Here is a 72,089-nt window from a genome sequence, read left to right on the forward strand (position 1 = left end):
TACATTTTTGTTAAATTTATGATTGTCATGTTCTCATTATCATTTTTATGAATACATCGCAAGTTATCCATTTTTGGCTCGCCTTTTTTTTTTCGTTTGTCCCTTGTTTATTTTGATTGTAGTTTAATTGTTTCTTCTTGTTTTTGATGTGTTTGTAATTATGACTTCAGTTATAATACTTATGCTAACCCTTCCTTGAGATTCAATAGTTAGGCGTTCAACTCTAGTAATGGGATATTTTCCTTAGGAAGCATTTCTTGCATTTACTATGCGCTCAAGCTTTATCTCAAACCGTTTTTAATAAATTTTTCTATGACAATCTCATTCCTCGATTTCAGCAATGAGGACCTTGTTGCCTTAAAAAATTTGGAGCGGGTAGGTTTGAGCTAAATGCGTTAAATTTTTTTAAAAATATCCTTGTTCATTTTTTTTTTTACTTTATCTAAAAAAGGGCATTAAAATTAGAAACTGCTCGTAGTTGGATGTCCGCATGACACTTGTGGGGGCAAACCAAAACGAAGGTGCGAATCATGATTAACGCAGGAAGAAAATAATTACAACTCCATTGCCTATACTGAAAGAAAATTTCAAGGTAAGAGTTGAGTTTGAAAAGGGTTCTTGCTCATAGTTGGATGTCCGCATGACACCCATGGGGGCAAGCCAAAACAAGGGTGAGATGCCCGGATCAACGCATAACTACTTAGTCATACAAGGAGAAATAATATCGTCCAGAAATGAGAAAAGGTATTTTGAGACTTAATCTTGCCACATATATATTAAAGAAATACTCTTAGGACATGGAATAAAACTTCAAGGCGATCAGTCTGCCTAGTGAGTATTAAACTTGGAAGCATGTTAAGAGGTCTATTTAATGTATCAATCTAAATCTAGAATATTACTAAAGCTATTTTTTTAAATTTAGAGGTGTGATAACTTGGGGCAACACAAGTTATTGTAGCCTTTTATTTAGAATAATTAAAGAAAACAAGAAGAAAATGCATTAATTTAAGATAAATTCACGAGAATAATATAAGCTATGTAATCATATGTTTACAAAAGCCAATATCCTGAAATTTATAAATTTTAACATCTTTGAACGTAGGATTTGGTTGAAAGAAACAAATATTCTTGAGGATTGAAAGTTGCAGCCTTGATCGCAGAAAAGAAGGAAAAATGATACAAAATTGCACGCGTAGATGCTCTATGCAATGAAGTTGAAGCACGCGATGGGAACCTTAAAATGACAACGTTAAATCATAGAGCAAGTTGGTAGCCAACTTCGACTCAAGCATGCTTGATCTATTGAACATGTGACATGTTTGGCTAGCGTAGTGATAACTTGTAGAAATACAAATTATTTAACCTCTTTTATTTGAAACAATTAGGAAAAGATTTGAAAATGCAATAGCTTGATGAGGAATTCACGTAAATAATTATATCATGCGATCACACACACACAAAGTCTCTCTATTTACAAAAAAAAATCATGCTTTTTTTGGGTGTAGGAAATCTTCTTATGCAATCGCAAGAAATTTTCGACACTAATATAGGAATCGCATAGTTGGTAGCCTCATGCGATAAGGAATGACATGACGCATGATTTATGTATTTACTTAGGAATGTTAGTGAATATTTTTCTCAACCCTACTTTTATTCATTCAAATTTTGTCTGCTCGCATAGACTGTTTCGTTCAAGGGTGTAATTTCCATTGCATACATCATTTTCTTTTAGTAGTAGATTAGGAAAAGAAAACCATCGCATATTTAGTAACAACTCGCGTTAAGATCGAACAATATTTGCCAATGCATATATAGAATGCAATTCCTGAGTTCGACCCTAGACTCCTGAGGACTCTAGTTAGGGTTATATTTGGGTTTAACTAGGTAAAACAATGCATTAACAAGATTTCGCATAGCATTCACTTCATCGCATAATTAAAACACATTAAGTGTTTGGCATCATTGTTGGAAATTGCGGTAACTAAGATATTGTTTCTGATTTTCGCAGGTCTTGTTTTTTGGTGTATTATACCTTTATCTACCAAAAAGGTGCAAATGTTTTATGAGCGAAGGATTTACACCTGAGTTTGTATACGACCCAGAGATCGAGAGGACCTTTCGCAGAAGAAGAAGAGAAAATAACAAAATGAGAAAGGAATAGAGCTCAGAGGATGGCAGATCAACTAGATAATCCAAAAGAGCCACATGTAGTAATCAATAATAATGTGGATGCTCTCACCAATCTCATTCTTCTAGCTAATGCTCGCACTAAACCCATCAGGGACTATGTTTCGCCAATCCTATATAATTTTTCACTTGGGATCATGCAACCAACGTTAGATGGTTCCAGGTTTGAAATGAAACCTGTGATCCTGCAAATGATTCAAACAAGTAGTCAATTTGGAGGAAGAGGAGGCGAAGATCCTCATGCTCATTTGAGGAGCATCGAAATCTATAACACATTTGTATTTCCCAACATCAATCTAGAAGAAGTTAGGCTCACCTTGTTTCCATTTCCATTATGTGACAATGCCAGAAAGTGGGCATATTCACTTGAACCTAGTGAAATCACATCATGGGAACAAGTCATGGAGAAGTTTATAAAGAAATACTTCCCACCTACTGAAAACACAAGAAGGAGAAGGGTGATCACAAATTTTCAGCAAGAAGAAAATGAAACACAAAGCGATGCTTAGGCAAGGTTCAAAAGGCTAGTAAGAGATTACCCGCATAATGGACTCCTTGATTGTTTACAAATGGAGATTTTCTATTATGGAATGAATTTAGCATCTCGAATGGTTGTAAATACTGCGCATCTTGAATGGTTGTAAACACTGCCACAATAGTCGATTTGTTGGATAAAACTTATGTTGAAGCTAAAAACATCCTTGATCACATTTCAAAGAATCATGAGGATTGGAAGGAAAGTGAATATGATTCAAGATCAAATGACAGAAGACAGAGCAACGATGTCATCGCATCACTTCAAATGCAGGTGAATGCGATGACGAGTCTATTGCAAGTAATGACCATGACAAAAATCGACGTCAGAAATGGACAAGTGAATACGGTCACTCAGATGGCCAGCGAGAATTGTGTTCTCTATGAAGAACCTCACGCATTCAAGGTATGCCCATGTAACCCACAATCAGTTTGATTTGTTAAAAATAATCCATTTTCAAATACTACAACCCTGGTTGGCGAAACTACCCAAATTTTTCTTGGGGAGGAAATCAACAGGGGTAAGCCAACCATCACAATGCTCCTAGAAATGGACCACCTAGAGCATCGCTCATCGCAACAAGTGACAACTTCACCTTTAAAAAATTTGTTAAAAGATTACATACAGAAAAATGAAGCGATCCTGCAAATCAAACGACACATCGTCAAAATATGAAATTCAAATAGGGCAGATCGCTAAAGAGTTGAAAAACAAACCACCAGGCTCACTACCAAGCAACACCAAAGTTCCATGCAATGCGGAAAGTTCAGACAAGGAACAATGTCATGCACTGACATTGAGAATTGGTCGCATCTTGAAAGAAGATCCGAAGGAAAAATCAAGCAAGCTTACTGATGAAGCACATAAATATTCTTTTGATGAGCACAACGATACATAACCAATGCAAGAACCACAAAGCCCTCGCATGAAAACCAAGAAAAACACAGAGACTCATCTGTGATAGCTTCTACTTCAAAGGCATCACATAAAGTGCGACTGCCTCCATGTCCACATAGATTGAGAAAGAAGAATGATGAAAGCCAATTCAAACGCTTCCTCGGGGTGTTAAAACAGTTGCATATTAACATCCCACTCATTGAGGTGTTGGAGCAGATGTCATCTTATGCCAAATTCTTAAAAAAATATAATATCAAAGAAAAGAAAAATGGGGAATTACGAGACTGTTGAAATGTGAGATCCAAGGAGTTTCACCATTTCCTCTTCCATTGGAGGAGTTTATATAGGACAAGCCCTTTGCAACCTTGGAGCCAACATCAATCTTATGCCTTTTTTAATCTTCAAGTAACTGAGAATGGGAGAACTTGTACCCACCATGGTTACATTTCAATTGGCGGACCGTTCCTTGGTATACTTAAAGGGAAAACTAGAAGATGTGCTCGTAAAAGTAGACAAATTCAGTCTGCCAGCTAACTTCATTACATTAGACTACGATGCGGACAAAGATGTACCCATCATTTTGGGAATACCCTTCCTATCCATAGGAAGAACCCAAATTGATGTACATAAAGGAGAAATCACCATGCAAGTTAATGGCCAGAAGATGAAGTTCAACATTCTTAAGGCAATGTTGGTGAGATCAACGCATGTGAAACAATTGACTTGGAAGAAGTTTGGCCCTATAAGCTGGAATTTAAAATTAATGAAGAAAGGGAATTAAATGATGAGGTGAACATAACATTTGAATCCTGCTACGTGGTAAAAGAGATACAAAATAATTTTGAACCCTTAAGTTTGGAAGATCGAGAAGGCAAAATCAAGCCTTTGCTTGAACAATCATCGGTTTTAAAATTGAAAGCACTCCCTGCCTACTTAAAATATGCGTTCCTTGGTAAGAATGATATCTTACTTGTCATTATCTCAGCAATACTCTTAGAAGAAAAATAATAAGCTCTCTTGAAGGTTTTGAAGAAATACATTAAGGCGATAGGGTAGACCCTAGCTGATATCAAGGGAATCAGTTCATCCTATTGCATGCATAAAATCAGACTAGAAGATAGAAAAGGAGGTTCCATTGAACATCAGCGCAGGCTCAACCCTAGGATGAAAGAAGTTGTTAATAAGGAAATTATTAAGTGGTTGGATGCGGGGATTATTCTTCCCATTTCAGATAGCACATGGTGAGTCCCATGCAATGCGTTCTGAAAAAAGGTGGAATAACTATAGTTCTCAACCAAAACAACGAGCTAATCCTGATGTGTACGATTACAGGTTTGAGGATTTATATGGACTATAGGAAGCTCAACATGGCTACTGAGAAGGATCGCTTTCTCCTGCCATTCATTGATCAGATGTTGGACAGATTGGCAGGGAACAAGTTGTTTTGCTTCCTAGATGACTATGCGGGGTATAACTAAATCATGATCACACCCGAAGACCAATAAAAGGCGACTTTTACTTGCCCCTATGGGACATTCGCCTTCCGGCGCATGCCCTTTGGGCTATGTAACACCCCAATCACCTTTCAGAGGTGCATGATGGCCATCTTTTCTGATTATTTTGAAGAGTCGGTGGAAATTTTGATGAATGATATCTCAGTGTACAGCAAGACATATAAAATATGTCTAGAGAATCTCGAGAAGATTTTGAAGAGGTGCAAAGACACCAACCTGGTTTTGAATAGGGAGAAATTTCATTTCATGGTAACCGAGGGAATCGTGATTGGGCACAAGGTGTCTAAATCTAGGCTAGAAGTTGACAAGGCCAAAATTGAAGCCATAGAAAAATTACCACCACCCACCAATGTGAAAACACTTCAAAGCTTCCTTGGACATACTGGATTCTACCATAGATTTGTTAAGAAATTCTCCAAAATCGCAAGACCATTGAATTTGTTGTTCGAAGCCGATAGACCCTTAAAATTTGATTCTAACTGCTTAAAAGCATTTGAAACATTAAAAGAAACGTTGATTACAACACCCATTTTGATCCACCTGGTTGGTTAAAGCCATTCAAATTAATGTGCAATGCAAGCGATTATGAGATAGGAGCAGCCTTGACCCAATGCAGAGACAAAGTTCTTCATCCAATCACTTATGCGAGCAAAACCTTCGATAGTGCACAGGAGAGTTATATTGTAACTGAGAAGGAATTGCTCATTGTGGAAAAATTCAGACCATATTTGTTAGGATCAAAGGTAATCATTCATATGGATCATTCAGTCATCAAATATCTTATGACCAAGAAGGACGTCAAGCCGCGATTAATCAGATGTATATTACTCTTACAAGAATTTGACACTAAAATCACTAATCGCAAGGGTTAGAAAACAAAGTTGCAAATCATCTGTCGTGGCTTGAGAATGTTGAAAGTGATCGCCGCCAGCCAAAAGTGAACATTTCTCTTCCTGACGAAACAATATTAAAAGTTGATGAATTATTGCCCTGATATGCAGACACTGTTAATTTTCCAGTCTGCAAGCAGTTCCTAGAGGACTATACTGCACAACAAAAGAAGAAACTTATGCATGAATGTAAGTTTTACTACTGGGATGAGCCAAACCTTTATAAAAGAGGCCCGGATCATATCCTAAGGCAATGCGTTTTGGAAGCTACCTTTCATCGCATTTTATATTAATGTCATCAATCACCATTTAGTGGCCATTTTGGAATTTAGCGCATAGCAGCTAAAGTACTCTAGAGTGGGTACTATTGGTTCACACTGTTTAAGGATGCCAGAGACCACATTATGAAATGCAACAGTTGCCAACGCACAGGAAACATTTTCGATAGAAATGAGATGTCGTTGAACGTTATCCGTGAAGTTGAACTGTTTGATGTATGGGGAGTTAACTTCATGGGCCTATTCTTGCCCTCCAATGGTCATAACTACATTCTAGTAGTCGTTGATTATGTATCAAGATGGGTTAAAGCAAGTTCATGCGCTGCGAATGAAGCGGCAACAGTTTCAAAGTTCCTACAGAAGAATATTTTCACTCACTTTGGCACCTCACGTGCCATTATGAGCGATGAAGGAACTCATTTCATCAATCACATTGTCAGTAAACTTCTGGTTAAATATAATGTTCATCACAAAATCGCAACAATTTACCATCCTCAAACGAATGGTCAAGCTAAGGTGTCAAATCGGGAAATCAAATCAATACTTGAAAAGGTTGTCAACTCAACGTGAAGAGATTGGGCACAAAAGCTGGGTGAGGCATTATGGGACTATCACACAACATATAAAACGCCCATTAGAATGTCCCCATATGTGATTGTCTTTGGTAAGGCATGCCATTGGCCTTTGGAGCTAGAACATAAGGCATTTTGGGCCACCAAGAAGCTCAACTTTAACATGGAAGCCTTAGGAAAAACAAGAAAGTTGTAGTTGCTAAAGCTAGATGAATGGAGATTACAAGCATATGAAAATGCCAAAATTTACAAAGAACACATGAAGTGTTGGCATGACCAACACATTAGTAAGAAAACTTTTCAAGATGGCCAAAAAGTCCTGTTATTTAACTCACGCCTACGTTTATTTCCAGGTAAATTGAAATCACGTTGGTTGTTACCCTTTATTATTAAGAAGATCTACCCTCATGGAACGGTAGAGATGGCGCATGAAAATAGGTCCAACACATTTAAAGTCAATGGTGAAAGAACCAAGCCATATTTTGGAGATGATTTTGATCGTGAAAAAGCCTTCATCGATCTGGGAAAGCCCAAATAATGATGATTGGAAAGTCCTTGCGCTGAGAAGCTGATATCTTTTTAGGGACGCATCATATCCTTTTTTCTATCCTTTTATGCTTGTCTTTTATTTTGCTTATTCTTAATTGATTGCTTTCTTAAATACTTTGTGAACAATGATTGCTTCATAAGATTGGATTGGTGTGGGTTAAGAATATGGTTTAGGAACGTTGAGTGTTGCGATGAGTTTTGGAATGCGTTGAATCCTGACTCAACGAATCTCTGTCAAACTCATTGCAGGTGAGGGAATCTTGAAATACAAAAGCTTATCATTAGGATAGCAAAAAGACGTTATCAGAAGCATCGCCTGACATCTCATTTATTGCATCATAATGACCTCAATCCTTGAGTCGAGTGACCGATCGTTTCCTTTCCCACTTGCGCGCCTATTTAAACCCCATTTTTTCCAATGTTTACCTATGTTTTCACAAAGAACCCTAGCTTTTTGCGATTTCTAGCGAACCTAGTGACCGACGATCATCAGCCAGCCTCCAACCCATAGCTTTTTCAATTGCCACTACACTAATATATGTTTTGTCACCAACTGTGGCGACTTCTCCCCCATTCAACCCAAACCTCATTATAACCACTGCCCCGATCTGACCTGAACCAGCATTATCACGCTCATCATCCCCATACGAACATATTCAACCACGTACATCTAATGCCAGTGAAGCAAGGAAAAGAGACGAGCAAGAGGTGTACGGAGAGATTCTAAAAAACTTAAAGCCATTTGATTCCCTCGATGATGAAGGCGTTGTCAACTAACCCAGCAAGGTGGGGGTTGGATCTGAAGTTTCACAGCATGGTTTTGGGCATGAGATAAATGGCCCAGAGGCGTTAGCATCCAATGCTTCAAGCCCTATTAGCGTCAAAGAAGGGCCTCTCGAAAAGATGTTCATCGCATTCGAACAAAAGAAGGTGAAAAAACAAGGCTACATAAAAAAGGCGGAGACTCAATGCACTAACTTGTTGGATGAAAAGGAAGAGCCTCTTCGACGAAAGAACACGAAGAAAGGTAGAAGAAGTGAGGAAGAAGTGGTAATCATGCCCGCTTCTGTTACAGAGCGATTGGTGGAAAAATTGGCTGCTAAAATTAAGAAGGTTAAGGAAGGCTTCTAAGAGCTGAGAAAGAAAGCCAACATCTTCATCGTCGCAATAGAATTTCATCGTGAGTTATGCGATGAGGATCTTGAGAGAGTTGGTGCCTCTTCACAAGCAAGGTCGGACAAGTCGATGGTAATGCGAAGCATGCTACACTATAATTTGAAAACGAATAGAGGGAGAAAAGCATTGAGGAAAAGAAAGACCGCAGGGAGAAGGCTCAATGCATCAAGCACTTTGAAGAAGATTCAAGAAAAAAAAAGGTCTTGAGAGAGGAGGAACAAAAGAAAAAGGCGGCCGAAAAGAAAAAGCAACCTAAGAAAGAAAAGGCAAAAGCCTTGAAGAAAGAAGTGGTAGCAAGAAAAGTGGCATCAATGAGGGAAGGAAAAGGCAAGACACCCATGGTGAAGGATGAAAGAGCGTCAAAGAAAATGCCACAAATCTTAATCGAGATGGGTTTTTTCCCTAAGAATGCACCATTGCCCACCTTCATCACAGACATTGTAGATGCAATGGGGTGGAGAGATTTTTACAAGGGAGTCAGAACGGTTAAGTCGACAGTGGTTCGTGTATTCTATGATGGGACGATGCATTTAGAAATATATAGAGCAGATGTTGGTGATGCGATAATCAGATTCGGCGTCAAGAAAATTAACGACATATATAATTTGGAAGACATCCCTAACACAAAGGGAAATCGAATCATTGAAAAGCCAATTGCTGAAGAATAGAAGAATGCGTTGAAAGTGGTCGCCCAACTAGGGACTGGTTCACATCTGCCAAGGGAGTAAAGACACTATCGCCACAGCCTAACGCCTAAGGCAAATGTGTGGCTCTACTTTGTAAGGATAAAGTTGCTCCCGACGACACATGACCACTCAATTTCAAGAGATCAAATGAATGTGATTTACTACATAATGTAGCAAATTTCGATCAACGTTGGTCGCATTATTACATAACAAATATGGACTTCGTTCTCGAAGCTGAGGGGGCACAGTTCTTCTCATAGTTGATTACAAAGTTGTTCATTGCACAAAGATGGCTTGAAAAAGAAGAGGATGTGGAAGTGAGAAGTACACTCACGAGTAATTCTCTTCGCCACCTCATGAGATTACCAGTGCAGTAAGTTAAGAATTAGCCTAAGCAGCTAGCGAAGCGGCGACCTAGATAGTCCCTTTAGAGCCTGCTCAGCATAAAAAGCGAAAGGTGGTTATTTCATCAAGTGTTGAAGAGAGGGTGACAACATTACCCCAAATTGAGAAGCTTCCCTCCTGTCAAAGCCAAACCTTCTCGCCTAAACCTAGGACAGATTCTCTTTCGCATCTAGACAACTTTGATGATCTACCAGAAGAGTCCTCTAGGTTAGGCGTTGACCTAAATAAGCGCCCTCCTTCCTTTGAAGAACTCCCACTCCCCATTTTGCCCGTCGCAACAAAACTACCAACACCTTCACCCTCCCCCAAATCCAAACAAAGCCCATGAAGCATCCTCCCAACCATTCCCGCTACTGATGACTCAAGTCTACCAACACCTACACTTGAAGTAGGCAGCGGATTAGGTATTGGTGAGGCCAGTGGACACCAAGCTAACGAAAGAAGCCAATGCCATAACCCCAACGTGTCTGAAAAAGAGGACCCAGAAGTTGACGAATGGTACAGATTCCTTTATGATGACCTCCGTGGGCCTATCTTAGGAGGACTTGATGAATTGTCGTGGCAGCAAAACATGATCGCATCTAAGATGAATGACCTGATGCAGCAACAAAAAAAACATATTGTGCAACACAACGAGTTAAGGGAATTTGTCCAACGCCAAGTTCAAGAAGTCCAACGCCAATAGACCGTCACCAGAAGCTTCATTCTCCAGCAAATACAAAGGCAGCACGAGTAGTTTCACTTCATGATTCAATTTTTTCAAGATTTCCTAGCTCACCTCGTGGTTGGACCACCCATTCCCCCACATCTCCAAGCTCCTTTACAGTTCCCAGAAGAAAACGTACCACTAGAGCAAGATAACAATGATGCAGGCGAAAATTAAATTTGGGGGTGTTTGCTTTTCAATTTTTGTTATCTTCTATCTGTCATCATGATATAATTATCTTATCATCACAAAAAATTATAATTAATCTATGAATTCCATCTTAAGCACCAACTTCTCTTTACTTTTTCTTTTAGTTTGTCTCTTGCAAATCTTTCTTAATCGTTATTCTGTGTTTTGTTGCATTCCACAAATGACCTTACTGATGATACTGTGTTACTAACGCAATGATTAGTATGACTAGTGTTAGTACTAAGCTTTAGGACTTTTCCTTAGGAAACATTTCTTGAAATTAGTATCCATGCAAATTTTATCTCAAACCTCTTTTGCGAAATCTTTCTAAGGCTATTGCATAATTCAATTTTCAGCAATGAGGACCTTGTTGCCCTCTAAATTTGAGGGTGGGAGGTTTAAGCTAAATATGTGCAAAACCAAGTTATTTTTTAAATCTCTTGAAATCCATTTGTTATTCAATCTGGAAAAAAAAATGGCGGTGAGATTGAAACCTGCTCCTAGTTGGATGTTCTTTGACACCCGTGGGGGCGGGCCAAAACGAAGGTGAGAATCCTGATCTACGCAGAAAATAATTGATCGCAAGTTTAAAAAGTACCTTGCTCGTAGTTGGATATCTGTATGACACCTGTGGGGGCAAACCAAAATGAAAGTGAGATTCTCATATCAGTACATGATCAAACTTAAATAAGTGCACAAGGAGAATTTATTTTTACTAAATTTTAAAGACCAAAACCCATCCTGAAAACGAAACGTAAGATAGCTTTGGGAATGAACAAGAGATTTTTCAAAGAAAGTTTGCCGCATCTAAAGGCTAGAAATGTTTCCATAAGTAGAAGAATAAAACTAAATAAAGCATTGGTCTAGCAAATCTAGAGTTGGAGGCACTTTGAGAGGTCTATGCAATTCATCAAAACATTAAGATTCATTAGGACTTTAAATGTATGCTTGAGGACAAGCATTGTTTTAAATTTGGTGGTGTGATAATTTGTAGAAATACAAGTTATTTTACCTCTTTTATCTGAAACAATTAGGAAGAAGCTTTGAAAATGCGATAGCTTGATGATGAATTCATGTAAATAATTATATCATGTGATCACACACGCATAAAGTCTCTTTATTTACAAAAATGTCATGCTTTTTTGGGTGCAAGAAATCTTCTTATACAATCGCAAGAAATTCTCGATGCCAATATAGGAATCACATAGTTGGTAGCCTCATGCAATGGGGAATGACATGACGCATGAGTGGTGGAAGTTAAATCAAAGACCAAGTTGGTGGCTGACAAGAAAGGTCCACGACAGAGCCAGTGAACTTCTGACGCGGAGCAGGCGACGCAACAGGGTATAGAATTTAATGAACCTTATCATCATAATCATTAGTAAGAAAAGATAAGCTACCCCTTGACGCCTATAAATACCTCACGAGAATTCTATGCAAAGAAGAACGAAGACATTGGGAAAAACTCTACCTAGATTCTCACTTCAAAAAGCATTTCCTCTTCGAGCCCTCGTGAAATGTTAAGTGAAAACTTAGGATTTCTCTCTGGAAGTAGAAAGGGAACTTCACCTTCAAACCCCTTTTGAAGTAGTCATCTACAGAGCCGGAGGGAGCCAGGATTTGCATACCACGACTTGATTCTATCTCTATCTCTTTTCTTCCATAGTTGCATCTATATTATGTAAACGTTGAAATACTTCTTTTTCTCAATATGAATGCATCTTCAATCTATCTTTTATCCATCTCTTCAACTTTTATTATGAGTAACTAATTTCTTTATGGGTTGAGAAACATTGTAGCTAACATTAACTAAATAAAGCTTAATTATGTGTTCAACTTGTTTTATGCATGCTTTATAAACCACTTGAATGAGTCGAGAGATTGTTATAAGTAGATTGAAATCTAGGTTTGAAAAAGTTAAAGATTTAAACCTCATAAAACAAGAAAAGAGCATCTTTAGAAATAAAGAAATATCTTTTGTATCAAACACTCATCGCATGCATCCTAGAGATAGGATATTGTGGCTAAATACACTGAGAAGTGTAGGTTGTAATTTGAATAAGTTGTTTGAACGCATGATTTATGTATTTACTTAAGAATATTAGTGAATATTTTTCTCAACCCTACTTTTGTTCATTCGAATTTCGCACTACTCGCATAGACTGTTTCGTCAAGGGTGTAATTTCCATTGCATGCATCACCTTCTTTCAGTATTAAATTAGGAAAATAAAACCATCGCATATTTAGAAACAACTCGCATCGAGATTGAAACAATATTTGTTAATGCATATATAGAATGCAATCCCCGAGTTCGACCATGGACTTACTAGAACTCTAGTTAGGCTTATAGTTGGGTTTAACTAGGTAAAACAATGCGTTAACAAGATTTCACATGGCACTCACTTCATTGCATAATTAAAACGCAACACACAACAAGGTATGGAATTAAATGCAAAGGTGCCAGATCATCATTGGAGAGATGCTCAGAACATTCTTTTTGACACCTATAAATAGCCCGTCGTAGCTCAAAAAAAAAAGACTTTACAAGAGATTGGCAAAAGTTCTGTAAAAAATTCCTCCATCTTCCACCTCTCGACTTTACTCTGAAGATTTTAAGTGAGAGCTTAGTCTCTTCCCTGGAAAGTGAGAAAGCTCATCCTCCATCTCGATATCAATCACCTCGAGCAGATAGCATCAGAGCCAAAGGAAGTAAGAGATTGCAACCAACGACTTGACATTTCTTCCTTCCACTTTTACTTTTGTCTTTCATTTCATATCTGTATTAAGAATAACATGTTTGAGAATTCTATTATTTTTAATATGAATATGAATACCACTCATTTCCTCTCATCCATGTTCGTTATCTCTTTTATCACGTGTAACTACATTTTCAATGGGTTGAGAAGATAAACCAACATTTTCAAAAGCATGCATACGAAGAAGTACATCTTGTTTAATTTTTGTTTAATTCAACGACTAATTCAGTGAGAACTTGTTTAGGTAAAACATAGTCAATTGCTCGAGAGAGTAAGTAACTTAGACTTTAATAAACAAGGAAAGAAATAGCTTTAGAGATAAAGCCAAATCTTTTGTGTGAAATCAACTTAGCATGCATTTTAGAATTAGAGTAAATGTGGCATTTAATGTCGAGAGATGGACTCATTGTAAGAAGTTGAAACATGAATGCCTACTTATGCATTGCTCAAGGAAATATCAGTGAATCTTCTTAACCCTATATCATCAATTAATTTTTCTTCACTTTCATCATTTGTTGCTCTTAGTGATTGTCTAAACCACTAGATCCATACACTTCACCGCGTACCACATCACATTCATCGCCTCATCATCACTATCTTTGTAGTTATTAGATTGTACTTAGTTAAATCTCATACACAAATATTGTATATAATTCACACTTCACAACAAAAGACCATTAAAGCATTCAAGAGACTCATGTTACTAAGTTCCTATGTTTGACCTTGGACTTACCAAGAAACCTTGTTAGGATTTATACTTGGATTTAAACAAGGAAAACTTGTGCTGCATTGTTATATTTACTACATACATCATCTAGGCACGACTTAAGGCTATAGAGCACACATTCTCTCATTCTTTGAACTACAAGATAGCCTATCACCTCGAATATAAAAGAGAATACACAAATACAATCAAAATCAATCTACATTGAAAGAAGCGAACAAACAAGCTAATAACTATACTGCCATTTTTAATCATAGAACATTTAAATGTATATTGTAAGTGTGTGTAATTATTGATGCAAGAACAAAAATTTTAAAAATAAATAGAAAAATAATTACAAAATAAAATAAAGTTTAAGAAAATTTTAGGTGAAATGAAGGAAAATTTTAATGGATTTTTTTGTTGGTAAAAAATTGAAGAAAGTGAGGATATAAAGGAACTTTCACCCATGTTGATATCATCTTGAAGCCCAAAAACAAGTTTTCAAACATGAGCCTGTTTTCATAAATGAAAATTAAAAAGATTTTTTTTTCCTGGATGGCCCCTTTTTAGGGGATCAAATGAAAAATGGGTATCTTTTTTAAATTGAATGAAAAGTGGTCTTATACTTGCATCAGTACCTTGTGAGTTTACTCATTCGACCTGAAAACCATTCGCACGCTATGATTCATAGGTTTTCTTGATACTTGATACTTGATACTCGATCCTCGATACTTGATGCTTGATGCTTGATGCTCTATGCTCTATGCTATATACTAGCTACATGCTACTCGATCCTCGATACTCGATACTTAATGCTCGATGCTTGGTACTCTATGCTCTATACTCTATGTTATATACTCTATGCTATATACTAGCTACATGCTACTTAATCCTTGATTCTTGATACTCTATGCTCTATGCTCGATTCAGAAGTTTACTTGAAGCTTGATGCTTTGATACTCTATACTCTATGTTTGATGTTTGATGCAAAGATATACAAAAAAAATGAAGAAGAAGAAGAAACACAAAAAAATGGGGGAAAGCCAAAGAAGAAATCATAAATAAGAACAAAAGTGGGAAAAAAGAAGAAGAAGAATAAATGCATAAAAAATGCATAAAAAAGAATTACAAAGAAAAAGCAAAAAGGAAAAAGGAAAAAGAAGAAACTCTTAAAAAATGAAAAAGAAAAAACTCTGCGAAAACAAAGAAAATAGAAGAAGAATGCATTTAGAGTTAAAGTGGTAATTTCATACAATGATAACATAAGCATAAGGCCAAAATTCATTAGTTTTAAAAAAAGGTACCCATTTTTCATATGTGCTATTTATTTTGGGCCATCTATACCATTTTTTCAACTAAAAGAGCCTATCTTTATCAATTTCTCATCCATTCATGCTCAAATGGGAGAAAAGGCTAATTTTAATTTGGGTTTTTTCTTGTTAACCTTTACAATTATAAATGTTATTCAGAATAAATGAAAATTAACACTAAACTATGATTGACACGAGTGACTAGCCACTTGCGAAGAACTCTCATCTAGACTCGAGCACTATTTATTCCATCGCCAATATAGCAAAGTCATCAACAACCTTATTTTGGAAGTGGCTGATATGAAGGAAAGAATGCCATCTCCACCAATAATTCCACTTGAAAATCTCGTTTGAGAACGTCTTAACTAAGGATGTGTTCATCTCAACTCCCTAGATCAATATTCAGATTGTGCAACCCTCTATATGACTGTCTTATTACTTCGTCCATTACCATCATGGACTCTTATAAAAGTAACAATTTAGATCTCGTTTAGTAATTATTTGTTTTTAAAAATTAAGCTTATAGACACCATTTTCCTATTCAAATTTCTTTCTTTGTCACCATTTTACCAACGGTTTAAAAAATCAAGCCAATATTTGAAACTAAAAAAAGTTGTTTTTGTTTTTTAAATTTGACTAAGAATTTAACTATTGTATTTAAAAATGATGCAAATTAGGTAAGAAATGAGGAGAAAATAGACTTAATTTTCAAAAACTAAAAACAAAAAACAAAATGATTACCAAACGAGATCTTCGTCATTCAACTTTAGTTTGTAAATAATTTGGTTTTTGAACATCAAAATTTGTAAAAATATATATGCCTAAGAAAAGGTTTTTTGTTCTTTTATTATTATTATTATTAATGTAACCACCTATTTGTAGTTTATAAAACACATTTAGCTCTAATCAGTTTATTGCTCTACATATATGAAGGGAAAAAAAACTACCTTTTTAGTACTTAAATTTTTAAGAATAGGTTCATTTGATCCTTGTAGTTTCAATTTGGTCATTTTAGTTGCTGGCATTTAGAGAATAGGTTTAAAAGGTCTCTCGTCCTATTTCCTTCCCAATTAATTTTTTAAAATTATTTTAAATACATATTTAAATTAAAAATAAAATAATAATAACAATAACTAAATCTCTCTCTCGATCTCAATCCCCTCTCGTCTCTCCTCCCCTCCTCCACCATTATTTATGGTGACTATGCAGCAGTAGTTGTGTTTCCCCAATTTTTCCTCAAGTCTCAAATTAGTTTCAAGCCATTTTTTTCGGATTAATTAGATTTTAATTAAGTAAAAGGGAGGTTATTTTTTGTCTTTATCTGAACCTGTCTGGGACGCATTTTGGATTATTTTATTATTTTTTCCACACATTAAAAAAATAAATAAATAAGGTCTGAATGCATCAATTGAACATATTGTAATCACATTGATTTTTAGTAAATATTTAAGTTAAATTTAATATTATTTTTATGGGATCAGATGGACAAGATGTTACCACAGGGCCATATAACGACTTGGTTTTGTATTGTATCAAATTTATATGGAGTCTCTTGTATCAAATTTATACAACTAAACTGACATCTGATAACAGCATGAAAGGAATGATGGTGGCAGGAGACACACACTTTCTACATGTTGCATGGAGAGTGTATAATTACACTTCAAGATGTAGCTATCCAATTTGGACTTTGGAAGACCATTGATCTGGTCTCTAAATTATGACGGGAACAACTTTGGAAGACCCTTCTTTTAGGCGTAACCATGAATGATGTCGTACTTAAGGGAGGTCGTCTTAGCTGCCAGGTTAGCTGATCAATTTAAAAACTTTGCCCATCTATATTTTGTATAAGTTTCTAACAACTTTAAACAAAAACAATAATTTGAAATTAAAAATTAATATTGAGTATATCAAATCAATCATAGAAATTTCTTAATCTCAAAATAACATTATTGTTTATATTGTTAAAAAACTACTATTAAAATAAAAAAACGAGATTAGTGAGATAGTTGATTTTAGGTAATAATGATTTAGAATTAAACAAATGAAATATTATTAACCGTAAAAAAACATAAGTAATGAAAGAGTTGATTTTAAGGTTGTTAAAAGAATAAAAAAAATAAAAGTAAAAATATTTTTCTTTTTATTATTATTATTATTATTATTTAAGAATGCGTCTTGAGACGCAATCGGAACGTATGGGAATAAAGACAAATAAAAAAACACCCCCTTCTACCTAAATAAGTTGAAAACACCCCTTTTACCTAAATGAGTTGAAAAAACCCCTTTTACCTAATTAAAATCTAATTCCACCCCAAAAATCTAATTAACCCCTTTTTTCCCTTCTTCTTTAGATGAGAATGTCGATGGCAGATTGGTCATTTTTGCTTCATTGGGTTTCCACCTTTTTCTTTTTATACAGGTGACGATGTGGACCGACGACTTATAGAAGTACTTGGGTCTTGTAAATGACGACAATCAATGGTGGGAGAGACACCGATTGGGATTTTGTTAACTCGCAATAGAGTTATTAGTTTTTAGTGAATAATTTACTTTTTGGTTGAAGAAGAACTGGTGATGTTGTTGAATGTGAGATGTGGCATTTGGGTAGAAATTTGTGGGCGAAATTTAGAAGTATTATACCAAAAATAGTATGTATGTTGAGGGAGGTGAAGATGGCAAAGGGGATTAACTACTAAGTACAAATTAGAACTTTAAGAGAGGATGAAAATGGAGAAAATAGGGTAAAGGACCGTGGAGGGTGGGGAGGAGAGAGAGGAGAGGGGATTGGGATTGAGAGAGAGATTTTTTTTTTAATTTTAAATATGTATTTTAAATAATTAAAAAAATACTTAATCACGAAAAAAAAATATGAAGAGGGACCATTTAAACCCATTTTCTAAAAGTGAGGGACTAAAATGACCAAATAAAACTATAGGGACCAAATGCAGGTAGTTTTCCCACAAAAGTAATTTTAACAATATTTTCTCGATGGAGGCTAAAGTTATATAAAATTTAAAGGATAATTACTATCAGACTCTGGATTAAATTGTTATAAAATTAAAAGTATACAAATTACGAACTAAAATGATATAAACTAAAGTTTAATCAAAGTTCATAGGCCAAAAGGTTTTCTTTTCCCTAGCTTCATCATTGGTTAAATATTATTCTAGCTATCTACTTTAAATTTCATTTTAATCCACATCTTTTAACTTTTGCTTGTTTGATCCCTTTTAACTCTAGTGTTTGCCTATTTTAGTCACTAAACTTTCAAAACATTATTTGATGTTATTGAATTCGTTGGTATACAAATTGTTACAAATTTACAAGTATTATAATAGTTCAAGTGTAAGGATTATCTTCGACTGAAAGCTACAAATTGCCAAATTTGTTAGTCTCAAATTTATCTAAACTTCAGTTAATCTAATAATATGCCCCAAATTACCTTATATGGCTAAAAGTCTAAAACTAAAAAATAATTTTAAAAAATAATTTTTTTTAAAAAAAAAAAAACTCACATTACAGCAATAATTTTACAATTATCTACATCTACTTTTTGTTCATTAATAGTTAAAAAATTTCTAATCATAAGTTGTTCAACTCGCATATGAGCATGTTAATAAAGATGTGATTTGTGGTTTGAATCCTCATATCTCTGGTTGTACTATAAAAAAAATTACTTGATATTATCTTTCAACAAATAACTAAATTTTTTGAACAATAAATTACCTATATATCTATGACAATTTCAACCATTCAAATAATGAAAAACGTAAAACTTAAAATTATCAATAATTCTTGTTTCTCATCCATGAATTATAACAACAAATCAATACAAAGAGTTGCTAAATTTAAATACACATTAAGCTCAATACTGATTCATGGTCGCACGAGTTTGTCAAATCTCCTTGACCAAATAAATTCTATGCTTACTAAAACTTGTAGTATAAGTAAGGTCGATCCATAGAGAACCGAGGAGTTTTTCAATAAGAACACTTATGGTTTCGAAGTAATGGAGGGAGGTTGTTTGATTATGCTTATGAATTTAAAAGTACTTTGAAGGTAAATAATGTTTGAAGGTAAATAATGCTTAAAAGTGAAGTGTAGGCAATTGTGTGAATGATGAAATGAGAATTCTATTGATTAAAACATCTAGGTAGGGCTTTCAAGGGATCCCCAAATTGCTCACTCGATCATTGATTGCAAAATGATTAGTTTCTATTTCTTGTTTAAGCTTAGCCAACTCACTTAGTTGTGTTAACCAGAAGCCCTTAAAGCCTAATATGAATAGATAAAATGCATACTAAATACGTGAACTAACTGTAGTAAGATTAGGGAATTAAGCTAAGATGAATGCCTAATAGAAAATGCCTAATTACCTATTCAATGTGACTTCCTCTAGATTAACTAAACATTTCTAATTGGATGATTGTCATTTAATCCACAAGTTCATTCTAACCTTTGCTACATGGTGATTTAGTGACTTAACAATTACATATTTAGTGTAAATTTATAGCCACTAATTTTATTTACTTGACTAGCTTGTCAAACATTCTCAAGTCAATACATTCATGAAGATTTAGCAAGGAGAAAACCCATAAACAAGTCTGAAATTAGATGAGTTTGAACAAGAATCTCACAAGGATACAGGATGGGTAAAACCATCTAAAAATCCAAGCTAGAATTACCTACTTAGCCCATAAGAATCTTCATAGACAAAGGAGAAGAGTCTTTGTATATTAATACAAGCAAAAAATGAAAGGGTAGAAGAAATAGTGAAGGATGAAAGGGAAAATCGAGGTTAATCTCTATGGGAGCTGCTCATGACATAATGATTTAAAAAAAAAGTACTTATAATCTGGCGTAGACGGCGCTATGGGCAACACCACATCTTTATGGCCACACTTTCGTAGTGCTACAGGCTGCAGCACACGTGCGCGCATATCCTGAACTCCTGATAGTGTTGTGGTGCCACAGGATAGCGCCACAACGCTATCTTCTTCTACAGCTTTTGTAAAGGGCGTTGCGCAACAGTGCCCTTGCTTGGCGTTGCTTTTGTCCAAGGCATCACGCACAAGCACTTGCCCTTAGGGGCATTTGTAATTTTGTTACTTTTATCTCATTTGATGTTTTAGAGCCTTGTTTTGGTCCATTTGAGCCTAGTTTCCACCTTAAGAGTCTGTTCTACTTTCTTTACGTTCGAGACCTACAAAATCATAAAATAAACATATATATAAAAGGAAGGAATGAGCTTGAACTAAGTAGAGCGAGATAACACATTTTAGGTACTATCAATTCATAATCAAATACAAAATTGAAATATCAACTGTTAACTAGGAAGATTAAGATTCAATAAACGATCACATTGGAGCCAAAGTGAAATTAGTTCATACTAAATTTCACTAGAAAAAACCTCAATCAATAACACTGATTAAAACAAAACTCATCTTTCAAGAGTAAAATTATAATATTTTAAAATTTAAGAACTAAATTGAAATCAAACTCAAAATTTAAGAACTAGAAAGAAACAACAACCAATATTTAGAGACAAAAAATCAAGAGTAAAATTGTAATATTTTAAAATTTAAGAACTAAATTGAAATCAAACTCAAAATTTAAGAACTAGAAAGAAACAACAACCAATATTTAGAGACAAAAAATGTATTTTTCCTTTTTTTAAAACTTGTTTATGCTTTTGAAATTGGACTAAGAATTCAACCCTTTTACTTAGTAAATATAGAAACTATTGTAAAAAAATCGGAAGGAAATAAATACAATTTTTTTTAAAAAAAATAAACAGCTATGTGACTCCTACAAGCATGATATTATTAAATTTCTATCAATATGACTATATTTCTATCAATATTTTCATATATCTATGAGTTCGACATCAACATAAGTAGTAAATCAACATCAATATTATATGGTTAAAAAAATAATAAAACAAACGAATTTACCAACAAGTACCACTAATATAAATATAACATAAATAATATACATTCTAACATGTTTTCAAAGTGTAAAATGCTAATCTTAATGTATACTTTTTAAGTTTTTATAATATTTCTAGCCATTTCCATTGGATCAACATTAAAATTGAGTGGTTGACATTTCCTTCGACATGGACGTTGGCATTTTAAACTTTGTCTACAAATAAAAAATAAAAAGTTAAAAGCCATTTTGGTCAATATACTTTGAATTATATTTAATTGTAGTATTTGTACTTTCAATAAATTTTAAACTTAATATATCGAATTTAATTTTTTAAAATTTATAGTAAAAATTAGTTAAATAATAATAATAATTTTTTAAAATTTATAGTAAAAATGCTAATAGATAATAAATCGTTTTTTGGAAAAAGTCAACAACAAACTAACAATTGACATTGAATTTAAGGTTTATTGAAATTACATAAACTAAAATTATTATTTAATTTTAATCTTTGAATTATATTTAATTGTAGTTTTTGTACTTTCAATAAATTTTAAATTTAGTTATCGAATTTATTTATTTTATCAAAACTAGTTAAATAATAGTAATAATAATAATTTTGGTTTTCAAAATTTATAGTAAAAATGCTAATTGATAATAAATCATTTTTTTGGGAAAAAGTCAACAATAAACTTACAATTGACATTGAGGTTTATTAAAGTTACATAAACTAAAATTGGACAATTGAAAATACAAAGACCAAAATTGATCAAACTTGAAAAATATAGGGACCAAAATGATACTTTAACCCATAAACTATTAACAATGCGATTAGGTCAAGGTAATAAAACATATTAAAATAAAGTTAAATTATACAAAATATTTTGAAACTTTGAACATTGTGTTAAAAATACCCTTGAACTTTTAAAATTTTAAAAAATATCTTAAACTTTTTAAAAGGGACTAAAAATACCCTTCCTATTAATTTTGGATGAAAATCGCGAGTGTTTTGTGTATAAAATACTCATGAACTTTCAAAAGTTTAAAAAATATCCTTACAATTATTATATAAATCGAAATGGTTAATACCCTCCTACTTCACTATTTTTTTCCCTTTTTTCTCACATCTCTTCTTCATTGCCGTCTTACTCTCATTTTTATTAACTGATTGACATTTGTTTGTCTCAAAATAAATAAATAAATAAATAAAGCTTCCACTTCACTTAAAGATACATAGACCACAACAAGAAGAAAAAGAATAATCGAAGCACAAAGAGAGATGAGACTTAAATGTTTTGACAAGTTGTATGTTAGTAGTTTAGTGTGTGTTAACAACCAACTATATTTTTTGGTACGTTTTAAAAGAAGATTTTGATTTTGGAATTTTGTGAGATGTTGTGGGATCTTATGTTTTAACAAAGTTTTGGTTGATAAGAAATTTTGATAAGAATTGAACAAATAGGAGAATAATGAAAGTATCTATATGAAAAAATATATACTAGGATATCTATATAATTTGTTTTGAAAGTGGTTCTTTCCAAACTCAAGAAAACTTTGTGCACTATACTAATGGTAGGAGCATTTTTAAACTTTGTTTTTTTTTTAAAATTTAGAATTATTTTTACAAGGAGATATTAATGGTTTCCATTCATATACTAATATATATATTGCCAACAACAACGTAGCTGAACTGACATGGTGTTTGTATTATCAACCTCGAGGTCTGAGTAATTCCCATACCTCACACTTTAATTACAATACATTTGTAAAAAAATAAGTATATTTTTAAAACGAAACATAAACGATTTTCATCTAAAATTAATCATAGAGATATTTTTGAATTGTTTTAAAAAAATTTAAGATTATTTTTGTAACTTTCGAAAGTCCTCCATACAAAATATACCAAGTTCAAGGGTTTTATTTATTTATTAATTTAGCATTAAAATAAGCCTAAAAAATTAGCGTTTTGCACCTTTCATCTACCTCAGGAAAAAAAAAAAAAGGAGAAAAAACCCTAAACCCTTTCATCTCTCTCCCACTCTCACGTGCTGCACCTTCACCTTCTTTTCCTTCTCCTTCTTCCTCTCGCCGGCTCCTACTCCCTTTCAGCAGCTCATTGTCGTCGGGTCTCTCTCCGTTCCGTGCCGCCGCCGCCGCCTCCCTTTTACTGGGTTGCACTGATTTCTTACTCTTAAGGGTATGCTCCCAATCTCCATCTACGTCTTTCTTCCCGCTTGAAAAGCTTAATTAGTATTTTTCTAACGGAAGAATGGTGGACTTGTTTATATTTATATGGGTTGTGATAACTATCTTCATCAAAGCTTGGGAAAAAGGTGGCCTCGTTGTTTTGATTTAGAGTTGGTTTCTTCCCTTCTTTTCACATGGTTTAGTTGAATATTGAAACAAATGAATTTATCAGGAAATAGAAAACCAATCAAATTGAAAAGATGCAACGTCCTTTCCCTTTACTGTTCTCTTTGGTTCTATAATTTATGTATTTTTCTCATGTTTCTATTAACTTGTCAGTAATGAGTTAAGAAATTAACAATGACAATGTATTTCCTAACAAGAAGAAGACTATATAGTTGGATTTCAGTTTATTAGTTCATATAGTGGCTGTCACTTGTTTTTTTTTTTTTTTTTTAATCTGAGCAATATTAAAATTCCAGTTTCTTTTATATGTTCATCATATAGTGACACTCTAATCTGTGCTTTATAATACCAGAAAAGATCAAGAGAAGTCTTTTATACAATGGGTAGTAAAAAGACAGGCTGTAACTCCATAGACGGAGTGGATATCCAGGAAGATACACCGATGGATGATGTTAGTGCTGCTGTTTCAAAATCCTTAAAGAGAAAAATGAAGAAGGATAAAAGGAAAGATGCTGAACTGGAAAATGGGGATGTGGATATTCCCTCTTCTACCTTTCCCGATTCTGAGAAACCAATGGAGAGAAAGAAGAAAAGGAAAACATTTGACAAAGAAAGAAAGCGAGCTATTTCGGAAAGTGAAGTACCTAAGGAAAAACAAATAAGTGTTACTTCTAAAGCTGACGAGACTAAGCCATCTTCTGTCTCTGTTTCAAGCAGTGGTCTCCCTGAATTTCATATCAGTGTTTTTAAGGACTTGGCATCTGCTGACATTTTGGTGAGAGAATCAGCTGCAGAAGCTTTGGCAACTGAGCTGCTAAAGGTTCAAGAAGCATATGACAAGCTGGAAAATAAGGATTTGGTTGAGGGTGGGTTAAAACTGGAAGCTGAGAAGGATGATGGCCTGGATAATTGTGCACCATCTGTGAGATATGCTGTACGTAGACTGATTCGTGGTGTGTCTTCTTCGAGAGAGGTATGTTTTGATATTATTTATCCAAAGCATCCTTCACTGTTATCTTTTTAGTAGTACAATAAGTGGATAACATTCCAGACTATCTTCGTACAAGTTCCAGATTCTAGGCCAATGCAAAAAAATAAACTCAATTGCTGAAATGTTGAAGAATGATCAATATTCAAAAGCAATTTTATTTCAAACAAGTCCAATGATGAAATTAGCAATATAAATTTCTATGCTTAAAGTTACAAGTGCAGTGGGTGTTTGATTTTCTCATTTTATTCCATTCACTAATCTAACATAATTTTGGTTCTTTTGAAAAATCACATGGTTTCATAACTTCTGAGGCTGTTTTTCTTGTCTTCAATGGATCTTGCTCTAGAATGCCTGCACAAGTGCTTCTTTCCTCAGGTCCTTTGTTTGTTTTTCCTCATATTGGCTTTCATTATAACACTCAAGAGCAATTTGTTTCTTTTCCCTTAAAAATCGTGGTGTCTCTGGTTGATGAAAACTTGGATGATTTTGTAGAGTAGTTCTATCCATTTGATGCAACCCTAACTTTTCACCTATGCTTGCTATGAATTGCAATTGCAGTGTGCGAGACAGGGCTTTGCCTTAGGATTGACTGCATTGATAAGTACACAGTCCAACATCAAGGTGGACTCATTGCTGAAACTCATTGTTAATATGTTAGAGGTTTCTTCATCAAGGAAGGGCCAGGTAATCCAGAGTCATGTACATTGATTTATTCTATCGATTTATGATATGGTTTCTGTGTTCTGTTAAAGGGTTTTATTTTTATTATTTTCCCTCTCTCTCTAAATGTTACTTACTACTTATTTATGGCAATGCAGGAAGCAAGAGACTGTCTTTTGGGTCAATTGTTTGCTTATGGGGCTCTTGTCCACTCAGGAAGACTAACTGAAGAATGCTCTTCTGATAAAAACACTTCACATGTGAAGGAAATCACTGGTGCTCTTATATCTCTCGCAGCTAAAAAACGTTATCTACAAGAGCCTGCTGTCTCAATTATTTTAGAATTGATAGAAAAGGTATATCGTCTATTTAATGATATGCTCTTCCTTGGAGTTCTTTTAGTTTTTTAGATCAAGAGATGTCCTCACTTGAAGATTATTTTTTATTTTTTGGGAAAAAAGGGTAATGAGCACATGGTCTTCATGACAATTATTTTTTGAAAGAGAAATGTTGCACTTATTTATTTGTTCAGCATGCGAACACACACACGCATACACACACACATAACTTAGAAATAATTTTATTTGGTTTTCATTTCTTTTATGAATGTATGTTATATGATGTTGCATCGATTGAATTATGAAATTGGCTTCTTTGAGACAGTGCTTTTAAATTTTCCTATCTTGGTGCTTCTCAACCAAAGCTTATGATTGATTAGAGTAACTTCCAGGTAGCTTATCTCAAAAAAGAAGAAGAAAAAGAAAATGATTAGCTTTTGTCATTTTCATTATGTATAATGTGAAAAATTACACATTGCCCTCTTTTGAACTCACTAGTGCTAATTACTCTTGACCGTTCATATGAACCAAATGAGACTTACCTTATTTATCTTACGAGTGGTTCCATTCTTATTAGAATTTATTTTATTTTTGGAAATAATTTGAAGATAACCAAAATGGTAGTAAATGTGTTGGTGCTTGCCCGCCTGTTTTTCCACTTTTATGTTGGGTCACTTTTTCTAAGGTCTGTACCTAGTTGCTTTTCAATTAGAATTTATTTGTCTCGACTAAAATTTTCCCTGCTGATGATGGTGTTATGGTTTTGTAGTTAACACCTGAGTCAGTATTGAATCATGTGCTTGAAGCTCCTGGAATTCGAGAGTGGTTTGAAGCAGCTACTGAAGTTGGGAACCCAGATGCACTGCTGTTGGCATTAAAATTACGAGAAAAAATTTCTGCTGATTGTTCAATATTTGCTAAACTTTTACCAAATCCATTCAATCCTAGTAGATTTTTTTCTGTTGATCATCTGTCATCTCTAGCCAACTGTCACAAGGTGCTACTTGGAAGTATCCATCTTTTTTCTACAAGCTTTTATATTGTAATAATAATATTTAAGAATTGAATCACTTAAATCTTTTCTTTGTGTGCGTGATATTTGGCAGGAGTCTACTTTTTGCCAGCCCAGAGTTCACAGCTTATGGCCTGTCCTGCTAAACATTCTGTTGCCTGATACAGTTTTAAAAACTCAAGATGCAATCTCCGTTTCAACCTCATTGAAGAAGCATAAAAAGAATCGTAAAAGTGGCTCTTCTGAAGAAGACATTCTGATAAACTTCCAAAATTTTTTTGAAGTTATAATCGAAGGAGCACTTCTGCTATCATCTCATGACCGTAAGCACTTGGTGTTTGATGTTCTACTTCTTCTCCTGCCAAGACTGCCAACAATTTTTGTCCCTGCTATGCTGTCATATAAAGTTGTTCAGTGCCTGATGGACATACTTTCAACAAAGGATTCTTGGTTGTATAAAGTTGTGCAGCATTTTCTAAAAGAATTATCTGAATGGGCACTGCATGACGATGGCAGAAAAGTTGCTGTCATTATTGCTTTACAGAAGCATAGCAATGCCAAGTTTGATAATATTACACGAACAAAAGCAGTTCAAAACCTGATGTCCGAGTTTAAGACAGAATCAGGTTGCTTTCTGTTTATTCAGAACTTGATGAGCATGTTTGTGGATGAAAGTCAAACATCAGAGGAACCTTCAGATCAGAGTCAAACAACTGATGACAACTCAGAGGTTGGTTCAGTTGAGGACAAGGACTCCACTGGAACAATGGGAAACTCTGATTTTTTGAGAACTTGGATTATAGAATCTCTACCATGTATGGTGAAACACTTGAAGCTGGAACCTGAGGCAAAATTCCGGGTGCAGAAAGAAATTTTGAAATTTCTAGCTGTTCAGGGTTTGTTCACCGCATCACTTGGCACAGAAGTAACCTCTTTTGAACTACAGGAGAAATTTAAGTGGCCAAAAGCTCCCACATCTAGTGCTCTTTGCATGCGGTGTATTGAACAACTGCAGTTGTTACTGTCGAATTCTCAAAAGGGAGAGGGATCTCATTGTTTGGTTAATGGTCTTGAGCCAAATGACCTCGGCTCTTATTTTATGAAGTTTCTCGGTACGTTACGCAACATTCCTTCAGTTTCTCTATTCCGTCGCCTAAGTGATGAGGATGAAGATGCAGTCAAGAAACTGCAAGAGATGGAAACCAGGTTATGGCGAGAGGTAGCTTTCCACGTTAAATAAATTTGTAATGTAATTAATATTAACCGTAAGCTAGCAATATTTTGTAAACTATTAAATTGGAAAACATGTTTGAAATTTACAATTAGAGTTGAAGAAATGATCCAAAATTGTTTCTCAATCTCGACTGGTCTAAAACTAAAACCCTATATCATATTAAGGATTAAAGATCTACAGTTTGTCTTTTAATTTGAGAATAAACATGCAAATTTGTACATGTAAAAAAAAAAAATTGTAAATGTTAATTTATGGTATCATTAAATAAATATTACTTTGGTGTCAGGAAAGGAATTACGGTTTAAGTGCTGATGCAAACAAATTACATGCACTAAGGTACTTGCTCATCCAGTTGCTTTTGCAAGTGCTCCTTCGACCAGAGGAATTTACCGAAGCTGCAACTGAATTAATTATATGTTGTAAGAAAGCCTTTTCATCTGCTGATCTACTAGGCTCCTCTGGAGACGATGAGTTGGATGGCGATGGAACACCACAGTTAATGGACGTTCTTGTTGACACATTGCTTTCATTGTTACCACAGTCATCAGCACCCATGAGGTCTGCCATCGAGCAGGTATGTGCATTGCAGAATATTGCAAATCGTGTATACTAGTTAAATACAGTTGTTTCTGCTTCAAGCTATATCTTTGCATTTGATGGTTGGAATTATCATCATATTGAAAAAAATTGGCATTGCTAACTTTGAGGATTTCTGCAATTACTCCCCTTTAGTGATTTGTCTCAAATTGAATTCGCTGTTTGTAAATATTTTGGGAGCTTTTGTAAATTTTACGTCCCTTAGGCTTTGACCTTTACCTCATTTAAGCACGTTCTTTGTATTAATAGCAAGTGCTAGTTTTTTTTTTTTTTAAATACTTTTCAAACACCAGTGTTTTTCTTTTCTTTATGTTCATACTCATAAGGGGTTTTTCCATATTTGGATACGTTTTTGTTCTTGCATTCTCCCCCGTAATAAATATTCTAATACTCCAGCCTTTTTATATTTCACTAGCAACTTTATGCAGGCTAAATATTCTAGTTTACATCATTCATATTATTGTTCTTGGTATATCATTTAAAGTACATACACACGTGTTGCATACTCGAGGGGAGGGGACCAGTCAAGATGTTTTTGGGGATATAGTTAAAATCTTTGCTTCTTCTTGGTGTTCACTGATGATACATTGATACTGATAGGGATATCTATCACAATTGGTTAGATTTCGTAATCCCCTTGGCTTGGTGGGAATACCTCATCCATTTCCCTTTGTGTTCATCTTTTGACAAAGAAACCATAGTTCTCACAAGAAAGGGTTGCACGCTCACATGTCAGATTGTGTACACCTGATGGTCATTTTATTTGGGTTTATGATTTCCTTCGTTCCTTGATTTGGATATATGGTTGTCAAAATATAATCGATGGGAAATTCTCTAATTGAATAGGTTAAGCATTATCCTTAAGGAAAATAACTGAAGGTGGTCTGTATTCTATTAATCGATGAGAGAATCTAACTTCATTTGGGCTTGTCTTGTAGGTTTTCAAGTATTTCTGTGGCGATATCACTGATGATGGGCTGATGAGAATGTTGAGGGTTGTCAAAAAAAATCTGAAACCTTCTAGACATCACAATGCTGAGGATGAAGATGATGATGAGGATGAAGATGAGGATGAAGATTTTCTTGATGTTGAAGAAGATGAGGAAATTAATCAAGATGAAACTGGTGACACAGGTGATAGTGATGAACATACTGATGAGTCTGAAGCCATAGATAGAGTTGGAGAAGTAGGCCAAGAACTTTCTGATGGTTCTGATGATTCTGAGTCTGATGGAGGAATGGATGATGATGCAATGTTTCGAATGGATTCTTATCTTGCCCAAATCTTCAAAGATCGTAAAAATCAGGCTGGGAGCGAAACCGCTCAGTCTCAGCTTATGTTATTCAAGCTTCGTGTTCTGTCACTTCTGGAAATTTACTTGCATGAAAATCCAGGTATGCTACTTTTCACTGGATCTTCTGGGACTTGTGCGGATGAAACTTAATTGAAAACATTGTTGGATTTAAGAAGAGATGTAAAGAAAACCATTGGCCACGTTTGACACTTGAGTTATTTCACAATTAGGATGCCACCTGGGGACCCAACAACATATATGGACTCTATTAATAATCCCCCAGAGCACTAAACCGATATAATATGACCATGTTTGGATTAGCTTACTTACACGACAGTTTCTTTTTCAGAGTCCTCTATTTTAATGTTCCATACGTTTGATATTCGTCCTGGATAGGATCTTCGTAGAATATCTTAAATTCCTAATTTAGGGAAGACTGATCTTTAACTTTATTTAGGCCACCTGTTTGTTTACGATTTCATCTTTTATCAATAAAATTTGTTTAACAAAATAATTATGATAATAATATGAATTTTGGTATTAGTTTTTCTATTTTTGGATAATGTGCTTGTTTCTTCCCAATTTCATTACGAATGGTTTTCAATCTAAAGTAAACATTTGAATTCTTAGCCAAATTCTTAAAACAAAAACTTGTGTTTTAGTTTTCAAAACTTGGTTTAGATTTCGAAAACAGATATAACAAGAGAGAAATTCATGGTAGAAGTCATAATAAATTTTCAAAAACTAAAAATAAAAATCAAATGTTTATTGAACAAGGTGTCAGGGGTCATTTAAATTATAGTCCTTGGCTTATATCTGGAGGTAGAGAGAGTTGTAGTCTGCACAATAGTCACCTGGAAGATAAGTTTGGAGCGAAACACAGATAGTTTCCTTTGACTTTGATCAGTTTACGGACACCTAGAAGCTGAGGAAATCCCGAGCAGTCTGATTCTCCATGTTAGAGTAGTATTATCATATTATCGTTTAGAAAAATTTTCGCCTTTGGACAAGTTAGATCAATGTTTCAGTTACCATGGATGTGCTGACAAGTTAAACAATATTTAGAGTTTATCTTCAATATTCCACTTCATGGAGTAATGATATTGTATGAGTTTCTATCTGATTTTTTTCTTTTTGTCATCTTTTGGGGCACAGGTAAGCCACATGTTTTGTTAGTGCTCTCAAATTTGGCTCAGGTATTAGTTAACCCACATACTACAGAAGGTAGCGAACAGCTTGAACAGCGCATATGGGGAATTTTGCAAAAGAAGATTTTCAAAGCAAAAGACTATCCAAAGGGAGAAGCAGTTCAAATGTCAACGCTTGAAAATTTGCTGGAGAAGAACCTAAAGTTGGCATCAAAACCTAAGAGAAAGAAATCTGCTGGAAATGTCTCAAAAAGGAAGCAGTTAGCATCGAGGAATCATTACAAGATGATCACTTCCCTGGGTCAGAATTCAGCATATTGGATTTTGAAGATTATTGATGCAAAAAAATTGCCCAAGTCTGAACTACAGAAAGTATTTGATATTTTTGACAGAGTTGTGGTGGGTTATTTTCATAGTAAAAAATCTCAGCTAAAGGGGAAATTTCTGAAAGAGATAATTAGAAGGTGCTCATGGATTGGGCATCATTTTTACAGTTCCCTTCTGGAAAGATGTGTCAGCACAAATTCAGAGTTCCGGCGAATTGAAGGACTAGATCTAATAATTGATATAATAAAATCATCAATGTCTTCTGAAAATGGACATCATGCGGCGAAGGAACTGATGGAGAAATTCCTTCATGAACTATGCAATTTGATAAAGGAGTTACTGACGAATATGCCAGAAAAGCAGGCCCGGCGAGCTGACATACGGAAGTTTTGTGGCAAGATTTGCCATTTCGTATCCTCTCTTAAAATTAACAAGTCTTTTCTTTCAAGCTTGGCTCCCGAAGCTCTAGCTGTATGCGAAGCTCAGCTTGGCAAGCAGTTCAGTAAAGTGAAGCCTCAAGAATGATAATAGCAACAAAGTATACAACTGAATGATTTTTCCTACAGACTCAGCCTACTCTATTCTTGTGAACTTTCGTGAAGTCGTAAACCAAAGCACTAGAAAGTTTCTGGAGAATCTACTCGTTTTGGCTTAAAAAAGAAGCAAAGTTATCATAATGCAGTTAGCTTTCTTGTTACAACTGAGATGGAAACTTGGATGGATGGAGGAGGAAAGCATTGGATGAACATGCTCTGCACGTCGTAAATGGCATGAAGATTCAGATTTCTGCTTCGAGAACAAAACTTTTGAGACGTTCCTGAATGAAATACAACATTCTAATACCGGTAACGACCCTATGCAGGTGTTTGTTGGTTCCCAGAAAATCGTGATCTCTTTATTTTAAACAGTGTTAAACGCATAGAATATTTAATACTTATTAGTTCACAAACTCAATGTTGAAAAATTTTGGTAAAGTCTTGTGCTATTATATTCTTCATTTTTTGACTCAATACCACTTTGATTGGATTTTCTTTTTGGTCGTGTATTTTATTGTTGAAAGAATCATTCGGCTGATCCTTGATGTCCCATTCTTCATAGTTTCTTTGCATTTGGCAAATGGGCTTTAGTACAAAAAAGAAATTTGTTGTTCTGAAGTTTTAGATGATGTTTTTGTCTCTTTATAGATGTATCTTTGCTGCTAAAATATTGTAGGTCTTATAGATGTCTTTTATATATGTATTCATTTTACTTCAAAGAATGAGGAATTTGACTACTAACTTGGGCTGCAAATTTGCCAAATCAGTGGAGTTTATTTTTATGCTCTTCTTTTCAACTTTTTAAGTTTGAATGTTTGGATTTTTTGTCTTGCTCTGTGGAACTGCTTTTCATTGATTAACTAGCCAACAAGAATCAGTCCTGTTTGAATTTCCTATGATCTTTAGGATAAGCTTCTAGGTTTTGTAAAATAATTATAAAAATAATGATATTCAAGTTTTGACCCTTCAATTTCAGATATTTTTTTAATGATTGAGAGCGCCTACAACTTTTCAGTTTTTAGTTCCAATTTTCAACTTTTTCAAACGTGTTTGAAATCTAAATCAAGTTAACAAGGTTTTCAAAAGTTTCTGCAATTTGACTACAATTTTTAAAAACACATAAAAACAATCTCTTGAACCCAACTTTTAATGGCGTATAAAATTCTCCATAGAAATCATTCTTGGGACTACTCAAATTTCATATGTTATTTATTCTTGATAACACTGAAAATAAAAACTGAAGACGTGGGTAAAATTGAACCACTTTATCCGTTTTGTTGTGATCTGATCTGAATTTCATCATCTAATGAGTTTTTACAACAAAGTCTTGCCAATTTAGAGAACAAAGACTTGCCATTATGACGCCAAAAAAAAAAAAGAAAAGAAAGAAAGAAAGAAAGAAAAGAAAAAGCAGTTCAAATATTGGAACTGAATTATACTCGAGAAACAAGATCTTGTGTTTCTTCCTTTTTGTATACACAACAAATTTCAATTCACAAAAAAAAGGGGGAAATATATACGATCTGGGAAATTAACAATTTGATTATGTACATTCTAGGAAACAACCTTTTAAGAAATAAAAAAATCAAAAGAAAAAAGAAAAACTTGAATCTATCTCCATTCTAAACTCGTGCCATCTACAATTTCTCTCAATTCCTTTCTGATATAAAGCAATGGCCAGCAGAAGTGCAAAGGTCAAAAAGTTCCAAAATCCTGTTCGTTCCTTACATCAGTAGCCCCAACTTAAACTTCACATTTCACATCTGAAATTCACAACACTGAACAATATAAGAGCCTGGAAATCTGTTCCCCCCTATTTTTTCCAGCCATGATGAAGAATACTGACAGTAACAACAATAATGATGAAGAAGCTGGTTTTTTTATTCACCATACCTCAGAATCTTGATACTGATGTGATTGAGTGGACTGCGAGTTCAGAAAGCTGTTACTATATCCTTGCAGAAATGGGCCCCTATGATTGACCATCACCATCTGAATCACTATCGGAGGAGCTACCTTCTGAATCAGAACCTACATGAGGAGATTGAAAATGATTTAGCCAAAAGAACCTTCTCTATAATTCAGACTCACAAACCCACAACAAATCATTATTCATACCACTTGAAGAGGAAGAATCATCACTCCCTGAACTACTAGAGCTATCAGAACTACTACTAGCATGAGCAACTGCATCTCTTTCAATTTCAACAGGAGGGAAACCACCCATTGGTACCACCTCATCCCCAATGTCCACATCTTCTTCAGCCACATCCCCTTTTCTAAGCTTCTTCGCCTCTGTTTTAACCTCATTCATCTCATTTGCAGATGATATCTACAGCAAAAAATGGAAAACAGTACACAAATCCAATCAGATAAACCAGCAACATGGCAAAGGAAAATAAAACATACCCTTAAGCAAAAAGTATGTATAGTCAAGGGTTTTTTTTTACCTCATTATTCTCTTTATTCAAATCTGCATTTGCATTGTCATTGACGAGAGCTTGCCGTTTGACTTTGCTCATCATTTTCTTCCAATTCGTCACCAGCCGGTCCAGTTCCCAAAGGGTCTCGGTATCGACTGCTTCAATGTCCAGCTCAATCTCATCCCCATCCTGTCTCAAATGTCCACTTCTCTTCTTCACAATCTGTACCACCTGATCCATCTTTTCAGGAGGCAAGCCCTGCAATCCAATTCCCAATCTGTGTTTCTCCTCTAAACTCATATCCCTTTTGTTGGGATCCTTAGCCTTTGGCTTTGGCTGCCTTACTGGCTTCACTTGTGGTACCCTCACTGGCGATGGGGTTCTCACTGGTGATTGAACCGAAGGAGGCTTTGATGAGCTCAATGGTACTCTTACTTCTTCTGATTTGTTCCCATTTGAGTTGAAATTCACCTTCTCCACCTCAACATGATTCCAAGAACTGGCTTGCAATTCCTCTTCATATGGATCTGGCTGCTTCAGTGCACCCAACTTCTTACTAACAGGAAGAAACATTTCCTCAAATTTCACTAACCACTGTTCAGCCAATACATGAACTTCATGACCCTTGGGATTGTACATCATTGCATTGTTAAATGTTAGCCTAACATCATCAGCAAAATCCAAAGGCGAGCCATATAAATTCTTAGCCAGTTTAGATTTCACAGTCCCTAAATCCATAGGATGCTTAATAATATCATAATAGTCGTGAAGACCCAACCCAACCACATCCACCGGCTTGTTGAAGATCAGCCCATATTTCTGCTTCATCAATTTGTTCAAGATTTGAGCGCAAGTCTTCATCAGATTCCCACCTTCAAACGAATTCGGAACCTGCAAATTTCTGCCAAAACTAGGTGGCACCTTCGGCCGCTTGTTCAATCCCTTGATCTTGGAAGATTTCTTGAAATAATTAGGTCCAATACCAATGTCCCCAGATTCAATACGATTCTTGATTCGTCTAACTTGTTCAAGCTCCCCCAACAACCGTTTCCTCAGCTCAAACAAATCCCTCCCAGAACACGAAGTTATATTGAAACTCACATATTGGTTGTACTGTAAGTTCGAAGATCCATGGTAACGATCGATGGAAGATCCATTATCTGAAGGAGATAGAGTTGTTACGTTGCCCATTTCTTCACCCATCTGATGAAAGTTGTTAATTTCACCATTAGTTTTCCTCTTTTTCATATTAGGTTTAGATTTAGGGTTTGAGAACGGAACTCTCGCCATAAACGCTCCTCCTCCAACTCCTCCGCCACTGCCGTTGCGTTCGCTCGTTGGCCAACTAGGTTCGTGATTGGCTAAAACAGCAGACGCCATGAAAAGAAGAACCCAAAACCCTAATGAACCGTTCCTTACAAAAATAAGGATCCGATGAAGCGCCGGCGAGGAGATTTCTTTACACAGAATCGAAATGATGGATCAAACAAGAACAGAAGGCGGGAAAATCAAACTCAAAGAGCTCTCGATTCTTCTCACCTGCGCGCCAAATCCAAACTCTCAAAAGAAAAAAAACATTTCAAAAGCTAAAAAAGAAAATGGAAATTAGGGTTTGAGAATAAACAATTTCGCCCTAATTTCTGCGAGCTACGAAGAACAATAAAGGGGGTAAGGGGGTATTTAAAGGCGTGATGATCTGCCCGTAAATTTTACGGGCAGAATGATAGCCGTCGATGATACTCGGCTAACTGATCTTGCAGTGGTTACTCTGTGGCTTGCTGCCCGGTGGACTGACCGAATGAGCTGGAATGGACGGTGGATGTCGTGGGTTTTTAGGTACGTGGCGAATTCTGAATCGTTTGAATTTGGGGTGCATTTGCGTTTCATGTTGAGTGGGTCCTACACGTTGATGACGTGGAGTCTAGTGGGGACGCGTTTGGAACACTGTGGAAATTTGGAGGGGTAATTGGGTAAATTCGTATTGGAAAGGACCATGAAATATTCATTTTATGTTTGGGATGATATTTTAACTCTCTCTCTGTTTTCGCGGGATATTTTCTAAAATACATTTTCGAAAATTTTCATTTTGAGTTTTTAGAATTGAGGTTTAAAAATCTTATTTGGATCTACAAGGCTTTCAAATTTGTTTTCATTGATCTCTAATGTTTTAATATGTTGTTTTAGATCTCATTTATAAAGATTTTGTTTTCAATATTTATTTTTAAATTATGTTTGTTCACACTAGATTACGAAAGAAAATTTGATTCGTGGAAATAAACTTAATTTTATTGATTTGTAGTTTAAGTTGGTCCATAATTTTTATCCTATAATTATTTCTCTCGAGTGCATGAACTTTAATTCTTAACTTTGTTGATCTTCATAGATGATAGGGATGTATATGGATTGAGTTTGGTTGAATTGATGGTATTTTTTTTGGACCAATCCAAATTTTCGGGTTGGTTGAATTGACAACCCAAATGACCCAAATAAAGTTCAAGTTGGGTTGGGTTGGATTGTTGAGTTATAACTTATTTTTTATTTTTAATGAAAAATATGTATATTTATATACAACACATGACTAATAACTAAAATCTTATAAAATTCAAATGCTAAATACCAAATATCTATGATATTTATTGCAAACTTTAAATAAAGAGGAACACACACACACACACATATATATATATATATATAATTCGGGTTAGGTTGGGTCAACCTAATTTTTTTTAGTCAACCCATAACCCAATCCAATAAACATCGAAAAATTCGATCCAATCTAACCCAAGAACAAAACTAACCCAACTCAACCCTTACATTTTGGGTTGGGTAGTCTGGATTGTTCGGGTTGTCGGATTATTTGAACACCCCTATTAGATGATTGACCTTTGGCTTGTTGATCGATTTGGATCGACCTTTGGCTGGTTTATCGATTTTGATTGACCTTTGGCTTGTTGATCTACTTGATCAACTTATGGCTTGTTGATCAACTTGGGTTTGGCTTGTTGATCCACTTATGAGGTTTTTCATGAGTTTGAGGAGATTAAAGATTCGTTTGGATTGACTTGAGAAAAAAGTATATTTTAAAAAATTCATTTTTATTTAAACACTTTTGATAAAAACTCATTAAAATACACTTGAAAAGTTATTTTGAGTGGTTGCCACACTCTAATTTCTTCCACAATGACTTATTTTTTTTAAATTAAACACTTAAAAATGTATTTCAAATACACACTAAATTTTCAACTTGTCAATTGTGAGGAGGAGATCAATTTGTTGAAATCTACTAGCCTTTGAATCTTATGAATTCTGAAACATATAATTCTCTAGTTTCTAACTCTTGTAGACTCTGGTGGAAGGCTCTGCTTCTGATTTCTCTAAGTGAATGGCAATGACTCCATGGATGCCTGCATGCTAACTCCCTAACTGAATGTTCTGACTTCTTATTCTTCTAAGTGAATGACAATGACTCAATGAATTCTAAAATTTGAATCCTTGACTAAATATTTTGTTCTAGCGTCTAATTCCTCTAAGTGAATGATAATGACTCGATGAATCTCTACATTTTGAATCCCTAGCTGAATGTTCTGACTTTTGATTCCTCTGAGTGATTGACAATGACTCAATGGATCTCTAAATTATGAATGCGTGGCCTCCCTATTTATATAGTTTTAGAAGATCCTATGGGCTTGGGCTTGATTGACATCGAGCCAAATTTTAGGCTTGAGCTTAATCCAATACCTTTTAATAGGTTTATTTAAATTTGATCCAATCCATTTTAGTAAGTCCCAAGCTAACCTAGCTTCAAATCCAATCGCCACGTGCCGTAATTTGACTAGAACAGATGACATGGACAAGTGGTGTCATTTGATTTATCACCTTTTATGTCTTTTAGTTTAATTCGAGAACGAATGTAAATTTACAACTCATATTTATCCATAATTAATTTAAATTAATGATGGAACAATTTATGACTGGTCGAAGTTTCTGGTCAACAATATTTTTTCTATTGTAACTTTTAGCTTATAGAATAACATTTATATATTTTGAACACATTTAATTATAATTATTGTTGAAGGAGAAATTTTGGACCAATCACAAATTGCCACGTCATTTACCAAATTAATGATGAAATTACAAGTAACTGAACTTGAGAATAATTAAAAGTTGACATGTGTCCTAAGAAGAAATTAAAGTCATAAATTGACGAATCCAGATGATGCCATGTGTTTTTGTCTTGATCGTTGGATCAAATTAATTATTTTGGTCTAATTAAATTTTGGGCTGAAGTTAAATTGGACTCAAGAATATGCTTAATTTGACTTAAATATCAAAGAAAGTCCAAATCCAATTAAATGGGCCCAAGGGTCAAGTCCGAGGACCAACCAAACCCAAGCCCAAACCCGCCAAGTCCACCTGAGAACTCTATAAATAGAAAAGTTCTATTCATTTGTGGGGGTCATCAATTATACATTTCAGAGAGCCTAGAGAGAATTCTTCCAACAATCAGAAGACTCCTAGGCTCCTAAAGCTACACACTCCTTGAAGACAAAAATCTCTTGAAGATACAAAGACCCTTTTAAGACTTTGACTTTAAGAACTTCACGCGCTTCGTTTCTTCAAGTCAAGCGTACGCATTCAACTGAGAGAGAATAAGATAATCAAGTACTGGAGATCGAACCACATTGCATCAAATCAACATCAACATCAACATCAACATTAACTCAAGTTCAACTTCATGAAACAAGTTTCTCTAGAAACCTTATATGAACAAATTGGCACGCCCAGTGGGACCTCTCTACCCCTCATCTCTCTCTCAACGCTTCACTCGAAACTACTGCTACAAGCAACACCAACACAACCTGTTACCCACAGTCATTTAAAGGAAATTATGCAAGAGCAAGAGCAAGGTCCTGCTTGAAGAGAATTTGGGAATAGTTGACGGGATCTCCAAAAGGTGGGATCGTCATCAAGGAAAATCCATTGTTTAAAAACTCTGTTTCTGCTTTCGATCGATTTAGGAAAGAATCACACCTCGATGTGATGTCTATTATGATGGCGAACATAACAGCCGAAGCGGCCATGGTGGAGATGGAGAGGAAAGTTAATTTTCTGATAAAGGTTGTTGAGGAGCGGGATCATGAAATTGTTGCTTTAAGAGATCAGATACAGACTCATGAAACTGCTGAGTTGAGCCAAACTCCTACAGACAAGACCCATGACAAAGGGAAAACCGTGTTGCAGGAAAATTTGCCACAATAATCAATTTCTGTTGCCTCTTTGTCAGTGTAGCAACTGCAGGACATGAACACCAACTCCATTAGAGCTCAGTATGGAGGCCCATCTCAGACTTCTCTTATGTACTCCAAGCCATACACTAAAAGAATTGACAATTTAAGGATGCATGCTGGATATCAACCCCCAAAATTCTAGTAATTCGATGGAAAAAGCAACCCAAAGCAACACATTGACCACTTTGTTGAAACATGTGAGAACGCGGGGACAAGAGGAGATCTGCTAGTCAAGTAATTTGTCCGAATCCTGAAAGGAAATGCTTTTGACTAGTATACTGATCTAGAGCTAGAGGTGATCGATAGTTGGGAGCAATTCGAAAAAAAGTTCCTAAATCGCTTTTACAACACCATATGTATTGTTAGTATGATGGAACTGACAAATGTTAAGTAGCAAAATGGAGAGCTGGCCATCGATTACATCAATTGATGGAGAGCTCTAAGTCTTGACAAGAAAGACAGACTCACTGAATTATTTACTGTGGAGATGTGCACCTAGAGCATGCATTGGGGACTTCTTTACATTCTACAGGGGGTAAAACCCCGAACATATGAAGAGTTGGCGACTCGCACCCATGATATGGAGTTGAGTATCATCAATAGGGGAACTAAAGATTTCCTGGTCCCTAAAGCAAAAAAAGGATAAGAAGGAAGCAAAAGGCACCGAAAAGATTGTGAAGAGTGTCACAAAAGAATCAATGGTCGTTAATATGACCCTGTTCAAATTTTCTTCCAAGGGAAAAGAAAAAAAGTTGAAAAGAAGGATGATGAAGGTGAAAAACGTCGCCTGACTCTAAAATAAAGACATGAAAAGGTCTATCTGTTTCCTGATTCGGATGTTGCGGATATGCTCAAGCAACTGCTAGAAAAGCAACTTATTTAGCTGCCAGAATGCAAATGACTGGAATAAGCAGGAAAATTGGATGCTTCTAACTACTGCAAGTATCACAAGGTCCTTAGCCATCCAGTCAAAAAATTCTTTGTGTTGAAGGAGCTGATTCTAAGGTTGGTTCGTGAAAAGAAGATTGAGTCGGATCTGGATGAAGTAGCTCAAGCAAATCACACAATAATCATATTGACTTCAAGTTCCAACATCAATTATGATTTATGAGGAAAAAGAAAGCTTGGTCCAGTTTGAGACCCTTGAATCGGTAGTTATTCGGTTTCAGCAAGCAAACTCGAAGATAGATTCTAACAACAAAGATGAGCATGTCGATGATGATGACAACGAGGGGTGGATCCTTGTGACTCGTCGAAGGAAATGGAAGTCGAGTTCTATAAAAAAAAAGTTGCACTTCTATCAAAGGTATATAAGAGGGAATAAAACTCGAAAAGGAAAGGAAAAAAAGAAGTCTTTGAAGCCTAAACTTGTTGAGGAGAAAGATGAGGACTTTTCTCGACCCAGGCGACAAGTGACACTAGCAGATTTCTTTCCAGAGAACTTCTACAACAGTTTTCTAAAGAAAGCAACTGAAGTCGTTGCATATCATGTTGTCAGTACGACAGAGAGTGAGGATGCTTCTCTAAGTTCTTCGGAGATGGTGGAAGAATTGAAAGACTTACCATCATTCAACGTAAATGATTTGTTGTCAATTCCTCCAGCAACTAAGACGTTTCTCATCGACGCGTTGATAGGTTTAAATGCATCTAGCACTCCAACCTCTGTGATGCGTACATGCGCCTCTTGTTGTACGTTTATAGGCTTCTCAGATGAAGATTTGCTGTTGGGATCAAAACTTCATAATAGGCCATTGTACATCTCAGGATAAATTCGAGAATAAAGGGTTGGTCAGATTCTCATTGATAATAGACCAACTGTCAATATAATGTTGAAATGAACTATGAAGAGGTTAGGCATCCTGATGGAAGAACTGTCAAACAACAAGCTAGTAATTTAAGGGTTTACTCAGGAAACTAGATGGCGGTAGGCATGATACACTTAGAACTTCTCATCGGCGACCTGAAGGCCCAGACATTGTTCCATTTCATAGACTCAAAGACACATATAAGTTGTTGTTGGGTCATTCTTGGATTCATGAAAATGGAGTGATATCTTCAATGCTACACCAATGTTTCAAGTTTTTTCAAGATGGCATTAAGAAAGTTGAAGCGGACTCCAATCCATTCTCAGAAACCGAGTCTTACTTCGCAGACACGAAGTTTTACTTGAAGAATGATGGCATCGACGAAGCAATGCCTATGGAGACCCATTTGATAAAGGATGGAGGTGAAATCAAGCTAGGTCACAAGCCAATGCAAGGAAAGAGGAAAGCGACAGGACGACTGTCTCTAACTCTAAAGAGAGTGAGGCATCCATTAGCACTACAAAGATTACCATTTTAAAGGGAGAAAAGGCTTTGAGCCCTCCAATCTTGTGTTATGTTCCTATGTCGAGACGTGGGAAGGGTGAGTCACCGTTTTTGGAATACTCGAAGGGATTGACGATTGGTGAAATTCAAATCTTAAAAGAGAATTTTGTTACACCATTCATAAAGATAATGCAACAAGAGATCTATAAACCGAAGATAGACTTGACAAATGTAAATCTGCCTGAAAAATGAACAAGAGATGGGTTCGGCTCTAAGGCTTACAAGCTGCTAACAAAAGCAGGTTATGATTTCGCAACTCACACTGAGTTTAAGAGCTTAAAGATCTATGAGCGGCCTGAGATTTCTCCGACCCAGAAGGGGCTTTTATAGAAAGAACATGCTATACTTGCATCGAGAAAAGGACTTAGATATAAGTCATCAGAGCCAGTTCGTATAACCAGAAGGTTGAGGGGAAAGATGGTCGATAGCAATCATATAATTGCAAAGAAGGTCGATGATGCAAAAGAAAAGAAGAGTAATGATTGAAGAACTTTAGCCTTTGACCGCATTTGACCACCTGTAGCACGTGCTTTAGTTTTTGAAAGATTAAGTATGACAGTAGAAGAGAAAGGAAGTCAATGTCCGACACCTAGCCCCGATCGATGATCGGCCTTTCGAAGGTTGAACATGCCTTCAGAGGTAGAAGAGTTTATTTTTCAAACGCTAGGGGAAACACAACCATCAACCTTTGAAAGATTAAGAAATGGGAAAGTGCTCAAGATGTCCATTTTTTAGTGTCTCAAGCAAGGTGTCAAAAGTTGCTCTGTCAAGAAATGGTCCAATGGGACAAAAAGAGAATGAGAAATTCGTAACAATGTGCCTAATGTAACTGTAAAGAAGAATGAGCTGATATCCCACGCGTCAATCTAACGTTGCTTTAAGCACACAAACACCAAAGGTCAATCGAGTGAGGAGTCATCTTATGAAACGAAGGGCGACAAAGAAATTCATAGTTATGTGCCTTCACGAATGAAAAGAAAGATCTTTGTTTCTCTCAATACGAGCAAAGGCTCATCAAAAGTAAAAAGATGTGATGCCATCTTCACTAATCTTGAAAATGAAAGTCTAAAACAAGAGGAAGGTGAAACGTCATATCATCACATTTTTGTCGTTGAAGAGTCGAAAAATGACATGTCTGGAAAAGATATGAAGGATATCCCGCAGACACTTGAAGATGGTGGTCAATCCACTGTAGATGAAATTAAAGAAGTGAACCTTGGTATAGAAGAGGAACCACGCCCAACTTTCATTAGTGCATCATTTTCTAGTGAGGAGAAGGGTGAATACTTGAGTTTACTCACTGAGTATAGGGACATCTTTGCTTGGTCATACAAAGAGATGCTGAGGCTTGATCCAAAAGTAGCAATCCATCATCTCGCGATTAAATAAGGGTATCAACTAGTTAAACAAGCTCAACAAACGTATTCGACCTGAGCTGATTCCTCAAATTGAAGTTGAAGTCAATAAGTTGATTGAAGCAGGATTTATCTGCGAAGTCAAATACCCTATATGGATAGCTAACATTGTTCCTATTAAAAAGAAGAATGGACAGCTTTGCATATGTGTAGAATTTCGTGATCTAAATTACGCATGCCCAAAAGAGGATTTTCCATTGTCCATCACAGAAATCATGGTTGATGTGACTACAGGGCACGAGGCTTTTTCCTTTATGGATGGGTCGTCTGGATATAACCAAATACGAATGGCTCTCGCAGATGAGAAAATGACGACTTTTCGAACTCCAAAGGGAATATATTGTTATAAGGTGATGCCCTTCGGATTAAAGAATGCGAGTGCTACATACCAACGTGCCATGCAAAAAGTGTTTGATGATATGCTGCACAAACATGTCAAATGCTACGTTGATGATCTTGTGGTCAAGTCCAAGAAAAGACAAGATCACTTGAGGGATTTAAGAGTTGTGTTTGATCGCCTGCGAAAAGATCAGTTGAGGATGAACCCTCTCAAGTGCGCGTTCGGCGTGACCTTAGGAAAGTTCCTCAGTTTCATTGTAAGACATTGTGGGATCGAGATAGACCAATATAAGATCGATGTCATTCAAAAAATGCTAAGGCCAAAGAATTTACTGTTGGGGTTGATGTCCTAAATCTCGTAGGGTCATATAGTTTGTAAATATTTTAAACAAACTCATTGTTTATTTAATAAAATATATGATATTTTATTCATATTTTAGTTGCATTAACCACAAACCAATAAACTAATATCCAAGGTTATCTTATAGCTTAAACATGTATGTAGAGACATACGAGTGGATCATATTTAAGTGATAACTTAAATGGTCTGTAGTAGATGGATAAGGCTGGGTACCTTGTCCTTGTGACACTATGAGTATGACCCGCTTTGTAGGTATTACAATTATTGTAAAGTGCTACAAATGATCTAATCCTAACCATTCATGTATACATATGTGAGCGAGGATATTCTATTCAAATGAATTTGTATAAGGCCAAACCACGAAATGTTTAGTCTCATTATATAAAGCTGTTCATAATAGAGGCTTACATTTCACCAAAATGACTGATGACAGGAAATTAGAAGTCAATTTTACTCGACAACTAACTTCCCTTGGACGCGGTATGCGATGCATGTTCCTAAAATATGCGTTGATAGTCATGCGTCGATGGTCATGCGTTGGAATGAATATGCGTTAATAAATGTATGCGATGACCATGCGTCCTGCCACAAGTTTTCTTGCGTTCATGCCAAGTATAACATGGACGCAAGTTTCTCGGGTAATCTGAGGTCGAACATAGGTACTTGTAACTATATGTTTGTGGTGATTGTGCATGCGGCGGTTGAATAAAAGAATAGAGGGGATATTGTTATGTTAATCCTACTCCTACTCCTATCTAACAGATAATGCAATAAGAATTATGCATAAAAGATAGCGATGCGACAAACCTTGACATGAAATAAATGTATGGAAAATAGATAAAATGTGGAGATGTTTTCTTTGCAACTCTTAAGAGTGACCACAAGGGCAACTCTAGTCAACGCAAACTAATGCGATCATGCAACACTCATACAATAGTAAACCACCTCCCAGTGCAAATGCTACGACTTCTAATGCTAGAACACATGCGATGTATGTGTAGAGGTGTCTATAGGGCTTACACATAAGCCTTTAATTCTTGTTTATGCGATGATACACAAACAAGGCGACCACATATCATCATTCCTATTCCTAGGGTGCATGTGATGCAGTGTTGACAAACAAAGCTTATCTTTAAGTCCCTATCTCTTGCTTATGCCGATCTAATCTTGCTCTCTTGAGTCTAGATTCTAACCTAGCTCTCTTGAGTCACTAGGTTCTTTCTTTAGACTCACTCTCGAGTAGCTCTAAAGGGGTGTTGGGCACAACATAAGACAAGACAAATGCATGAACTTGGTTGACGCAAGATTGTTACTATCCCTAGTAAACAACACATACCTTGCTTAATACGTCCAACCACTTACCCTCATGGGCAGTTGATTGTTACTGACTTCACTCATAGACAAGCAATGCGTTAGCCTATAGACAGACATTGCAGCAGCTTCACATTAAGCAAATAAGGTTACTCACACACTCGCACAACGCACACCTCTCGGTGGGTTGCTACATGCTTCATATCCCTAATCCACATGATTAAGTATGTAATACCCAAGCAATCCCACTAAGTGTTGCAATGAAAGTAAAGATGCTAAGCAAGAAGATGGAGATAGAGTTGAAGGAAGCAGAGAAGTGTATTGAAAATAAATTGTATTAATTCCTTAATTCAAAATGTCATATAATACAATATAGGAAAAGAAAGGAAAGAAAATGACCGACTGGAAGCAAAGATTTGCTTCCAGCGGATGTGCGTCAAGGCTGCCGGTGGTGCCATGGATGGGCATAGAAGCTGACTCTCTCGAGATCTAGCTCCGGTCGAAGGCTCCGATCGTCACTCGGAATGGATGAAAAAGGTGAAGAACTATCAACCATCTTCTCATGCGTTTTTTCTGGATTGCGGGGAAAATCCCCGGTGGAGGGATAATCTCTGGATGATTGAATTTAAGCTATTTGGCCTCTATTTATAGAGCTTAGGTTGCCGACATCATTAATTGGACTGCTTTGACTCTGACATTCGATGCGTTCGTCCTTTCTGATCCTCTACCACTAACGGTGTGGTAGGTGAAATGTCAACATCATCTTTGGATTTTCTCGAGGTAGATGCGTTGATGCGTTCATTCCACCTACCTTGCATTGATCCCATTAGTTGTGTTGTCATGCAGCCAGAATCATTCAATGACCGCATTCGCTTAATACCGCAACTCTACATGATGACCGCAATCGCCTGACGAGCGCAATCCTCATGCGATGGACGCATGTGTCGATCACCACAACACCCATGCGTTGATCGATGCATTTTGCCTTGTGATGGAGAGCTTCTCCGCATGCGATCATCTATGCGGTGGTTCGGTTTTCGTGTTTGCGTTCATTTCCTGCATTAGCTACAAAGATAGAACATTGAACGCATAATTAATGCAAAGTAATGGGTTAGCTGAGTTTCAACATGCTGATCGATGAAAACTCATATTCTCGTGAATTCCTATCATGATCGACACATATTCTGCCTAACAATCTTCATAATTCTAAGTAAAAGGCCTAAGATGACATGCATTTCTGCATGTTATCAATGACCATATGTAACATGACTTAAATCCTGAGTGAGTTGTGAACTCCTGCCTATGAAGGGTCCTTTGATTTATATGGGCGAGGGTGGCCAAATCGCCGACTCAATAAGCCTACAATTTTGGGGATTCATCTAATTGAGGAGCTGGGAACACAGCTACACAAGAAGGAATTCACTCATTCCCCGAGGTCAAGGTAAGTAGATAAATTGCTCCCTTAAAGGCTGATTCCGGGGCTTGAACAATGTGGCACCACACCCTTTCCTGGCTCGAAAGGGGTTTAGTCATAGTTGGACTATGTTCTATTGTTCATTAGAGGGATCAGTGGTACTTAAGAAGTTAGATGTAACTACATGGGCAAAACGGTAATTTTGGCCCTCCTGTACTTACGAGCAATTTGTGAAAGGTCATCGTATTGGTGATTGGTTATATTCAATGAGCACAAAAATATATCTGTAGTGCGAAGAGTGCAGCTGTCAGTCTTTAGTGGAGTGCCCGACAGTTAATGGATGGTGAATAATTTAATTAAAGAGTTTGATTAATTATTCATATACTGCTGGAGCTTCAAATACAAGTCCATTAGGTCCCATTGGTAGCTCAATAGGATTAAATGAGAATTAATTTTTGTATTATATTGATATAATTAAGTTATTTTAATTATATATGATATAATATTATAATGTATTTAATACATTATAGAATCTGAAAGAGAAAATAAATATTTGAATAAGATTCAAATATTAATTATATGAATTGGATTCATAATTGTTAAATTTAATATAAATTTGATTTATATTAAATGCCATATGCGAGAGAAAATAAACTATAGGTTATATTGTATATGATACAATATTTAAATTATAGCTTATTAGCTATATTTGATATAACATGTAGTTTAATATATATATATATATATATTATATATATATATATATATATATATAAATATATATATATATATATATATATATATTATGATAAGTTAGTTATCATGTTTATATATATTAAATATTTATTTTATATAAATTAATTTTATTATTCATATACTAAAATTAATTTATTTGAATAAAGGAGGGAGTTACAACTCTCCCCCTCTTTTCTCTCCACCCACTAGTTTTATGGGTACTTGATAGGAGAGAGTCTCTTTCATCATTGGTCAAGAGAAAGGAAGTAAAAAAAGATATACATTATTGAACGGAGAAAATATTTCTCTTGGTAAGTTTCTGAAAAATTATTTTCCCTCCTATCTTCTCTCAAATCATTCCCCCACTATTCCAAAATAGTTAGAGCCCACCACTCCTGGGTTCTCTACCTGAGAATACCAAAGTCGCCATTGTGGTAGTGCCCGTTGTCAGTTCGAGGGAATCTTGAAGTAGTCTTTAGAGTTAAGGGTTTGAAACCCTAAGTATTATTTTTTTATGAGTATGCTATAATTTATGTAAATGCATAATTTTTGCTTTCTTTTCTGTAACAATTTTTATTCTATAAAAAATGGAGACTGGGATGATCCTGCTTCCACTCAATGTTCTCTTCAATGAGATCCTTCAATTGGTATTAGATCCAAGTTGTTGGTTTATTGATCCCAAATCCCATTTTTTATTGAATTTAATTTTACAATGCTGGTGGGTTTGACATTTCTGCATTCTGTTCATGATTCATGCGATGAATAGTTTTATGATGAATGTGGTTTTGTTGATGTATGTTTCGGGACAGGATATTTAGTTTTAAGGCTTTATTCTTTTACAAATTTGGTTTCTAAAGGCCCTTGTTTTGGGCATATTTCTTTAATAGAGTCTGTATTTAAAGTTTTGAGTCACTATTGCTGTTCCCGGTGAGCTTCAAAGAGGTTTTTCAAAGCATTGCATCGATTAGGAAGAAAGCATCTCTACCAAATCATGTAGCTTTTGCTAAATGATCGTGTAACTTTTGCTAAACGATCGTGTGGCCTTTGCTACAAGATCATGTAGCAAGTTAGTGTAGTTTTTAGTACAATGTTTACTACATGATCACTGCAGAGAGTTCCATGATGGGCGGTTCGGTTCGGGCGGTTCAATACCTGGTTCACTTGTTTCGAATCGAATGGCTCTTATTCTTGTAATAATTAGCTTTTAAGTTCCTTTTAGGTGTCCTATCCCGGTCCATTAACTGTTAGTTTTTAAATATATATATGATGTATGTTTTTTCTTATATGCCATATTGTATGTCATATAGTTTAAAAACCCACCATAGATTATGCATTTATATTCATGCATCATTTTATATTATAATTTTTTTATAATATATGTATATGCATGATTTAAATTATATAGCATACTCATGCATCATATAATAAAATGTTATAGTATACGTATCCATACATCATTTATATTATAATTGTTATAATATATGGTTGAATGAATGTATGGAAGTATGCTATAAATTGATTCATTACCTTGTTATATAATTGTTAAATATGTTAGTAATGGATTAAGATTGCATGAAGCATGACACTACCTTAGACTAATTTATAAATGTTCTGATTAACTAAAGTATGTCAAACATGCAATGAATGTTTTAATTGTTTAATTTATTTATAATCGTTATAACTAAATGAAATTAGAATTAAAATCAATACTTAAGAGTTGCATGCAAACTTTAGGTTAGAATCATTGTTTTAAAATATGATTGAGATAGACCTAAGTTCATATTTCTAATAAGATTAGAAATCTTAGTTTAATCTTTTAATCATAGGATTAAATTAATTCTTAATAAAAGATTAAATATGTAACAAATGTATCTATAAGGGACCTTTTGTCTAAGAGGGGCTCTGTCTAGGCTGGGGTACTTAAGTTGATGGAAATGTTGCACCCCTACCTGGGAACCTACCTGGAAAAGTGAATTAGATAGATTTGTTACATGCATGCAAGTTTGATTAAAGTCTATTAAAGAGTTTAATGAGACTTCAATCAAAATTGTTTAATCATCAAAGACAAGTGTTGTTTTGAGCAAATTAAACGTTCACTTAGTTAAAATCAATGGTTGGATTTTTCCTAAATTAATTAACCCTAGGTAAAATACTCAGTTGGAGGAAAATGGGGTATATGATACTTCACTTTATCCTCTACACGTTTCTCTCTCTAAATTCACACCGTTAGATCTACACTCGGCCTTGAGGCACTATGGGTGTCCCCCTACGGGTCGCATTTGGGTAGGTCAATAACAAGGTTAATAGAGAGAGTGTTTATAGTAAGTGGGAGCGGGACGTGTGACAACACATCCCTCGGTCTCTCTCAGTAGGTTAAATAAAGTTTCATGCATCGCCTCGTGGCATCGTGGGTGTCCCCCTAAAGGATGGCAGAATTGCATGGCACTTTATTCAAACTCCAGAAATGGATAGGGTTGCTTTAGTTTCATGTCCCAATCAGTTTTTCCCTACGATTGGCTCATTGGGGCGGACTTTAGAACCTAAAATGAGGGGTTACACTTACAAGAATTATTAAACAAGTTAACAGATTCTAGACCGAACAATGGTGACTGTTAGTCACAGTAACAAGGTGTTGTTTCTATCTAATGGTTGAGAGTGTCACATTTCAGTGAAGGGATACTTGATCACCATACGATGACTTTTGTTCTGCCTCATTGAAACATCATTGCAAAAATTAGATGTCACTTAGGGTACATTAAATTTTTTGCTAAAACTGATTGGTTGTTTGAGTGGTTTAATGCAAAGTAAATTAATTGTATATAGTTATTCTTTTTCAACAATTATTTTATTATGGGTATCGCTACATTAAACTCTCTCACTGTAGATAAATTAACGGGAGAAAATTACACTGGTTGGAAAAACACAATCAACACAATACTAATTATCGATGATCTTTGTTTCATCCTCATGGAGGATTGTCCTCCCATTCCAACTTCCAATGCTACTCAAAATGTTCGAGAAGCTTACAAGCGTTGGACACGGGCAAACGATAAGGCCCGAGCATATATCTTGGCAGGTCTTAACGAAGTCTTGGCCAAGAAGCATGAGCTCATGCTCACAGCTCGTGAGATCATTGAGTCTCTGAGGGGAATTTTTGGACATCCGTCCACACAGCTTAGGCATGACGCTTTGAAACACATCTTCAATGCCTGTATGCAAGAAGAGGCATCTGTTCGAGAACATGTTCTCAACATGATAGTCCACTTCAACGTGGCGGAGATGAATGAGTCTAGCATCGATGAAGCCAATCAGGTTAGCTTCTTTTTGGATTCTTTACTTGAAAGTTTCTTTCATTTTCGTAGCAATTTTGTTTTGAACAAGATTGACTACAACCTGACCACTCTCCCCAATGAGTTACAGACCTTCCAATCCTTGATGAAAAGCAAGGAACAGAAGGGTGAAGCAAATGTTTCTTTATCTTCTAAGAAGTTTCATAAAGGTTCGACCTCTGAGTCTAAGTCTGTACTTTCTTCTTGCGGCACCAAAAAATAGAAGAAGAAGAAGGGTGGAAAGGGGAAAGCTAACCCTGTAGTTGCTGCTCAAAGGGGCAAAAGATCGATCAAGACTACAAAGGGAATCTTTTTCCATTGCAAGCAAAATGGGCATTGGAAGAGGAACTGCCCAAATACTTGGTAGAAGAGTAGAAGGCCAAGTAATGTAAATATGATTTACTTGTATTGGAAACCTATTTAGTAGAGAATGATGATTCTGCCTGGATTATAGATTCTGGGGCCACTAACCACGTTTATTCTTCATTTTAGGGAATCAGTTCCTGATGGAAACTAAATGCTGGTGAGATGATGATGCAGGTTGGAATTGAGCACGTCGTCTCGACTGTGGCAGTGGGAGGTCTCCGGTTGACTTTACAGAACAAATTTCTTATTTTAGAAAATGTATATGTAGTTCCTGATTTAAAAAGGAACTTTGTTTCTGTAAATTGTTTGATTGAACAATCTTATACTATCAACTTTCTTTTAAATAAAGTGTTTATTTCTAAGAATGGTTTTGATACTTGTTCTGCAAAACTAGGAAACAATCTTCATGTGCTAAGACCGTTAGCAACTAACGCCCTTCATAACACAGAAATGTTTAAGATTGCAGTAACTCAACATAAAAGGCTTAAAATTTCTCCTAAAGAAAATGCCCAACTTTGGCATCTAAGACTAGGACACATCAATCTCAATAGGATTGAGAGATTGGTGAAGAATGGTTTTCTAAGTAAGTTAAAAGAAAATTCTTTACTTGTGTGTGAGTCTTACCTTGAAGGGAAAATGACTAAAAGACCTTTATTGGAAAGGGTCACAGGGCCAAAAAACCTCTAGAGTTAATATATTTAGACCTCTGTGGTCTGATGAATGTCAAAGAAAGGGGAGTTTATGAATATTTCATCACCTTTATTGATGATTATTCAAGATATGGGTATGTTTATTTAATGCAACATAAGTCTAAATCTTTTGAAAAATTCAAAGAATTCAAGGCTGAAGTTGAAAATGCATTAAATAGAACAATTAAAACATTTCGATCTAATTGAGATGAAGAGTTTATGGATTTAACATTCCAGAACTTGATAGAACATGAAATAGTATCCTAACTCTCAACACCTGGTACACCTTAGCAGAATGGCTATCAGAAAGGAGAAATTGAACCCTGTTGGACATGATTCGATCAATGATGAGTTACACTTCCTTACCTGACTTGTTTTGGGGTTATGCAGTAGAGACTGTGGCGTATATCTTGAACTGTGTTCCATCCGAGAGTGTTGCCAGAATACCTTTGGAATTGTGGAATAGTCGTAAAGCTAGTTTATGCCATTTCAGAATCTGGGGTTGCCCAACACACATGGGCGAGGCTAATCCTAAGAAATTGGAACCATGTTCAAAATTGTGCCTATTTGTAGGCTACCGCAAAGGAACGAGAGATAGTTACTTCTTCGATCCTAAAGAAAACAAAGTGTTTGTACTGACAAACACTACTTTTCTTGAAGAATACCACATAAGGGAGCACAAGTCCCGAAGTAAGATTGTGTTGAATGTAATTTTCAAAGAAACTATGGAATCTTCAACAAGAGTTGTTGAAGAACCTAGTACCTCAACAACAGTTGTTGAAGTAGGATCATTCAATAGGTCAAATCCACCTTAAGTGTTGAGGGAAACTCGACATACTGGGAGGGTTACGAATCCACTTATTCGTTATATAGGTTTAACAAAAATCTTGGCTATGGTAGCTGATGGTGAAATTGAGGATCCATTATCTTACAAGAAGAAAATGGAGGATATTGACAAAGATGAATGATTCAAAGTGATGGATCTCGAAATAGAGTCTATGTACTTCAATTCTGTATGGGATCTTGTAGATCAACCTGATGGGGTTAAGCCTTTAGGTTGTAAATGGATCAACAAAAGGAAATGGGGTACTGATGAGAAGGTGCAAACCTTCAATGCTAGATTATTGGCAAAGGGTTATACCCAGGTTGAGGGAGTTGATTATGAGGAGACTTTCTCACTTGTTGGCATGCTTAAATCTATCAAAATACTCTTGCCATTGCCTCATATTATGACTATAAGATTTGGGATGGGCATCAAGACTGCCTTTTTGAATGGAAATTTTGAGGAGACCATTTACATGGAGCAACCCGAGGGATTCATAACCCAAGGTCAAGAGCAAAAAGTTTGCAAGCTTAATCAGTCCATTTGTGGATTGAAGCAAGCTTTTTGATCTTTGAACATAAGGTTTGATACTGCGATAAAATCTTATGGCTTTGATCAAAACGTTGATCAGCCTTATGTATACAAGAAGATCATCAATAATTTAATAGTTTCTCTAGTATTATATGTAGATGATATCATACTCATTGGGAATGATGTAGGTTTACTGACCGAGATTAAAAACTGGCCAGTGACCCAATTCCAAATGAAATATTTGGGAAAGGCTTAGTTTTTTCTAGATACTCAGATCTTTAGATCGAAAGAAGAAAATGCTAGCTCTATCTCAAGCATCGTATATTGACAAGATACTTGTCAAATATTCGATGCAGAACTCCAAGAGGGGCTTATTGCCTTTCAGGCACAGGGTTACATTGTCTAAGAAACATTGTCCTAAGACACCTTAAGAGTTTGAGGAAATGAAATGGATCCCCTATGCATCGGCTGTGGGCATCTTGATGTATACGATGTTATGTACTAGACCTGACATCTGCTATGCAGTGAGGATAGTCAGTAGATATCAATCTAATCCAGGATTAGATCACTAGACTATTGTTAAAAACATCCTCAAGTATCTACGAAGAACGAGGGACTACATGCTCGTGTATGGTTCTAAGGATTTGATCCTTCGGGATACATGAACTCTGATTTTCAAATTGATAAGGATTCTAGGAAATCTACATCAGGATCAGTGTTCACTCTTAACCGAGGGGCAGTAGTCTGGCAAAGCACCAAGCAAGGGTGCATCGCTGACTCCACCAAGGAGGCTGAGTATGCAGTGGTTTGTGAAGCTGCTAAAGAAGCTGTTTGGCTCAGGAAATTTTTGACTGATCTGGAAGTCGTTCTAGACATGTCAAAGCCCATCACACTTTATTGTGATAATAGTGGTGCTGTGGCTAATTTCCGAGAGCCTAGGAGTCACAAGCGCGGGAAGCATATAGAGCGGAAGTATCATCTCATCCGAGATATTGTGCATCTAGGAGACGTGATCGTCACGCATATAAATTTGGAACACAACATTGCTGATCCGTTTACAAAGGCCCTCATGGCTAAGGTATTTGAGGGTCACCTGCAGAGTATGGGTCTATGGGACAGGCCACATCTAGACTAGGGCAAGTAGAAGATTTGTACTGGGTACGTGTTATTTCCTAGTTTATTATTTGCGTACTTTGTATTTTGACTATATTATACACCCTACTAACTTTGAAGTGGGAGATAGTTGGGCTTGATGCCCTAAATCTCGTAGGGTTCTATAGTTTGTAAATATTTTGAACAAACTCATTATTTATTTAATAAAATATATGACATTTTATTAATATTTTAGTTGTATTAACCACAAATCAATAAACTAACATCCAATGTTATCTTGTAACTCAAACATGTGTTGGGTTTTATGTCCTAAAACTCGTGGTTTGTAAACAATTAAACTTATTCTGAAAATTCAAGAAGTTGTTATTTGAATATATGAATTGGTTATTTCATTTTAGAAATAAATCCAATAAACTAAAAGATCCATGACTATTACATGAATATTTGAACTCTATGTGGAGACATAAAAGTGGATCAGGTTCGAGTAAATAGTCAAAATGATCTATAGTATATGAATAAGGTTGGATGCCTTATTCTGGTAACACTATCAGATGCGGCTCACTCTGTAGTTGTTACAAGGAGTTGTAAAGTGCTATAGATGAAGTGATCCTAATTCGTACATGTCATGACATGAGAAGTGGGGGTGTCCTGTGCAATGAGTTTGTATAAGATCGAACCATGAAATAAGTCACTCTTACTTTATAAAGTTGTTTACTGTTTAAGACTGACTATTTCAAAGCGATGACCTAGGTAACTTGACCTTAATCCTGAGCCAACTATGAACTCCTGTTTATTTAGGATTATACTTAGCTTTGCATAGATGAGGGTTGGCTCAACAACGCCGACTCAATAAACCTCCATTTCAGGGGTAAGATCGGGTAGATAGCTGGAGACATAGGGTGCAAGATGGAATTCACTCCTACCCGCTTTCAGGGATAGTAGAAAGGTTGTTCCCTTAAATGCTGACTCCGAGTCTTGAGCAAGGGGCCTCACCCTTTCATTGGCCTGAGATGGACTCGGTTCATTGATCGAATCACAAACCAATTGTTCATTAGAGGATCAGTGGGACTTAAGGAACAAGAGGTAATCTCGAGGGTAAAACAACCATTTGACCCAACTGTTATTACAAACAACCTGTGAAGTATTAACTTACTAATCATGGTCATATCGAGTGGACATAATATATCTACAATGAGGGGAGTACAACTCTGAGCTTTAGTTTAGTGACCCAGTAGTTAACGAATGAGGGTTAATTCGGTGTAAGAGTTTAGCCAATTAATCTCGGATCATTGGAGCTCATGATCTATAGGTCAACGAGGTCCTCCTACTAGCTCACAAATGGATTAGCCTTAGAGTAGCGTGATAAATTAATTTGAAACATTCAAATTAGAATTAAGGGAATTAGTAATTATATGTGATTACCGTGATAAGTTAATTTGAAACGTTCAAATTAGAATTAAGGGAATTAGTAATTATATGTATAAAATACACATTTAATTTTGGAATTACACAAATTGGAAAATTAATTAATATTTAATATGATTTAAGTAATAAATTCATGATGGTGTTAGTGTTAAATTAATTTAATGTTTGATATTAAATTAGTTAGAATTAATTAAATGTTTAATTAATTAATTAATATTATTTTATTAGAAAATTAGTTATTGAATTAAAATTTTAAAATTAATAAAGATTTCAATTTTGGAAATGAAAAATTGATTTTGGAAATCAATTTAGAAATAAAAAATTGAAAAAGGATGAAAAATGGGAAATCCCAAAAGTGGGATTTCTCCACTTTCAACTTAGTAGCTCACACATTCTCCACCATTGTTTTGAGTCAAATTTCCAAGCATGAGGTATAATTCATGCAACAATCCTTTTTGCATTGATAATCTTGCAATAAATAGAGAAGATTAAAGTGGAAATCGTGCATGCATCTTGATAGTTTTTGCTGAAAAACTTGAGGTTGAAGAAAGTCTTCTTCCATAGTGATGCAATGACTTCTTCTCCAAATTCCCTTAATCCAAGCTTATTTTGAGTCCCACAACTCAATTTGGCACCAAAAAAAAGTATGGAAGGCCTTGAGGTGGTTCACCCGAAGATTTGGAGGAGATTTGCAGCTGGAATCAAGATTCAAGTGTTTTTTCAAAGGTATGTCATGAAACCCCCTTATTAGTTTATGAGCATGCTTAATTTAAAACCAAAAATAATAAATCAGAATGCTTAATGATCCGTTTTACTTATGCTGCATATTTTCTAACTCTAACAATTGGTATTAGAGCATCATTTAAGGATTCAATTTGGTTTAATTTTGGCTTGGTGGGTATTTTTTCATGAGATATATGAAAATGGTGCACTGATATTGTCACACCTCCTCCTAAATTAACCTTTTATTCTGGAAGAGGATATGACCATGGTAGTTACTAGCCCTATTGCCAGCACTCGTCAAAATCAGAATGCTTAATGATCCGTTCAATTTGGTTTAATTTTGGCTTGGTGGGTATTTTTTCATGAGATATATGAAAATGGTGCACTGATATTGTCACACCTCCTCCCAGATTACCCTTTTATTCTGGAAGAGGATATGACCATGGTAGTTACTAGCCCTACTGCCAGCACTCACTAAAATCAGAATGCTTAATTATTCGTTTGACTTACGCTGCATATTTTCTAACTCTAACAATTGGTATCAAAGCATCATTTAAGGATTCAATTTGGTTTAATTTTGGCTTGGTGGTATTTTTTCATGAGATATATGAAAATGGTGCACTGATATTGTCACACCTCCTCCCAGATTACCCTTTTATTCTGGAAGAGGATATGACCGTGGTAGTTACTAGCCTTACTGCCAGCACTCACCACCCAAGCCTTCTAATCTAAATACAAACATGTTTGAAACATTAGTAATATATGCAAACAACAAACCTCCCTTAAGGTTCTACAAAGATTCCATAAATATATGCATACAACCAAGACATTACATTTATAGAAACATATTCACAGGTGGCCCAAACATTCCTATAGAAGCCCTAGTCCCTCTCAAAACATGTGTACATAAACAGATCATCAACCTAAGTCTTTTAATAAGCCGAGTCTTTCGGTGGCAAGTAGCAGCAGGATCAACCTTGAGGAAACTGACCGCTACCTGAAAAGGGAAAACACAAAAATTTTGTGAGCTAAAAGCCCAGTGAGTGACTATAGAATCATAAAGCAACAAGCATAGCGTCACTATAAACATGTAAATTTACCAATGAGTAAACTCAAGCAATTATCTCTAGATATAGCTTTAAACCATTCTCAGACATCATTAAAAATTATTATTCCCTAGTTGAGAACGAGCCTAAATGCTCTAGCTCCTAAACGTTTATTACCGGCCAAGGGACCCATACTTCGGTCTCTCATTCATAACTGCCTACGTGCACGTGGCCATACTAAATACCATCATATTTTAGGTACTTATGCTCAGATACCTTCTCAAATTTGTCCTTCAGTATCGAGCTACTATGATACCTTCTCATATGTCCTTCGATATCAAATTGGCCATATACCTTCTCAAATGTCCTTCGGTATCAAATTGGCCATATACCTTCTCAAATGTCCTTCGGTATCAAATTGGCCAGGTACTTTCTCAAATGTCCTTTGATACCAAATTGGTTAGATACCTTCTCAAATGTCCTTCGGTATCAATTATGTATTTTGTAACATCAAATTAAGTTCCATTGCCTAGTATTTACACACGAACTCATTCTCTCATAGCCTTCCCCCTAGGAAGCATATATCAAAATCAGAAACATAGCTTTTGTAATGGTTACACGACATACCTTGGCTTGTGTTACATACATACAAGCCGGGAAACATGCATTAAGTTATTCTCTAACCATTTGTTGCTTGAGGAAGTATAAATTCATCATTAATGTCACTATGCTTTACTTGATCATATATGCATGAGTATTGGAAACCTTAAGTTTACTTAGTCACTCACCGATCGTCAGGCTCTTAATGGTTTATACACTTCCCCTAGCTCTTCTTGGCCTGAAAAGATATAATTCTCGATTAAACTACTTAGAATTCCTAGTAAAATACCTCAAATAATTCATTTATTAAAGGAACTTCCATTAACACAGACAACCTTACTAGCGAGATCCCCATGAGCGAGATCCTCATGAGCGAGATCCCCTCATGAGCGAGATCCTCCTCATAAGCAAGATCCTCATGGGCGAGATCAGCGAGATCCTTTAGAGCGAGATCAGCGAGATCCTCTAGAGCGAGATTAGCGAGATCCTCTAGAGCGAGATCAAGCTTTTCCTGTCAAATTTTCATCTTAGCGATACTTACCTTACCAGCGATACTCAGCCTGATTCCTAACGAGATTTCCCCCTAGAGCGAGATTCTCCTTACAAAATCAGCGAGATTTCTTTTATAAGCGAGATCCTCATGCCCATATCTCGCTATAATTCTCCATGATGAACTGCTTGCTTGTTCTTCACAAGCAGTCGTCTGCTTATGCACTAATTCCCTGTTATAACTTCAAAAATTCATAACTTAAAATCCAGAGCTCTTTCAAGAAACTTCCTTCTACAAACTTGTTTAAATTCAGTCAACTTTCTTACCTTAAAATTTTAACCGAGAATTCCTTATAGTTTGGCTTGGAACTTCCAATCTTCACCTCGACCCTGCTTAAAATCCGAGATTCTGCCTTCTCTTTATTTTCTTCACTCATTGTTCTTCTCCTCCTGAAATCTTCCTCCGGCAAGACAATCTCGCAACCTAAATTCTCTTAGTTTTCGAATGGCACCGAATTCACTAAAATTTTTCATGTCAACTCCCGAAACCAAGCTTTTGAAGTTCTTCTTCCAAAAACACTTCCCATCGCCTCCCAAGTTCAAGGATTAACCGCCACGTTACCCCCACCTAATATGTTTTTCCTTCCCTTCCATCATATTTCCTATAAATAACCATGAATTACTACTTTAATAAAAATAAGAAAGAAAATATATAATATAACATTCCTTTGGCTAAACATGCTTATCTAGGAACCTAGAGTTCGGGGTTTACAGATATGGTTTTCTGAGATTTGACATTTAAATTCTCTTTAATTCCTTTGATAAATTTTTAATTAGCTCGTGATTGATGAGCTTATATGTGTGCTTAAGAGTCTATAATTTATTTGGGGTCATTAGAGTTGAAATTAAGTTGTAATTAAAGAAAGAAGTGAAGAAGGCCGAGTTACAGAAAACTGAAGCTGAGCTTCTGTCCAGGCAGCGTTGCAACGCTGGCCTTCAGCGTTACAATGTTGCTCATTTTCCATCGAGGATAAAGTTTCAATCGAGCATCGAGGAGCGAGTTTCAACCAACCAACAGCAATTATCGAGTTTGAACTGGGTTGACCAAGCGAGGAATCAAGTCTGAACTGTTTGGACGAGTGAGTTTTGGTCGGTTCGACCGATTTTCTTTATTTTCTGTTCGGTTCGGCCTCAAATGTTTTTTGGCTGGTTCGGTTTAGGCATTTCAGGTCCGATTCAAGCTGTTCGAGTCCGGTTTGGGGCGGTTCAAGAGGTCCAAAAGCGTTTTAGTGCCATTTTTGCTGATTTTTGTAATAATTTGGCCTTTGTTTGCTTGAAAATGCCAAAACTAAAACCATATCAGTACATGTTTAATTATTTAGTCATGTGATGTATGTTATAATTAAATCAATCTTGTATGTGCATAAAGTATGCTATGTAGATTTAAAATCTCACCATAGGAAGCATGTTACATGCATTGAAAGTATGTTATAAAGTGTTATAATATATAATATACATGTTTAGGGTTTCTTTTATTTAATATAAGTGTTATATTAAATATTGAATGCCTTTGATGTATGTTGTGGATGTTTAGCGTGTCTAAAATCTTATAAGTTGTTATAAAATTGAGTAAGACATTTAAAATCCATAACAAAGAACAACTGCATGCTCACGTTGGTGCACTTGTTTTAATAGTTAAAATAGGTCATTAAAACTTGTAAAATTAGGGTTACAAACTCAACCGGTATATAATCCTGTCTAAGGATGGAGGTAATTAAGTTGACGATCTATGGAACACCTCCTACCTGGGGATTATGGCTGAATAATTTAGCATTGTTAACCAGTTTTATGAGCAATACGTGAGTGATGTGAGGTTTAAAACTGGTTTATCACCTAGACATCGTAGGTTAAATCCAAATATAAATATACTTGGATAAAAACCTAGACTTAGGTTGTTTAATTAGCCGGAATAAGCCTAAGGAAATGTATACTCCGTTTAACGTTAGAACACTTCAATGGGAGTCTAATAACATATATGATATGCTATTAGAACATTTCAGTAAAAATAACATATATGATATGTTAGAATGCTTCAGTGGGAGATTAATAAACATATATGATATGATTATTTTTAGCTCTCGTGTCCCTTAGAGTTCATGATAGAAATTCATGTTTCGCTTTGTGTCACCCTAGGAGTGACCTTCATTCGTAAAGTGTTTACATGAATCGAGATTTTGGTGAATAGGGGAAGCTGTTCACCATAAAATCAAATGTGATGTTTTGATTTTTAATTTTCACATCCCAAAATGTTCACACCGTGAGGTTCATGTGGCACTTCATGTCACCCTAGGAGTGACTTCCATTCGGAAAGTGTTTGCATGAATCAATATCAAGATGAATGAGGGGAAGCTGTTCAATGGAAAATCAAATATATAATATATTCATTTCAATTGTCACGTCCCTAGAATATTCCAACATTGAGATCCGTGCAACACTTCGTGTCACCCTGGGAGTGACCTTCATTCGAAAAGTGTTCATCATGAGGTCAAGATCAAAGTGAATGGAGGAAGTAGTTCATAGTAAGTGGGTGAAGGATATATGTCAACATATCATGTGGTCTCTTCTGTTGGTTTGGATCGTGAGATTTCTATGTTGCATCTGCTTGTCATCTTTAAGTCGGCCTTGCTAGTCGTTTAACGACGGCTATCCCCTCGAAGGGTTTTAACATAGGATTCGGAACAACTCAAACTCCAGAAATGGATAGAATTTCTAAAGTCATTTTCAACTTTAACTTTCCAATTTGGGAGCATCGTTGGGGCCGACTTCTGAGGTCTAAAATAGAGGATTACACTTACAGAATTACTAAAGAGTTAGTAATTTCTGACAAAAAATGGTAGCTAAATGACTATAGAAATATGAGTTACTCTGGAGATAGTATTTAGTCAAGAATGCCTTGCTGTAGTATCGTTGCAAAAATAATCTTGGGTATATTATTACTTTACTAAAACTTGATTGGGTTTAAAAAGTAATTCATTGATAAAATTTGTTTATATTTTTCAGAATAACGAGTTCATTAGTACAATTGTTGGCATCTGATAAACCTATTGGGGATAATTATGCCACCTGGAAAACAAACCTGAATACTATACTGGTGATAGATTATCTAAGGTTCGTGTTAACAGAGAAGTGTCCTCCCATTTCTAGCTCAAATGCAAACCGAACTATTTGGGATGCATACGACAGATGGATCAGGGCTAATGAGAAAGCCCATGCCTATATCATTGCCAACATATCTGATGTTTTGGCGAAGAAACACTAGAGTATCGATACTGCCAAAGAGATTATGGAATCTCTTTGTGGGTTGTTTAGACAACCGTCCTTCTGCCTGAGGCATGATGCTATCAAATACGTTTACAATTGCCATATAAAAGAAGGAGCCTCTGTTAGAGAACATGTCCTGGACATGATGGTTCATTTCAATGTAGTAGAAGTAAATGGAATTGTCGTTGACAAGAAAAGTCAAGTTGGTTTTATTCTAGAATCTCTTTCGAAGAGTTTTTTGCAGTTATGCAAAAATGCACTTATGAATAAAATAGAATATAACTTGACTACTCTTCTAAACGAGCTACAGGCTTACCAGACTATGATGAGAGCAAAAGGTTTGGAATTGGAAGTAAATGTTACTACCGCTGAGAAGAGAGGAACGTCCTCCAAAAAGCCTGATATTGTTTCCATAAAAGCTTGCATTTATCAATAAAGAGTTATTGATTAAAAATGACATTGTAAACAAAAGTTGTTTTGGACAGGTCAAATGCATCTTACTCAAAGAGTTGAGAGTATCTCGATGTAGTGGGAGGAATGTATGACTTCCTAGCCATTATTGAGAAACAGGTGTTATGAAAATAAGATGCATTCCTAATATAGTTTAATAAGAAGTTCGTTGTACACTAACATGTTTACAGTAATTCTCTTGGCTAAAGTGTTTGAGAATCTCCTAATAAGACTAGGACTACCAATTTTATAACCTAGGGCAAGTGGGAGAAAATTTGGGTATGTGATACCAAATGGTAAACCATGGGTATGTGATGCCCTAGTTTATTGTATTTCTCTATAAAAACTCAAAAACTCAGTATTATATATTCAGATATATATGTTACCACTGGAGTTTTAGTCCAAGTGGGAGTTTGTTGGGTTTTATGTCCTAAAACTCGTGGTTTGATTAAATAATTAAACTTATTCTGAAAATTCAATAAAGTTGTTATTTGAATATATTGAATTTCTTATTTCGTTTTAGAAATAAATCCAATAAAATAAAAGATCCCATGACATTACATGAATATTTGAACTCTATGTGGAAGATATAAAAAGTGGGATCAGGTTCGAGTAAATAGTCAATATGATCTACAATATATGAATAAGGTTGAAGTACCTTATTTTGGTAACACCATCGAATGCTGGCCCACCTCTGTATTTGTTACAACGGAGTTGTAAAATGCTACAGACGAAGTGTCCTAATTCGTACATGTCATGACATGGAAAAGTGGGGGGGCTCCTGTGCAATGAGTTTTGACAAGATCGGACCACGAAATAAGTCCACTCTTACTTTATAATGCTATTTACTATTTAAGACTGACTATTTTCAAAGCGATGACCTAGGTAACTTGACCTTATCCTGAGCTAACTAGAACTCCTGTTTATTTGGGATTATCCTTAAATTTGCATAGGTGAGTGTTGGCTCAACAGCGCTGGCTCATAAACCTCCATTTCAGGGCTAAGACGCGGATAGATAAGTTGGGGACAATAGGGTGCAAGATGGTATTGCTTCTACTCGCTGTTAGGGATAGTAGAGAGGTTGTTCCTTAAGTGTGACTCCGAGTCTTGAAACAAGGAGCCCCACCCTCTCGTTGGGCCAAGAGGGCTCGGTTTGTTGATCGAATCAAAAACCAATTGTTCATTAGAGGGATCAGTGGGACTTAAGGAACAAAAAGTAAATCTCGGGGGTGAAACACCATTTGACCCAACCGTTATTATGAACAACCTTGTGAAGGGTTAACTTACTAATCATGGTTATATCGAGTGGATATAATATATATCTACAGTGAGGGGAGTACAACTTTGGGCTTTGGTGGAGTGCCTAATAGTTAATGATAATGAGGATTAATGGTCGTGTAAGAATTTAGCCAAATAATCTCGGAATCGTTGGAGCCCATGATTGTAGGTCCACGAGATCTTCCTACTAGCTCACAAATGGATAGCCTTTAGAGTAGCGTGATAAGTTAATTTGAAACGTTCAAATTAGAATTAAGGAATTGGAATTATAGATTTGATATAATTACACGTTTAATTTTGAAATTAAATGAATTGAAAAATCAAATAAATATTTAAATATTGATTTAAATATTAAATTCTAAAAATTCATGATGGTGGAATTTCGTGCTAAACTAATTTAATATTTTGATATTAAATTAGTTAATTTTATTAGAAAATTAGTTATTGAATTAAAATTTAAAATTAATAAAGATTTCAATTTTGGAAATGAAAATTGATTTTGGAAAATCAATTTAGAAAATAACAAAAAATTGAAAAAGGATGAAAAATGGGAAATCCCAAAAGTGGGATTTCTCCTTTTATCTCTACACGATCGTGGCTCGGATCATGCTTTAGTCATAATATACTCCTATTTCTGTATATGTATGGGTGTATTATTATCTATTGCAAACGATCCTTTGGTGTGATGACTAAGTCTTGCCAAATAATGATATGTATATAAGATAGAATGTGGTATTTGTGAAATCTTGTTTGCATCGCACTCTACCGACTGACGTTATCTTGCTGACGACAATATCACTGTGAAAGTCGTCTGTTTCGACAGCACACACGCTCCCTTCTTCCATGGTGATGTAATGACTTCTTCTCCAAATTTCCTTAATCCAAGCTTATTTTGAGTCCCACAACTCAATCTAAGGCTCCAAAAGGAAAGTAGGAAAGGCCTTGAGGTGGTTCACCAGAAGACTTGGAAGAGATTTGCAGCTGGAATCAAGATTCAAGTGTTTTTTCAAAGGTATGTTATGAAACCCCCTTATTAGTTTATGAGCATGCTTAATTTAAAACCAAAATTAATAAATCAGAATGCTTAATGATCCGTTTTACTTATGCTGTGTGTTTTCTAACTCTAACAACATGTATGTAGAGGTATACAGGTGGATCATATTTAAGTGATAACCTAAATGGTGTGTAGTAGATGCATAAGGCTGGACACCTTATCATGGTGACACTACGAGTATGACCCACTTTGTAGGTGTTACAATTGTTGTAAAGTACTACAAATGATTTGATCCTGATCATTCATGTATAGACATGTGATCGAAAATATTCTATACAAAGGAGTTTGTATAAGACCAGACCACGAAATGTTTCGTCTCATTATATAATGACGTTCATAATAGAGACTTACATTTGACTAGGATGACTATATGTAACATGACCTGAATCCTGAGTGAGTTGTGAACTCCTGCCTATGAGGGCAGTCATTTGATTTGTATGGGTGAGGGTGGCCAGATCACCGACTCAATAAGCCTACCATTTTGGGGATCGTCTGATTGGGGAGCTGGGAACACAGCTACACTAGCAGAAATTCACTCCTTCCCCGAGGTCGGGGCAAGTAGATAAATTGCTCCCTTAAGATCTGATTCTGGGGCTTGAACAATGTGGTGCCACATCCTCTCCTAGACAGGGGGGGTTTAATCATAGTTGGACTATGATCTATTGTTTATTAAAGGGATAAGTGGTATTTAGAAAGTTAGATGTAACCACAAGGGAAAAACGATAATTTTGACCCAACTGTATTTACGAGCAATGAGCATATAAATATATCTGTAGTATGAAGAATGCAGCTGTCGGTCTTTAGTGAAGTGCCTGACAATTAACATATGGTGAATAATTTAATTAAAGAGTTTGATTAATTATTCATATATCGTTGGAGCTTCAAACTACAGGTCCATGAGGCCCCCTTGGTAGCTTAATAAGATTAAATGAGAATCATTTTTTGGATTAATTTGAATTGTTCAAATTAATTGAGGAATTTAATTATATATGATATAATTAAGTTATTTTAATTATATATGATATAATTATTATAATGTATTTAATACATTATAGCAACATTTGAAAGAGAAAATAAATATTTGAATAAGATTCAAATATTAATTATATGAATTGGATTCATAATTGTTAAATTTAATATAAATGTGATTTATATTAAATGACATATGAGAGAGAAAAGAAACTATAGGTTATATTGTATACGATACAATATTTAAACTATAGCTTATAAGTATATTTGATATAACATATAGTTTAATATATATATTATGATAAGTTAGTTATCATGTATATATATATTAAATAGTTATTTTATATAAATTAATTTTATTATTTATATATTAAAATTAATTTATTTGAATAAAGGGGGGAGTTACAACTCCCTCCCCTCTTTTCTCTCCACCCGCATAAGTGGATGGTTGAAGTTTTATGGGCATTTGATAGGAGAGAGTCTCCTTCATCATTGGGCAAGACAAAGGAAGTAAAAAAGATATATGTTATTGAACAGAGAAAATAGTTCTCTCTGTAAGTTTATAAAAAATTCTTTTCCCTCCTGTCTTCTCTCAAATCGTTCCCTCACTATTCCAAAATAGTCAGAGCCCACCACTCCTGGGTTTTCTACCTGAGAATGCCAAGGTGGCCATTGTGGTAGTTCTCGTTGTTAATTCGAGGGAATCTTGATGTTCTGTCTTCAAAGGTAAAGGTTTGAAACCCTAAGTATTTTTTTTATGAGTATGCTGTAATTTATGTAAATGCATAGTTTTTGCTTTCTTTTCTGTAAAATTTTTTATTCTATAAAAAATGGAGATTGAGATAATCCCGCTTCCACTCAAGGTTCTCTTCAATGAGATCCTTCATTTACATGAGTTAAGAAGTCTTTAGATTCGTCTAGCTTATATTCAGATGTTTATTTCCAACTTGGCTGGTTGATGTCAACCTTTTCAAAGATTGATGAAAAAAGGAGAAAAATTTCAGTGGGACGAGGCTTGTCAGAATTCTTTTGACAGTATAAAAAAATACTTGTTTAATCCTTTTGTTCTAGGTGCTTCTGTAGCAGGAAAACCATTGATTTTGTACATCACCGTGCAAGAAAGATCATTGGAGACATTGTTGGCACATGAAGGGGAGAAAGGAAAGGAACGTGCTCTCTACTATCTAAGTAGGACGTTAATTGGAACCAAAATTAATTACTCTCCTATTGAGAAAACGTGCCTCACGCACTTCTTTGCTATCGATAAGCTGAGACACTATATGCACACCTTTCTAGTTTGCCTAATTGCGAGAGCCAATCCTATTAAGTATGTTCTATCTAGGTCGATCATCTCTGGATGCCTAACCAAATGGCCAATCATGTTCTAACAATATGACATTGTCTATGTGTCATAAAAGGCGGTCAAAGGACAAGCATTGATAGACTTCTTAGCAAATCACCAAATTCCATCAGATTGGAAGTTATGCAAGGATTTACCTGTTGATGAAGTTTTCTACGTAGAGATTATAGATCTTGGATCATGTACTTTGATGGTATAGCACGAAAGAGTGGTGCGGGGGCATGCATCGTCCTGACTTCACTTTAAGAAACATATGCTTCCTTATAGTTTTATGTTGGTTGAATTATGCTCGATCAATGTTGCTGAATATCAGGCCTTGATAATTGGCCTCCAAATGGCATTAGAAATTGGAGTATTGTACATAGAGATTTATGGCAATTTAAAGCTAGTAATCAATCAACTCTTACTCCAATATGATGTGAAGCATGAAGATTTGAAGCCTTACTTCACCTATGCTAGATAATTGATGGAAAAGTTTGACAGTGTGATGTTAGAACATGTCTCGAGGTCAGAAAATAAGAAAGCGGACACCTTGGCAAACTTGACTACTGCCCTTATAGTTCTAGATGATGTAACTCTAAATATATCGCTTTGTCCAAGGTGGGTTATACCACCGGTCGGAGCTAAATGGAAAGAAATGAACGTGATATCAGTCTGCTTAATCGACGAGGAAGACTGGTGACAACCCATTATAGACTATCTTGAGCATGGAAAGCTTCCGAAAGACATCCGTCATAAATTTGAGGTGCGAAGAAGAGTTGCTCACTTCATTTATTATAAAGGGGTTTTATATCTCTGCTCCCTTGAAGGGCTCTTTCTTCGATGCCTTAGAAAAGAGGAATCAATGAAGGCTTTGGAAGAAGCGCATTCGGATGTCCATGGCACACATCAATATGCACTAAAGCTTTAGTTTTGGCTAAAGAGGATGGGTTATTACTACACAAAGATGATTCAAGATTCGATGGAGTATGCAAAGAAATATGAGGCTTGTCAATACCATGCAAACTTCATTCATCAACTGCCTGAGTCTCTACATCCAACTGTAGCTTCATGGCCTTTTGAAGCGTGGGGACTTAATCTTATTGGTCTTATAACACCTAAGTAGTCAGCTGAACATTCTTACATCCTCGCAGCCACAAATTACTTTTCAAGGTGGGTTGGGGCCATCGTCTTGGGAAAAGCTAAGAAGAAAAATTTTGTGGACTTTATCTATACTCACATCATCTACCGGTACGGTATTTCCCATCCACCACAAGAAATAACAGATATGATAGCTAACGGAACAAGCTATAAATACCTTTTATAGTCTTTTTCGAATGTCTTCACAACCCATGTTATTAAAAGTCTGAGACTTTTTATAACGTTTTTGTAGAGCTATATTGGATGCTATAATAAAGTATGAAGGTATATCTTATTTACTTTGCTATAAAAACATTTAATAGCATCTTTTTATTAAAGCTATAGTATGTTTATATAGTTAAAATAATATGCTATCTTTAACTTATAATAGCACTTTTTTAATGCTATAATTTAGTATTTATAGCTTTAATCTTATGCTATAGTAATGTTATTTAGTCTTTTCTAATAACTATAATTACTATAATAATCTTTTGATAGCACTTCTTTTTCACTATATAAGTTTTGTTATAGCTTTGCTCATGGCTATAAAAGGTATAATTTTTTTCTCAACAATAGTAATTTGTATATCATTCTTCATATTTGTGTTAAAAATAAACTCGTGACTCAAGCTTAACCCACACATATTAAATACTTCATAACACATTAAATACCATGACTTCAATTCATAATTGAAAATTTCTAAATCTATTAACATTACAAAAAAAAAAAAAAAACAATGTAGTCATTTCCTAGAACAAAGTATAAAAATGATACAAAATAAAGTAATATATCTTTCATGTTTATTTTTCCAAGTACATAAAATATTTTGCAAGTCTTTTTTATTCACTTGTAATTCCTAAGATTCTCTTGATCTCCCAATGGACGCTTATTTTGAAGGTTGAATTGTACCTTTTGATGGACACTTATAAACAAAAAACATAGATACATATTAAATAAACAAACACAACAAAAGAAACCTATTGAATTAACAACACAAGTCATTTAGAAATCCATTGACACCAAACCAAAACACAAATTATAGCATCCCAGACTTATGAACCTAACACATTTTTTTAAATTAATTATTAGCCAACAAAATCCTCCAACCATCCCAACATAAATGATATTCTATAAAAACAAAAAGAGCAACACAAAACTCCACTGCCAACTAAACTAAATAAGGTAGTGAGACTTACAAATATATGAATTAACATACAAATCACAAAGCAGGTGTGCGGTTTAAAGTTGGCAACAATACACAGAACAATAATGAAACAAATGTCATTAACTCAAAATAATGAAGTAGAAATGTCATAAACTCGAAACGAATCCACGAAACATTTTTTTTCACACAAGGAGACAATAATTAAATCATAAAAGGACGCTAAAGAATCAATGACAACCATTTTTAACATCAATTCTATATGGAGCATACATAGATACAAGTAAATATGAGATTATTTCTTAACACGTAATCTTACACATGAACCCCTCCTAAAACAACCAACCATACTAACATTACTTCTCCAATATTTTATGACCAAAGCAATCTAACAAAAGTTCAAGGTGTAATAATAAAAAACTGGCATCCCAAAGTTCTTCTACACTCACATAATAGGTATATATGTGAAGGGATAAATAAGTCATCACATCAGCCTCGTGAGCAACATATATACAACTGTAGAAAGAAACATTTTTTTTTACCATTTTTTATTTGAAGGAAAAGAAAAATTTATGAAATCAATTTTGGGTTAAAATATTGGAATATGGCCAAATTTTGATTGGAGATAAATTTGAGATTTTATCCTCAATTTATTTGTGGGATTTAAATTTAGAAACGAATTTGAGATGATTTGAATTTTGGATAAAATTTGGAATATGACCAAATTTTAAAAAAAATTTAGATAAATTTGAATAGCCCTAATATTCAATTTCGAGCCAATCCATGTAAATTCACATTATCTTTTTTTTTTCTTTTGAATTTAAACAAAGATAACCGAATTTAAATCTAAATCAGTTTAATTGCAAAAGATTGAAGATTTAAATCAATTAGGATTTAAAATCTCTATATAAATTTGCTCAATCCAATATATATTTTTCTAAACTTCAATCACGTTGAGGTAATTGGTAAGGTTGAGTTTACCGTCGCCTTAAACCCTTGCTATACAAATAAAATTTATAAATCAACGAATGAACTACTTATACTAACTGGCAGTACAAGCGGCAAGTCCGGGGTCGAACCTCAGGGAAGCGCAGAAGATTAGTTCATCGAAGCGTGTTTTCAGTTAAAGAGATACATGGGGGAGAGGGGGGAGGTTGGTGTGGATTGATAATTGAAAGTGCATGAAAATAAAATGCGAGAAAATTAAAGATAGAGATGCAATCAAAGGAAACGACCTAGCTTAGGAGAATTGGATTTAACCAATGTAATTCTTGTTCATCGAGTTGTTTAAATGCAATTTTAGTTTCATGATTATGCCCAGACCAATTGATTGGAACCCCAATCAATTGTCCTAATTACCTAATTAATTAACATGCATAGAAAACGAATCTGCTTCATACAAATTAATGAATCACATTAAGTTCTAGGGGTAATGCTAGGATGAGTGTTCAACTTCCAACGTCTAATCAAACATTCAATACGATTTCTCTTTAGGTTGATAGGAGCAATACTATTCTTTTTAGGTAACATATCTTAGGCCTAATGAACTGCAAGCCTAACTAATTCATTGCTTCCATTAGGATTAACCTATAATTTTATGTCACATATTACAAGCCAATCTCCAAGCATTAGAATCACACAACAAAATCATTGGTTGTCAATCAATAATAAAATCATGCATTTCATAAAACACAAAATTGAAACCCATAAACAAGAACAAAAAGATTACATTCAAACAAAACTCCGAAAAACTACTTTGTTCCAAAATCCCCTAAACTAGAAAATAACTAGAACTTACCTTCCCATGGAGATGGAGAAGACAAATCTTGGCATCGTTCCATTAGTTACATGAGATGGGGAGAAAAAGGGAGAAAAATACAAATGGAGAGGTGAAAAGAGGAGAAAATCGGCGTAGAAGCCGATTGGGGGTCTGTTCCCTTGCCTTAAATCGAAAAATGACATTATATAGCAGTCGTCGCAGTGTTGCAACGCTGCACAGATAAAAAACTAGAGTTTTGCAATGCTATAAATAGCATTGCAATGCTACTCTGCTCTCCAGCAATGAGTAGCTACTGCCTTGTAGCGTTGCGCAACGCTCCGTCCAGGTGTGTTTTCGTCCATTCACATCCTTTTGAAGTCCAGTTGCTCAAATTAGCTTCTAATTGCTTCAAATTAACCCCGAATAGCTCGTAACGACTGATTCTACCTCCAAGATGCTCAATACCTACAAGATCATTAAATAAGCACATTAAACATAGTAACGACCTAGAATTAAGAAGAGGAAAATAACACATTTTTTGTTCTATCAAACACCCCCAACTTAATGAAGGAACTCTTAGAGAAGAGAACCTTGAGCGGAAGCAAGATCAACCAAAATCTATTTTTCTTTGAATGTAAATTTTACAGTAAACAAGATACAAGATATGCATTTATTTATAAATTACAGCATGCTAATAAAAGGGTTTTAGAAACCTCATCTTTGAAGATCTTTCTTCAAGAATTCCTTTGAATAACACATGAACCTCTTGAAAACTTTCTCCATGAAAAACCTCAAACAAGTTCGAACATGACCACAATGGTTTCTTCGATATTCTTAGGGTGAAAACCCAAGAGTGATGGGCTTTGATTATTTTGGATTTGAGGGAATTTTGTGGAGAGGAAAAATGAATTGAAATTGTTTACCAACAAAATCCAATTCACTCACACATAACACCTCTGTTTTTTTCTCACTATCTCAACAATCAACTTCCAACAAAGAAAAAAGAAACCTTTTCTTTTTCTATATGCCA

At 35.3% G+C, this 72,089-nt stretch overlaps 2 protein-coding genes across 4 annotated transcripts; one reads left to right on the forward strand and one right to left on the reverse strand.

The window, feature by feature from the left end:
• The first annotated feature begins 23,252 nt into the window (after window positions 1-23,252).
• LOC120077774 (rDNA transcriptional regulator pol5) lies at window positions 23,253-32,347 on the forward strand. Of its 2 annotated transcripts, XM_039031790.1 has the most exons (9): window positions 23,253-23,484; window positions 24,013-24,633; window positions 25,210-25,335; window positions 25,470-25,667; window positions 26,419-26,646; window positions 26,756-27,880; window positions 28,182-28,469; window positions 29,431-29,887; window positions 30,943-32,347. In XM_039031790.1, the coding sequence occupies exons 2-9, from the start codon at window positions 24,040-24,042 to the stop codon at window positions 31,785-31,787; spliced, it is 3,861 nt and encodes a 1,286-aa protein (XP_038887718.1). In that variant the 5' UTR covers window positions 23,253-23,484; window positions 24,013-24,039; the 3' UTR covers window positions 31,788-32,347. The 2 variants fall into 2 exon arrangements, with proteins under 2 accessions (XP_038887718.1, XP_038887719.1); XM_039031791.1 differs by lacking the exons at window positions 23,253-23,484; window positions 24,013-24,633 and adding an exon at window positions 24,722-25,026.
• An 851-nt stretch (window positions 32,348-33,198) lies between these two features.
• LOC120078107 (transcription factor GTE7-like) lies at window positions 33,199-35,866 on the reverse strand. Of its 2 annotated transcripts, XR_005481920.1 has the most exons (4): window positions 34,249-35,866; window positions 33,917-34,130; window positions 33,692-33,829; window positions 33,199-33,561 (listed from the first exon to the last, which is right to left on the reverse strand). XR_005481920.1 is itself a non-coding variant. In XM_039032323.1 (3 exons), exons 1-3 carry the CDS (start codon window positions 35,599-35,601, stop codon window positions 33,771-33,773), a joined length of 1,626 nt encoding a protein of 541 aa, XP_038888251.1. In that variant the 5' UTR covers window positions 35,602-35,866; the 3' UTR covers window positions 33,199-33,770. The 2 variants fall into 2 exon arrangements, 1 of the variants encoding a protein (XP_038888251.1); XM_039032323.1 differs by having other exon boundaries at window positions 33,199-33,829.
• Between the last annotated feature and the right edge of the window lie 36,223 nt (window positions 35,867-72,089).

Source organism: Benincasa hispida, chromosome 5 (assembly GCF_009727055.1).
Source record: "Benincasa hispida cultivar B227 chromosome 5, ASM972705v1, whole genome shotgun sequence".
Taxonomy (NCBI): Eukaryota; Viridiplantae; Streptophyta; class Magnoliopsida; order Cucurbitales; family Cucurbitaceae; genus Benincasa; species Benincasa hispida.

Excerpts from the sequence above, each read along its gene's own strand:
- LOC120077774 (XM_039031790.1), top strand. The coding sequence starts at position 24,040 with ATGGGTAGTAAAAAGACAGGCTGTAACTCCATAGACGGAGTGGATATC. Across the intron at positions 25,668-26,418 it reads TTTTAGAATTGATAGAAAAG|TTAACACCTGAGTCAGTATT; the intron begins GTATATCGTCTA and ends ATGGTTTTGTAG. Across the intron at positions 26,647-26,755 it reads CTCTAGCCAACTGTCACAAG|GAGTCTACTTTTTGCCAGCC; the intron begins GTGCTACTTGGA and ends GATATTTGGCAG.
- LOC120078107 (XM_039032323.1), bottom strand. The coding sequence starts at position 35,601 with ATGGCGTCTGCTGTTTTAGCCAATCACGAACCTAGTTGGCCAACGAGC. Across the intron at positions 34,131-34,248 it reads TGAATAAAGAGAATAATGAG|ATATCATCTGCAAATGAGAT; the intron begins GTAAAAAAAAAC and ends TTTTTGCTGTAG. Across the intron at positions 33,830-33,916 it reads TGATTCTTCCTCTTCAAGTG|GTTCTGATTCAGAAGGTAGC; the intron begins GTATGAATAATG and ends CTCCTCATGTAG.